General features: G+C 49.3%; 2 long non-coding RNA genes across 4 annotated transcripts; one reads left to right on the top strand and one right to left on the bottom strand.

Annotated features, from left to right (window-relative positions):
* Positions 1-31373: 31373 nt before the first annotated feature.
* LOC146427909 (uncharacterized) lies at positions 31374-35622 on the bottom strand. Of its 2 annotated transcripts, none has more exons than XR_014856307.1 (3): positions 34963-35622; positions 34294-34471; positions 31374-34048 (listed from the first exon to the last, which is right to left on the bottom strand). It is a non-coding gene; the product is annotated as an uncharacterized LOC146427909 (long non-coding RNA). The 2 variants fall into 2 exon arrangements; XR_014856308.1 differs by having other exon boundaries at positions 34377-34471.
* A 3935-nt stretch (positions 35623-39557) lies between these two features.
* Positions 39558-68952, top strand: LOC146427908 (uncharacterized). Of its 2 annotated transcripts, none has more exons than XR_014856291.1 (3): positions 39558-39896; positions 40050-40138; positions 64000-68952. It is a non-coding gene; the product is annotated as an uncharacterized LOC146427908 (long non-coding RNA). The 2 variants fall into 2 exon arrangements; XR_014856290.1 differs by lacking the exon at positions 64000-68952 and adding an exon at positions 48153-48457.
* Positions 68953-70766: the final 1814 nt, after the last annotated feature.

Genomic DNA, 70766 nt, shown 5'->3' with positions numbered 1-70766 from the left:
GAACACACAGCATGTGGAGCTGCCTTGGGGTGGTTCTCTGGGAGGGAGCCATGTGTGCCTGTGTGCTTTGTTATCAGCTCTGGTGAGAAATCTTCAGGCTGGCCTGTCTGTGGTGATGCCAGCAGCCTGATCCCTGGTACAGGTCTCTGGTGAGCCAGGGAGATCTGCTCTACCCAGCGGAGTCACTACTCAGTCCCACAAGGTTTGGGTCCCAGGGATTACCTTACCAGTCTTACAACTACCTGACAAGGGTTTGTAGCAAGGTGTGGGTCTGCCTCTTCTCCCAGGCAAATGATGTCAGGAGAAGTGGACATAGCCTCAAGTTGCACCAGGGGAGGTTCAGGTTGAACAGCCAGAAGAATTTCTTCACTGAAAAGGTGGTCAGACATTGGAAGGGTCTGCCCAGGAAAGTGGTGGAATCCCCATCCAGGAGGTGTCCATAACCTATCCATCTGGATGTGGGACTCAGTGCTCTGGGCTGGGTGACAAGGTGGGGAGTGGTCACAGGTTGGACTCGATGATCCTGGAGGACTTTTTCAAACTAAATGATCCTATGATTCTGTCTCCCATCTGTGCTACTGGCCCTTTGCAACCTTCCCTGGGATTGTGGCTCTGCGAGGAGGTGTGTGGGTGTCATCCCAGCTGGGAGGCCTCTGGCTGGTGGGCTAGTGGAGGGGGCATGCAAACAGCACTGGGGCATTTGGTGACAGTGCACTACTGTGCACAGCCAGAGAGACGAGGCTGGAGGGGGTTCCAGTGGGAGGCACATCTTGGGCTCCCTCTCCCTGCACGTGCAGGGTCAGCTGCCCAAGGCTGTGCAAGCAGAGCAACAGCCCCTGATGCCCCCAGAGCTGCATAACCCAGCCAAGGGGTGATGCATGGAAGTCAAAACAGGAGAGAAGGCACCAGTTTGAAGGATGGGATTGATGCTTTCTTCCTTTTTTCTCCACCTGGTTGTCAGGGCTGAGATGACTTTTCGCAGTCATGTGGACATTTGCCTCCAAGCTGCAGAGGAACCAATGGGTGCCACCTGCCAGGGACAGATCCACCTGTCCCTGGGCCTGTTGTTTAAGGATAGGATGGTCTACATGCAGTGCTGTGTCCTACTCTCTGTCTCCCAGGGACAGCTGTGTATTGCCCTAAAGACTGGACCAGCTCTGTGCTTGGACAGATGTTGCCCAAGGCTGAATGACTCCCTGAATGACTATTCTGTGACATTAGGCCAAAATGCAAAGGATTTGTCCTTGAGGAACAGCGGATGGGTTAAGCAACGTCCTGCTGTGACCATCTACATTGGGGCCTGTCATGGACTGACTGGGACAAGAAAGGGATGGAGAAGAGGTGGGCTCTTGAGTGTCCTGGTTGTGCAGCAGCTTGTTTCTTCAGCAAGACAGGGAGGATGCTTCTTTTGAAGGGCTCATAAAACCAGTGGTAGCATCAGACAAGCCCCCTGCTTGATGCCACCACATGAGCAACACAGAGAGGAAAGGTCAGGGTTTCCAGGCAGACTGCCCTGGGTCAGTGTGCCATGCTCCAGGTGGCAGCCACCGTCCCCTTCAAGACACTTGAGTCTCAGGAGACAGTCCACAGGAGATGTTCCAAGAAAGCTCACAAGACTCATGCACAAAACCTCATATCCAGGTTGGCACTCTCCCAAAACAGTGAATTACCATTTTTAAGAGAGAATCTGAGGCATGCAGAGAGCCGGGGTTTTCTCTTCCCACATGGTGCTGCAGAATGTGATGTCGGCCTGGACCATGCTGCTTGACAGAACTTCTGGGCCTCATCCACCACCTTTGCTGCACAGTGTGATGGGACTGAGGCTGTTGCATTCCCACGTACACACCCCAGTGGTGGGGTTCATCCCCTACTATCTCAGAGGGGCTGGATCCTTGTGTGGTTTTAAGGTAGTTTAGATAGAAGACCCCAGCTGCAGGAATCTCATAGCTCTTCTGAAGCCAGCCTTATACAGCTGCAGCTGATGGTGAGCAGGCAGGGCAGACAGTGCTGTGTGTTGGTATTGGTGTGCCAGCCCGAGCAAACGCACAGCAGGAGGCGAAGGAGTTGAGAGTCAGTAGGATTTATCTTGTCTGTCTCCAAGTAGGGCAGAGTGCAGGAGGGAGCGGTCACATTTCTACTGGGCTGGGCGTATTCTCCTGCCCGCAAAGAAATGAAGCCATATTTATAACTACTGGTACTGTGATGTGCAGGTTTCAGGGGGCCCAGAACCACAGAGGACTACGCTCTATGAAATGAACACCCCTGGTCCTTTCTCTTTCAAAGTTGCCCTAACCAATGTGGCAGCTCCGGTGCTGCTGGCAGAATGGGGGTCACATGGTTTCTGTGGGGCCCTTGGGGGGTCTTCCTGTGGGAAGCAGATTGCCAAAATGGGAACACCTAGCAGCAGGGGCAGTTGGGCTGTTGTGCTGCTGTTTTCCTTGAGCTAGTTGGTGCTTGTGCATAAGATGTGGTAAGACAGAAACCCTCTGCTGTGTGAGTAGGTATAAACCTTGGGAAAGGAGTGGAGGAAGAATCTGCAGGTGATTTTGTGATGCCCAGTGCCAGAGTGAAAGGGATATACAGAGGCTAGGGCCTTGCCAGGCTTCCCAGTAAGCTGGGTAAGACTGAGTGCTGCTTCCTGCCTTCTGAGGGTGGATTCAGCTCACTGCTGCTCACCATCGTAGTGTGGAGCTCCTGTGCTCTCCTCCCACGGGCACTTCCTTGCTGTGGCAGCTCCCTTCAAGGGAAGGCAAGGAATGGCTCTGCACAAGGCTGTGTTTGGGAGCACAGGGCACATTCGCACAGATCATGCGTGGTTCTGGGAATGGCTAGGTGCCTCCTGTCCAGTCAGACCTGCCTCTTTGGCAAGCTCTGAGGGAGGATCTTTGGGAGAATATGGTTGATCTTACAAAATATGCCACAGGCTCTTGTTCCTGGGTCATACAACCTGTCATTCAGCTGGAGGAAGCAGCTGCCTCCCTGACAGCAGAGATAATGAACATCCAGTGCTCAGAGTGGTGTTTGAAGTCCTAATCAAGGCCCAGATCTGCAGGTCCAGCTTCCTGGAAGAGTGCTGGGATTAGTACAGAAACAAGGATGCTCCCTTCTTGCTGTGCCCTGCCATTGCTCCCCTCCAGGTCTGGGGCTGTGCTGCTCCAAGGGGAGTACAAACCTGTCCTGGCAGCTTATATCACCCGCAAACAAGGCAGAGGCTGGGAGGGAGCAGGGAGCTGCACTGAAGGGATGTGGATGGAACATGTCGCGATATGACTCCCTGTGCTCTCTCTGCTGCATTTATTCCTGTGAAACTGTGGGCACTGGGAGAAGCACACAGGGTGTGACTCAGAGCAATCAGATTCATCTGCATATTTTTGCATATGATCAGATCTTTTTGGCAGTCCATTTAGAAGGAGCTCTACTGCAGCACTATCTTGTGTGACTGAAGGTCCCAGCTTTCCTGTGGATTACTGGCCCCAAAGGCTCAACTCTGCAACTATGCTGATCTCAAGGAGACTCTTGTTCTCCTAAACCACTTGAGGCCATTTTTGGGACATGGTGCTGTAACAGGGGATGAAGTCAGCCGGGAACACTTGGCTCCTCACCTGGATGTTCTCTAGATGCCTGTAAATGTGTGGCAGATCATTAAGGTCACAAACTGGCCTGGGTCATTTGGAGTGGTTCTGCCATTGCTAGAGTGTGAGTTCACATCTGAGCTATGGAAACACAGAGGCAATCAGCTGAAAATATACAGTGGAAACCAAGGGAACCTATAATTAAATGTTAAAAGTTGCAATTAATGCTGCCTATATGAGGATCTCAGCTTCTTATGGAATCCAGACACTCTCTGCCACTCCCTGTTTCCATGGGGCAGGCAAAGAGGGCAGTGATGGCTGTGGGCAGGTAAGCAGGTGGGCTGGGAAGGGACAGCACCATGCACACCCCCACGGGGCCTAGCAGAGCTGCTCAGACATGTGCAAAGACATAAACAAAACATAACCCATTTGTATATTTGTTCTCATGGTATTTTGGATTTTATCTGCTCCTACTAAGCCATGGGTAGGTGAGAATGGGAGATGTGTGCTGGGCTCTGCTTGGAAACAGGTGTCAAGAGCAGGTCAGCCACCTGTCTCTGAAGTTCAGGTCTGGAATATCTGCCAGGAGCTACAGCTGTGATGCGTAAAATGCATCTGGAGAAGCCAAGTTATCACCTTCTTGGGTGCTGTGTGAGGAGTCTTTCCCAGGGAATATTCTGAAGAGCAGCTGAAGGAAAGCACTGTGCTTTGGCAGAAGCTTCTCAATGCATCTGTGTTGCTTTGCAGTTGACCTGTGAAGTGCTGAGAAAGAAGGAAGCTCTGAATGGATGCTGAGGATTAGATGTGAGTTTAATGCAGTCACTTGGAAATCAACATAACTCAGGTTGTAAAACTGTATTGACAAGTGTGGGTAAATAAAACCATCTCCAGCTGGGAAAATGAGGTCTGCAAGAGGAAGGTGACTGGTTCATGCTCACAAAGAAGTCAAGGACAGCGCCTTCTCCACCCTGCACAGGACCCAGGCATACTGGTTACCAGCAGGATCACAGCTGAACTTAGCTCTTCTGTGCAGGTGAGCAAAGAAACAGAGACTGACTGGATACACAGACATGGAGCCAGAAGCCTGACTTTAAAGATGAAAGCTCCAAGTTTTTCTAGGAATGTGCCTGAAGTTACATTGAGACCAACTGTCCCTGATAAAATTTATGTAGGTTGATTTTTGGAGGCATGTTACCTTTTGCATGAAACTCCCTGTTCCTTGTCCTCACTGTCGGTGCCCAGCAGCAGTGTGCTCTGTGTGAACCCAGCATACAGGTACTTTTCCCTCTCCTCTTAAGGTGAAAAGGGGCCATGGAGTGCAGATTTCAATCTCAAGGTAGTGAATGTGACTCCTTTGACACAGAAGGCTTTTGCACAGAGTGCAGAGCTTTTGCACAGAGTGACTCCCAGAGCACGATAGGATCTGTGTCACTCACAGATTGTCCCCTGCCAAGTTGTCGCTGTTGAGCAGCTAGCAGAGTAATGAAGGCACCAGTTCTCAGTGGCAAGAAGGAATGACCTTTATTGTTTTGATTTCATCACATATATAGAGTTCTCAAAAGTCACCCAGATTGGTCAGTCAGAAGCCTTCCCCCAGGCCTGATTGGCCAGGCCTGCACTGTCCAAGTTCTGGGACACTGTTCCAACAACATCCAAACTTTATCTTTATTTATAAAACACAAGAAAATTTCTCATGGGAAAAACCTGTGCTAGCCACACCAAGTGACTGATCCTGCAGTCCCCACCTGAGCATCCTCCCAGCTGAAGCCATGTGGATGCCCTTCAGCTGGTTTCAGTGGAACTCAGAGCAAAAGACAAGAGTACAAACTTGCTGCTTCAACAGTAACCAAACCCTCCTTGCCACACTGCCAAGAACTCCTTCAGCACCAGGCTTGGAACGGTCTCATTTCCTTGCCTGTTGGCCATGTTTTGCAGAAGCTGCTATTTCACGGCTGCTGTCTGTACAAAATTAGCTCTTGAAAACATGTATTCATCTGTGCCTCAGGCAGCCTCAGTGGTGTCCATGCAGCTGCCCTGGGGCTGCAGAGCTTTGCCTGCTGGCTGCAGCAGTGGCTGGGTTGATGTGTCCCTTGGTGCACAACTGGGATTTTTGTCAAGTTCCTGCTGTTCTGATCAAATGAAGTTCCTCCTGGGATCATTCAGCTGCTTGATCAGAACAGGGGTTATAGCTGCTCTGTCTTGAGAGGGTTTTCTCCCTGTCAAACTACTGAATGCTTTTCCGAAGCAGGTGCTGGGTTTACAAACAGTTCAGCTGCTTCAACTTGGTGGTTGTGAGAAGCATCTTACCAGTGCTATCCTACCCTTGCCTCACAGTGCCTTTCCATCTCTGCTTTCAGTATTTCCTGCCCTTCCTGCATCACTCACCCAAGACCCCCTCCTACTGTCCAGGTTGCAGGCAGGGCAGTCATGTTCAGTCCTTCAGCACAGGCCAGCTGTGGGACCACAGGGCTGAGGGAAGTGGGGAGGAGCTGTGGGATTGTGATCAGGAATGTGATTGTGATCAGGAATGTGATTGTGATCAGGATTGTGATCAAGCTGGGAGGAGAAGTGGTGGCTTTTGGGTGGAGAGAGATGGTGGGACACCCAGAACAACCTGAAAGCACCTGCCATTTCTGCAGTGCCTTGCTCTCCAGATGTCACCCTGTTAGGACCTCTGGCAGAGCCACAGGTGACTCACAGCAGTGCAGTGTTGTCCTGCCAGCTCTGAGGTGACTTTTCTGTGACACAATATGCTGGCACCTCCACAGGGCTAGCAAGAAGCACATCCATTCCCTCATTCAAGGGTGGGTCAGCACACCACTGCCTCAAGCTGAATGCGTGAAAAGGGGGTAGTCAGCAGCCATCCTGCATCCATGGATATTGTGCTTGGCTGTGCTGGGTTAATGGCTGCAGTTGATGATCTTAGAGGGCTTTTCCAACCTAAATGGTTCTGTGATTCTGTGATTCACCACCAGGTCCTCCCTGAACAAGTCCTGGTTGACTCCAGACCATTGCAGGACAGGTAGGGGCTGTGATTTGAATCAGGTCCTCAAGCTGCTGCACGCAGGGTTGCTTCTGAGTGACACCCTGACAAGCTGCAGCTGAACAAGTGAGTGAGTAGAGAGCCAGCCAGCCAGCCAGCAATGCAAGCACAGGGAAAGGAAAAATGAAAGATCTTGTCTCAGGATTCTGCTGTGTTATAAAAGAACATTTACAGATTCATGTTCCTCCCACAGCTAGTGGGTTTTTTTGTCATAAAGGAGCAAGAACACAAATTAAAACACAGCAGCCTGCTCCTTTACAAAGCAAGCAAACAAACAAAGAGCCTCATCAGTTCTCAAAAGACAAACAAAATGAACTGTCTGATGTTCATTCAGTGCGGAAATACTGATGGCCTGTGGGGTAGATAAGCCACGACTTTGTCAGCAGAGGTTTGGAGAGAGATGTGGCTACAGAGTTGCAGTTGTGCCCCATGTGGCACAAATCTGATCAATCCACATGTACTGAACCAGAGGCTGCCAGGAACATGTCCTAGAGTTGGCCTTGCCAGGGTGGCTTCTCCTAGATGGCAGCACTGCAAATGTCCCTGGGCTTGGTGTGCTGCTGCCCTGCTTTTGGTCATAGTGTTGGATCAGATGAACTGAAATCTCCATCCTGGCAGTGAACCCAGGCTCACTATGAATACTGCTACAGCCACTCGAGGCTCTTTCTGGGTGCGCTGACTTTGCAGGTGTGAGAACTCTCCTGAGCTTGGAGTACCCCCAGATAGGTAACATCAGAGCTCTTGGAGGACTTGCAGCTCCAAGTTCCTCTGTTCGGCTTGACACACTTGCAGCTTCTGCCAATGGAGGGAGCACAGCTAATAACCTGCAGGCACAAGCAGTGTGCATTTCCTGGGATTCTGCCTGGCATTTCTGGACCTGTTGCCGGGCTGCAGGCTTCCACCAGTCCTCAAGAAGGAGCTGTCAGTGCTGGGGCTCATACCAAGAGCTCCAGCTGGGGAACATGGAGACACTCTTCTCCCCTTTGGACCCCAACTACCAGAAGGGACTGAGGACCTGGGGTTACATACAAGAAGATGCACAGATGTTTCTAAATCCTTCTTTGTCTACTGCTTCGTTGCTCCATTTCTAACATTCACCTTTCATGGGACAAGGTTGTCAAAACCTTCTCCAAAAATGCTCCTCTTGAGGAGGAGACATTTGTAGAAGCTTTTTCATGCTGTGGCTGTCATTATGGACAGTGCTCCTCCAGATCTCATCCTGAGATTTAGACAGGCCGTGGAGGCTGAAGAGTAATGATGAACAGAAGCACTTGGGAAGGATGAGTCTATCAGGGAGACCCAGGGTCTTCACAATAGTGCATTACAGGAGGACAAGAGACAATGGACATACATTGAAAACTGGAGTTTTAGAATGGATATGAGGAAAAGTGTGTCTGCCGTGAGGACAGTCAAGTGGTGGAATAAGTTGCTCAGAGGTTTTGCAGTCTCCACCCCTGAATGTTCTCAAGACAAGACTGGATAAAGGTGTGACAACCTGGTCTGATCTCACAGCTGAGCATGCTTTGAGCTGGAGGTTGGACTAGAAAGCCCGAGAGGTTCCTTCTGACCTGAATTCCTCTGTAATTCTGTGAACCTAAGAGCGGAATGGATTCCAGAAGGGCGTGGGGCCTGGGGGTGGATCTCCAAAGACAGCTGTTCCAAAGAGCTTCAGGATGACACAAAATGTAACAGGCCAATATAGAATCCAGGGATGTGCATGAGCAGGGTCCCTAAAGTGCTGCTCCCTTCCATGACAGGGCTGAGCAGGCCCAGAGGCTGGAAGCACACATGTTCCCTCTTGACCCTGTGCATGCCTTTTTCTTCAATGCTTCCTTTGTAGGATAAGCCCAGATTGTGTCTGGAGATGCTGGCGGCTTTGCAGGCCTTTGCAAGATGTCCAGTTTTTATCCATGTGTCTTTATGGCTTGTGTGGGAGAAGCTAAAGGCACCAGGAAGTCAGAGTGAAATGGATGCTGTAACAATGAGCCCTTCACACTCTGGAAAAGGACTGCAATTTGAGATTCTGCAAATGATTAATTGCAGTGTTGGAAACACTCCCTCTCCTTGCACTCAGGAATTCCAGGTGCACTTAGTGATGCTGTGGGTTTGTCCACTGTCTGTTCCATAAAGACATCATATAACTTGTTAAATGGGAGTTTGGGCCAAAATGTTGAAGACCAGAATAACCACGGTTTCTTTTTTCCAGGTGGTGAAAAAGGCGCCCTTTTAAGAATCAATAAATTTGTATGCAGATTCCCAGCACATGAATAATTCATGGCTGTAAGAAAGGGGAAACACTATAGTGGTTTGATTATGCAGTTGGTTTAAATAAGCAAAATTAGTTGTTAATGAGATCCCTATGCATATTTAGGAAAGCTGAATAATTTATTGAGAGCCAAGAAGTGAGGCTGGAGAAGGGAGGTGAAAGCCAAGCAGCTCTTTTGAGACTGATTGTGTTCCTGTGCTTGGGGGATAAGAGGGCACAAATTAACCCCTTTTTGAATAAAACATGACTAATGCACATGTTGTCATGAAACAGCTCTGCAGAGAGACCAGGTGATGTCCTTGCCCTGACTGCAGAGGCAGACACTTGTACAATAGACTATGAATTAAGGGTAATCATTAGATGGCATCCCAAATGTCAGGCAGTTCAGAGCCTTGCAGCCCAGGAATATCCATTTTATTCTAGTCTGTAATGAATCACCAGTCTGACAAGGAAAAGTACACTTTCCAAGGCCCCAGATCACAAATTCTGGTCAGGAGAGGGTCTTTGCCAGGCAAGGAGAATAAAAAAATAGAAAAGGGCCCTACCCTTTTCCTAGGATTTTCTCCTAACAAGGGCTAATTATTTCCCTTTGGTGATGCTCTTCCATGACAGTAATATCCATGATCCTTTGTCTCCCATGCCCAGGTGTGCTGGGGAAGACATTCCCCTGTGTTGAGAGCTGCAAACCCAACTGCATCCTGCTGCTCCTTGGTGTGCAGGCAGAGCAGAGAGGGTGGGTTGTGATTCTGGGAGAGACACCTGAAGTAAAGGTTTTGTACATGCAAGCGTCCCCTGTATGGACCACTGGTGCTTTTCTAAGTTGGAGCAACAGCTGTGCTCTCATCTAGTGACATCTGCAGATATGCAGACATGGGATGTATGTGGGCCTTGGGGGTGCCTCGGCATTTGTGTCAAATAGAATCATAGAATTATGGAATTGTTCAAGTTGGAAAAGGCCTTAAGAATCATTGAGTCCAACCATTCCCCCAGCACTGCCAAGGCCACTACTAAACCATGTCCCCAAATGCTGCATCTACACAGCTCTTAAAACCCTCCAGGGATGGTGACAAGTAGGGGGTGAAAAAAGAGAGTCTGGAAAGCAGAAGGGAGTTGGCTGTAAGTCTCCTGTGCTGAGACACCTGACCCTGGAGGAGCTCAAAAACCCTCCTCACATACTGGAGTGTGCCTCTGCTGTTTCTTCAGCCAGGATGGTGCAGAGCTTGGCCCTCAGTGACACCAGCTCCCACAGCCCTCCATCTGCGAGTCACTCCTTCCCTCTGCCTCATCCTGCAGCCCAGTGCCTTCCTTATCCTGAAGAGCTGGAGAGGTCTGAAACACTCTGAATGGCTGGAGGGAGCACTCGTGTTTCACCTCTTTGGCTGTCAGTGACCCTGGTTACGCTCTGGGATGTCTGCCCTGAGCTCTCCACCAGGCTTGGCTCCTGCCCCGGGTGCTCACAGCCAAAGCTTGCAGACTGGTGCTTTCGGTGCTGAAATATCCCTGTGGTGCAAACAGGAGGATAGTCTCTCCCAAACCACCAAGACACTCCCTCCTTGGGTTCCTGGTCACAGCAACATGTCCATGTCTCCTTATGTCCCCGTGTTATTCACAGCTAGTGTCTGCCCAGTTCACTACACTGCTGCCTGGGACAGACATGGGAACCTCCAGGAAGAAGTGTCCCAGTGTCTGCCATGGATCCATGGGAACCCGGCTGTTTTCGTGGCTTTGTACAGTTCTGCATGCTGATCCAGGCAAAGTGCACCCTGGGAGAGAAATGGGCTCAGGAACTTGGGGAGAGGCTGGATAAATGACCTACTAAGAGGTGATCAGGAGTTGCAGGGAACATAGATCCTAATCCATGTGGCGAATGTTTTGCATCCCTAAAGAGTGTGCACATCTTTGACCCCAGGAATTTGGCCTGTTTGTGTGCATTAAAAGTAAAAGATTCACAGTTCCCAGGAAGTGGGAGAAGAACTTTTTGTCAAGAAACAGGAATATCCCATAGACATGCTGAGCTTCCAGAAGGATCAATGAGGTGCTCAGGGCCAGGAGCATGGTGGGTTCACTGTGGGGTGCTGGTCCTGACAGGCAGCCCATGTGGCTGCTCTGCGTTTGGCAAGAGAGGTCTCAGGAGTCCTTGCCATGTGCCAGCCAGAGAGGAAGGATGGAAGTGTGCAGCGAGTGCCGGGTCATGGCTCAGGTTGCGCAGCAGCTGCTTCTCAGTGGGCATGGCAGAGCCATGGACCTTGCCCTGGGAGCTGGCACGGGGAGCTCCCCTGTGCTGCTGGCTCCTGTGTGAGTTTGTTTTGTGACCTTTGATCTCAGCAAGGCGTCTCTCTCCTGTGCAGGATTTGTTCGAGCATCAGTTGTCACCTGGAGTGCACGGGAGCTGCACTCCATGTGCCCACAGCTTTGCCAAAGGTTGTTCCTCAGCTCTGCAGCTGACAGCCACCCTGGGCCAGGGCAGATGCCCATGGTGGAGCTTAGGGTGGTCACAGCAGAAGGGGGACAGGTGCTGGACCTGCTTCTCTCCTGGAAGACCATGTGCAGCTTCATCTTCCATGTGGTCCCTGTGGCCCTAGAGCTGTCTGGGGTCCTGCTGGGCCAGGCTGGCACCTGGATGTGCTGTGGGAGTTACAGGTGCCCTTGGCCCCAGGAAGGCCTGTGGGACAGAAAGCTGTTAGTTTGCGCTTGTGATAGGAAAGGAAACTGTTTTCTCAGGGAGGTGGCATTGGACTGAGGGCTAAATTGATTTCCATAAATATTTGAGCAAGGCTGAATTATTTATGACCCTCTGGTGACACAATAGAAGGAACCAATGGAATCATCTGTGCATTTTCCAGATGATTTAGTTTAAAAATGCTGCTTGTTATTATTTGTGTGGTTCAGATCCCCCCCTAGCTCCTGGCCAGGCCTTGCATATGAGTTACATAAACGCAGAGTCAATATACAAATCTCTCCCTTTATCCATCTTAATCTGCCAGTCAGTAAATGAGCAGCAGCCTTGGTGTTTGATTCCCCAGGAGGACTGTAATCAGAAACCTTTGTCATTCAAATGATACAGAGAAAAAGGAAGAAAGAAGGAAAGAAGAAAGACAGATAAAGTAAGAAAGAAGAAAAAGAAGGAAATAAAGAAGGAAAGAAAGTAAGAAGGAAATTAGGAAATAAGAACAAAGAAAAACAGAAAAAAAAGAAAAAAAAAGAAAAAAGAAAAATAAGAAAAATAAAAACGAAATAAAGGAAATACAAGACAAGAAAAAAAAAGAGAAGAGAAAATAAAACAAAGAAAGTGCAAGGCTAGAAGATGGTGGAAATTGTCCTGGGTCTACTGAATTAGAGGAGGATTTTGGACCTGGGCCTAGGTGAAGTTCACCAAGGTGTTCAAGTACCTGTGGATTGAGTAGGGGTGTTAGTTGCTGAACAGCACTGGAAGTGGGTGTGAGGTGCCTCTTTGAATCTGTGTACAAGAAGGTGGAGCTGAAGTGTATTAATGAAATGGCTTTGAGCCCTTAACTGACAATTGAAGTGGACTTCATTTACCTAAGATCAGTTCATATTCACTTTTCTGTTCACTCAAGCTGATGAGAAGCACTTGTGAGAGCCTTAAGTGGTTTCCTCTTCACAAGAAAGATAATATTAACTTGAGTGGGAGGGATGTGTGAGAGACATGTCAAGCCTTGGCTTTCCCAGAGCCATGCAAAGCAAACCCCATGAATAAACCCAACTCTACTTACACTCAAGAAAACCCAGTTCTTGGGTTCACCCAAACTTGCCTTAGGTGGGCCCATTTCTTTGTGTTGGTCTGCAAAGAGCAGAAGTCCAGGGAGCTGAAAGAATCACAGAAAGGATTAGTTTAGGAGGAATCTCTGGAGGTTTCTGGTCCAACCGCCTGTTCGTTACAGAACTGGCTTAAAATCTGAAATGGGTTTCCCAGGGCCAGTCCATTAAAATGTTGTAATTCTCTGAAGAAGAAGATTCCATGCCATTCCTGTGTGTCTGTCTCAGTGTCAAACCATTCACATTAGGAGAGATGAGTAACTGTCAGAAGACATGTCCTATGTTACTCTCCAAAACTAGGAGACATTCCCTCCTCCTTCAGCACCAGAGACAAATCCTGAACTGCTCCTTCTAAATGGCTCCTAAGGTGGGTCTCTGAGACACATCCATGTGAAACAGAGCAGGAGACTGGAGCAGCCAAGCCTGGTCTCCTGTGCATGCTTGTTCCCACACGTGTTCTCTGGCCCTTTGATCCCACCATGTGCAGCATGTGTGCATTCAGGCAAAGCAGTCTCTCCATTCCTTCAGCCTCTTGGTCCTGACATTTTTGCTGGCTTGGGAGAAGCACAGCACCTGATGCCTTCAGGTTTTGGTCAGAGGGTGGCTTTGGATGGGCTTTTAGAAGGGGTGTTTCTCAGGTAGGGAGGGATCCCTGCAGCCACACCTTTTTCTCTCAGAAGCTTTGATGGTCTCTCACTGCAGAGGTGCAGTCATGCCCTGGTCCAAGACCTGTTCTTCATCACAGCCGCCATGCACAGACTTCAGGCAGGATGCTGGGGATGTGGGAATGGCCCAGTTGTGTGTGCTGTGTAAGCAGAGGCAGAAGGGCTGTTTTCACCCAGTGTCCTTGAATGGCCACATCCTGCCTGGCTACTCATTAGCCAGGTTAAACACAGCAGGGCCAGGCTGCTTCACAACATTTCTCTGCACACAGGACTGGATGGTGGCTCCTGTGGGGCTGGGCTGGAGGCAGCCCCACATCTCCTGGCCCCATACCTCCCAGCCCCACCTGCAGTGATGCCTGTCTCCATCCCTCCTGTGGCCCACAGGCTGAGGCAATCCCACACCATCATTTCACAACACAATTAGAGCTTCTTCCTCTTCTACAAAAATAAACTCTGTAGGGCCTTTTGCACCCTGTGACCATTGTTGTCTTGGCTCAAAGTTCTTTGGGTACTGATGCTCTCTCTGTCCCCCAGAGAGCCCTGAGCACTAGTCTCCTTCGCATACTATCCTCCTGAAAAACCTTAGAACCCAGGGAAGGGGAGGAGGATGTGGATAGGAGTCACCAAAGGCATCACCTGCTGCGTGCCTGTGAGGCCAGGGGTGGCTGCAGAGGTCAGACAGAACATCTCTGGGCTGAAATGGTGTAAAAACAAGTGAAACAATGCAAACCTGTGCCCAGGGGCTGGGGGAGTGATGCTGGGGGTCTGCTTGGCACATCTTGTGTGGTACACCAGAGCTGTCCAGGCTTCACAGCTTAAGTTCAGGGTGTGCTCTGGGGAGTCTCATTGCAGCAGCTCCTTGTCGGGTTTCTTCTGACCGCAGCACTGACCTGCTGTAGGCAGCAAGGGACAGAGCTGCTGCCCTGCTGCTGCTCTGGGATGATCTTGCTGTTTCTTTGCCCACCCTTAAGAGACAGCCACGTGTCCATCCCTTTGCATTACTCTGGCAATGCCAAGGATCAAAGCTGTTTCTGCAGGCAGCAGAGAGGACAACAGTGTGAAATGTGGTGCCATTTCTCTAGTGGCTTCACCTGGCAGGACTATGGTGTTGGCAGCCACTGCCAGGATGTTGCAGTCTTGCTCATGGAAGTGGGACACAAGGATCAAGGCGTTCAACTCCTTCTCAACCCCAGCCTCACCATCCAGACCACTGCCCACCACTCAATATGGACCTCACCAGATTGTCTATCTTGGAGCTGAGTTGCTCATCTCCTAAACCTGCCTGCTGGGAACAGAGCTGCAGAAGTAGCTACTAGCCACACACAGAGCTGGGGGCATGACGTGAGGTGGCTTCCCCGGCCTGCCAAGGGCTGGCAGGATGATGCTACAAGATTCCACAACATCCTTCAAAACTTCCCCACAACCACCTGTCAGTGGTGGGCATGATTGGGCGCCCTGTCAGGCCCTGGTCAGGAGCACTTCAGAGCCCTTCAGAGCCCTGTCCTGCCCTCTCCCCACAGCCCACCTGCAGCAGGGGAGCAGCAGGTCCTCGCTGTGCAGCCACTCAGTGTGGGGACAGGAGGTTCATGCACAAGGAGGTGTATGCTGGCCTGCACTGCTGGGCCCTGATGGTGGCCTTGATGCTCCAGTGAAGGGCAGGCTGAACACCTCACTGCTATGCCAGCTCCGCAGCCCTGGCTGGCACAAGGATGGCTGTGCCACAGGCACGTATGTGGTTCATGCCCAGCCTGCCCAGGGCTGCTTGGCAGGTGCCATGAGCAGAGCTTCTCGGCTCTCGCAGGACCCATGGGGTGCTGAGCTTCCCAGGGACTGTGAAGCTCAGCTGTGGCTTTGCAAAGCCACAGATGCCTAGGATGGAGGGCAAGAAGGTTCCACCTTCCAACACCCACCTAATTCTTGCTCTCCTGAAACCATCACTATTGGGAATACAGGGAAACAGGAACATTTGGGGCTTTTCCTCTTCTACCCCCCATACATGGACTTCCCCGCCATCTCCCCTGGGACTGAATCGGTGCATATCTCTTTCTGGGATGTGGCTGTGTCATGCAGAGACATCTGTGCTCCCAGGAAATGGGAGCTGCAGCTTCCCTCTTTGTGGCAGTGTGGGCAGGGATAGCCCGCGGCTGGACACAGGCAGCAGGGCAGTCCTTTACAGCCCTTCTGCTCTCTGCCCTCCCAGGAGGGTCCCAGGGTCAGCCAGGCTCTTTTCCTAGAGGCAAATAAGCAGTTATGTTGTGTGGGGGTGGTGGGGTGCCTGCTGTTCCTCCCCTTTGTTTTCCAGGAGCTGCTTTTGAGAGGAAAACAGGTGGATCCGAGGGGATCTCTGCCTGGTGAGAATTCACAAGGCACAGACAACCCCACTCCAAAGTCCAACACTGCCTCCTCCACCACCGTCCTCGGCACATCGTCCTGTGGGAAAGGCACCAAGGCTCAGCCTGGTTGATTTTCTCCCCTATCCTCAAGAGCCCTTGCTGGGTTCGGGAGCTTGTGGGGACTGAGGAAGTGGGCCGTGACCACGGGCTGCCAAGCCTTTGGCTCTGGCTGGCAGTGGACGTCTGTCAGTGTCACATGAGCCGTCAGGAGACAGATGGCATTTTACTGCCTGTCTGGAAATATGGAAATTGCCCCTTTCTTTTCTTTCCTCCCCCTCCCTTTTTTTTTTTTTTTTTTTTAATTTTTTTTCTTTTAATTCTTTTCTTGGTGCCGTTTTTGTGCTTAAAAGAAACTGAGAGGGAGCCTGAGAGCAGGGAGGAAGGCTGCTTGCCTTTTGAACTGTTATCTGATGCTCGCAGAGATGATCTTAGCGTGGCCTGGGCATGTGCAGCCTGGCCAGTCCCACAGGCATGAGTGGGGCTGCTGGGGCTGAGGAAGGAGTGCAAAGCAGAGGCAAAGGGGTGACTCTTGGTAGGAGTGAGTTTCCACCTTGCCCAAGCAAAAAAACACTTGTTGGTTCTAGTCCTGCTGGCTCCTGATTCTCCGGGGCAGCTTCAAGGGATGGGGTGAGCATCCACTGGACTGGGGGAACACAGAAGGGGCACTGCAGAACTCGGGCAGTGCTTTCTGCAGGCAGGGCATGAACACTTGAACCTTCCTGCCTCACGAACCCCTCTGAGCCCTGTCCTGCCCTTTCCCCACAGCCCACCTGGAGCAGGGGAGCAGCAGGTTCTGGCTGTGCAGCCCCCCACTGTGGGGACAGTGTGGGGGAACCAGTGTGAGCTGGGCCACAGGGTGAGGTTCAGGCTGGGTTCTGGGCTTTTACAGGGCTTGACGAGGCGAAGCCATGGAGTTGGTGACAACAGGTTGGACAAAGACCTCCAGACACCCTTTCTCCTAATTCCTAGGTGCTCTCAAATCCCTGGGTTAATTTCCTGAGCTGATCAACTGGGTGATTCTTGGGCTTTCCACACATGAAGTAGTCAGCAGGAAAACTAAAAGAAGACTATCAGCCTTCCTACAATATTCTCCTCAGGCCGAGGCTGTCCCCTGCCCTCTGGCTTGCCATGAAGATGTGTGAGTGCATGGAAGCATGCACAGCCATGCAAACGCCTTCCCTGCAGGTGTGAATTGCACAGTGGGTGAGTGTCTGCAGGAGCTGGCAGAGTGGACAAAGGCACAGGAGTCAAACCCAAAAACAGTGGGGATGAAATTCTATTTCATTACAAATAGAAGTGATACAAGTTTAGTCCGAGTCTATGACAGCAAATCACTAGGCCAGAGAAACATAAAGATCTTAAAGGGAATTAATTAATCTGGCACATCTCCGCAAAATGTATTTACTTAAGTACTGACAATTAAATGTATTTTTTTAAAAAACAGTGCAATAAATTATGTTTACTGTATTGTACTTTCTTTTGTAATGAATATTCATTTTATATCTAAGCTTTTGGGTAGTGCTGAAAATAAACTTACCTTTACAGTTTGAATTTGATATTTCCTGTTCCCCTCAGGACTTGATTTAACTGAGGTTTCTTAATACTTTTTTGCTTCCAAGGTACCAGCACTTGTGGGTTTTCTATTCACAATGCAAACAACCAAAGTAGTCAGATACCTGCACCGATGTTGTCAGATGTAAGTCTCTCACCCAGACCTGGGTGACTTTGAAACACTGCCGCAAATGTTTCCCTTTAAATCAGTCCTTTCCATCAGTCACTTGTACATGATACAGTTTGTTTCAACACCTGAGAGCAGGTCCCCTCTGCCAGGGTGCAGAGAAGTTGATTAATTCATGCTGATGGTAATTACATAAAATTTCCAAAATGCTCATGGACACCTGCTACCATGTCTGCACAGCATGGGCAGCACTGGCCATGCCCTCATCTCTCTGTACGCACAGTTATTAATATAATCCCAAATATAGACATTATCACTCACTTGGAATTTATTACAATGAAGTAAGCTCAATAAATGGGTGATAGGAGCTGGATCATACTTTACTGGACACCCAGTACATTAACTGCCTTATTAAATGTAAATTATACATATATTTGCATTTCCGGGCCAGGGCTTTTGCTCATTATGTGGTTGTAGTTACCAGAAGTTGCTCTCTGAGAGTCCACACAGCCCTGCAGCTGCTCTGTGGATGTTTCAGCTGGCAGATTCATGGAGTGAGTGTTTGCTGGCTTGGTACCGTGTGTGTGCTAAGGAAAACCATAAAGGTCCAGAAAATAAAAGAGGCATTTCCAGAAGATGCTGCAGACATTGAGGTATGCTCATGGCGATCCCAGCTTGTGTGCACTGCTGGGCCATTGTGGATGGGATTTGAGCAGTGCTCTGTTGCTGCAGGTCTGTGAGGGGTGGAGGTGATCTACAGGGTGGTGAGCGCTCATCCTCATGTTTAGGGCAAAGGGAAAGGCTCTGCTCCCACAGCTGCTCCAGCCAGGACTGTGCTTGCAGCCTCCAGCTGTGTGCTGATGTTGGGTGCTCATGGGGCCTCTGGCTCATGCTGAAGGCAGAAGAACCAAACCTGGATTCTGTGGCTTTGTTGTTTGCATCTCTCCAGCATGTGCAGTCCCAGGAGGGTCACAAGGGAAGGTGCTGCCATGCACCTCCCTGCTGCCCTGTGAGCTGCTAAAGCCACTCACTGGAGCTCAGGTACCATAGGAAGGATGCCTTGGGGTCAGGCATTGCCTTGGATAGTGGATGAGTGCCATTTCTGCAGTGCCTTTGGAGAAGAATCACAGAGAATAAGAGAATCAAAGAATTGTTTGGGCTGAAAGGAGCTTAAAACTCATCTCATTCTAACCCCCTGCCATGGGCAGGGACACCTTCCACTAGACTAGGTTGCTCCAAGTCCCACTCAGCCTGGCCTTAGACACTTCCAGGGATGGGGCAGCCACAGCTTCTCTGGACATGCTGTGCCAGAGCCTCACCACCCTCACAGGGAAGAATTTCTCCCCAATATCTAATCTAAATCTACCCTCCTTGAGTTTAAACTATCTCCAGGCCCTTGTCTGAAGTCCCTCTCCAGCTTTCTTGGAGCCCCTTTACCCACTAGAAGGGGTTCTGAGGTCTACTTAGAGCCTTCTCTTCTCCAGGCTGAGCACCCATGGCTCTCTCAGCCTGTCTCAGCCTCTGCATTAGGGCAGGGTCAGGGCTATGGACATAACTTCAAGGGGTAAAATCACATGCTGTGGGCAACAACACGTGGTTGCTGAGCCCTGCTGAAAATCGTAAGGAGAGTAACATCCCTTTCCCTTTGTCAGTGCAGGGTGGTGTAATAACAGAAATTCTCCCTGCCTGATCCGTCCCCTCCTACCTTTGCTGGCTGGAGAGAAGTGCCTGCTGTGCAGGGCCTGCATTAGTGAATGCTGTGGCACAGAGTGAGACCTGGAAGTGAAAGCCCCACTCAGCATCTGGGCTGCCAGCCTTTGCTACACTGCTTCTGCCTTAGGAATCACTTCTGACTCCTGGCAAGGGAAAACCCTAAAGGTATTTGGGATTCCCTGGAGTTTTAGTAATGTTTCCTGCTCAGTTGACATTACAGTGAAAAAATTCTTCTGACCTGCCCAGCTGCCCTCTCTCCTGGGGTTGACTCCTTTTTGTGATAGGTGTGCTGGGCCCTGCTGTGAAATCAGCCTGTATCTCACAACATCCCTTCTGCCACTGTCAGGGACTATCACCGCTAGGCTCCACAGGTGTCTGCACAGATCGCCTTGCCTGCACAGCCCAGACTTCAGCAGCACCTCTGCCACCACACCTAGCCCCAAGGCTGTGTCTGAGAGCTGCAGGGTGGCTCAGAGCGGGGGAGCAGGCACCTTCCTCAGTGTGCAAGCCCAGTCCTGCTTCACCTGCAGCTCATGGGGGTGGCTGCACCTGAGCAGAGCCTGGAAGGGGAGGAGGCAGTGAGGATGCAGCAGGATACAGTCCTCACTGCCATGGTGAGGTGGTTTTGATTGGCCCACAACATCAGTAAAGTATTTTTTAACATCTAGGAGAAATTTGGATCCCTCAGAAGCTGTTGTGGTAGGCCTGGGGAGGTGTCTGAGGGGTGGGGAGTGGCACAAAGATGGCTCCTGTGTGTCCTGAGTGCAAGTTCTGGAAGTTTTCACATCAAGTCTAGCAGAGCCAATCTCTGATGGCTCTGAGAGTGATGGACGTGCTGCCGGCCAAGTTTGGGCCCAATTAGAGGTGCTGGTTACATCTCTGTGAAAACACATTTAAGAAGAAATCAAAACAAGGTAGGCACACACTTCTTTGTAGTTGGAGGAGGAGGAGGAGGAGGAGGAGGTGGAGGTAAAAATATGTGAAGGGAGAACAACATGGAGATACCAAGGTCAGTGAAGAAGGTGGGGCAGGAGGTGCTCCAGGTGCCAGAGCTGAAAACCCTCTGCTAGCTGTGGTGAAGGCCATGGGGGGAGCAGGAGGTCCCCCTGCAGCCCATGGAGTCCACAAGAGTGCAAAAATTCACCCACAGCCCATGCCAGAGGAGCAGGTGGATGCCTGGAAAAGACTGTGAACCAGTGGGAGTCTCATCTAAAGAGTTAAAACTGCAAAGGCCTTGCAAAGGAGAGAAAGGCCTTGCTCCTGGGGTGGAAGCAGCCTGGCCTCGGCTTGGGAGAGTCTGCACAGCACCTTAAGGACGAAGAGACTCATTGCAGCAGAATTCAGGCGGGATGTTGCTGGTGAGATTGGACCCATGCCAAAGAAGTTCCCAGAGGACTGTCTCTCGTGGGAGGGACCCCATGGCTAAGTAGAGAACCCCTCTCCCTGATAGACTGACCAGAGAACAAACCCCTACCCTGCCCCCTGCCCGTGTTGTTGGTTTGGAAAGAGGGAAGGGGGGTGAGCAGAGAGATTGCTCCTTTAGAGGGAGGGGGTGAGAGCAGAGAAACTGTCTGGAGAGAGAGAGTAGATAAGTAGAGATAAAGAGTATTTGTAGAAGAATTGTGGTGATGAATAGATTTATGGACCTGCTCTGTGGACTGAGCTCTGTGGACACTCTGCCTCCCTACCCGAGCTGTTGGTTGGAAGGAAGAAAGGGGGTGAATAAAAAATGGGTTCGTAAGAGGGAGGGGTGTGAGTGAACAAAATAGTGTATGAAAAGTTTATTTTTGCCTTGCATTTATCCTCCAACTCTGTTAGGTAATTAAATCACTTTTTGCAGCTTTAAGTTTGGAGCCTGTCTGCCCTTTTCTTCCGTGCGTCCTCCTACCAGTGTCCTATCTCACTTAACTCATGAGATTGGTGTGTATTTTTACAGTTTTTTTCTTGCAGCAAGAGAGAGTCGAGGTGCCTGGTGTTTAGTCAGGGTCAAACCCTGACACATGGTGTGACTGCCACCTGCACAGGGCACTGCCCAGCTCTGGGTCAGATGGACTCAAACTTCACCTCCAGGAATGATATTTTTCTTGCAGCATTCCCTGCTGCCTGGGCAAGAGACTAATGGACACCAACTGGCTTCAGGCTCCTCTTGCTCCTCTTCTCTTCCCTCCTGCTCCCTTGATGTGGGTGGGAGAGGGATCTCTGAGCAGCTGGACTTTGTGCTCTCACCCCATAAGGCCCATTAGCTGTGAGCAACTAATGGGGATGCAGTGTGCTAATTTCCTTCTCCCACTGTGAGGAAACTGGATCTGTCCCAATGGCCTTGACTGGGGACTTAGGAAGATGAGCTGCCAGCTCAAGGCAAACATCCCTTCCTCTTAATCTCCACCATCACGAGTACTTGGGTATTCTCAGTCATCTGTCTTGCCTGTTTTACCCAGATCACTGTGTGAAGGACCCTGCTGTCTTGCTGCTTTCCTGACTAATCCCTTTCTCACATTCTTCTCCACACCTTCACACCTGCTCTTACAGGTAAAAGTTACTTTTCTTCACCTTCAAGTCCTTTCATTTGCAGAGTCCCTTGCACCTGCCCACCAGAGACCGCTTCCAGTTGTAGTAATTTGTGCACACATTTCCCTCACTTGCCTCTTATGCTTTGGGCTTTATTCTGTGCTGTTCTCCATGATGGGATGTAAACACCAGGACAGCAATCCTGTCACCTCTGCCAAACCCTCCTCTGCTTTGTCCTGCTGCCAGGGAAAACCTTGCACATGCCTGAGGTTGAGCACTATCTCTTGGTTTCCACAGGATCCTCACCTGTACAGACATAGGTGTAATTCACCAGGGAGCCAGTCCATAGACTCTCTGGAGTGTCCACAGTGACTGCACAGCTCGTGTCACAGCACAGCTCTGCCTAACTGCCCAGAGACATGTCCAGCATCATGAGGTACTGTTCTCATCGCCAGTGCTGTCTGTGACAAGGTGCCACAGTCCAGGAGTAAAGGGGGAACTGCTCCAGAAACTCTTCCCTTCATCATCATCATCTTTGGAGATTTGTCTGATGATTTATCTTTTGCCATTTGCCACTTTATCTCTGGACTCTTGCTGTGGCAGATTTTCAGAGCGTTCCAAATATTTTGCTAGACAGAGCTGCGGGTGACATCCCCTGTCATTGTAATACCTCTGCTCAAACAGAGGCTGGATGAGGGGCCTCTGGAGTGTCTGCATGGACCAAACCTGGACCTTGCTCCTGGGGATGCTGGGTGTGTGGAATGCATGCAGAGGGGCACTAGGCTGTTGGCCACATCTCTGCTGCTTCACAGTCCTCTCACTGTTGGTTTGTCCTGAGTATTTAACTGGTGTGTGCTGCTTCCTGACTCAAGTCAGTCAGATTTTCTCTGTCTGCAAATATTATACAATGTCTTCACTATTGCAGAGACCCCAGACAGTGAGGAAAACCATCATGTGCAGGATTTAACATATGAATAAACTGAGAAATGCTGGAGCCTTCCACTTCATCCCCATTGACAGTCTCTGAGCCTTGCTGAGATCTTCCTGAAGCCCCTAGGGCCCATCCCAGACTCACTGGGCTGCCTCTGAATACTTCACCTGTGGCTTCCAGTCACTCAGGGGGTTGGTCTCACTGTCACCCAAAAAGGTTACAGTACTGTGGCTGCAGCCCAAACTAACACAGGCCAGGGTCCAGGCACTATTTCATCCTGAGTGAGTATTTGGGGGTTTTCTCCCCATTTACAGCTCATCAGTTTTTTCTCAGTCATGACAAGAATCTGTGTTACTGTGGAGTTTCCTGCTCCACACCTCCTGCTAGCCCAAAGCATGACTGTTCTCCCTGCAGCCCTGCAGCTGTGAGTGAGCGAGGAACCAGTGCAGGGCTTTGTCCTGACCTCTGGGGAGTCATGACATCAAGAATACGTGCAGAGTCCTACACTCCTCCTGGAGAACACTCCTGGTTTGATTTTTTTTCAGGAAACAGGTGACAAATGAAGTGAGAAGCTGAGACTTGGGTAGGAAAACAGCAAAGTGGTTACCCACAGATTTGCAATCAGCCATTCACAAAGAGGCTTCTGCACTTGGTCCCTGAGAGCATTTCTGTGGCATCAACACAGACACCTCTATCAGAAATTCACCTAAAAGCTCTTACCCGTTATCATCCAATCTTTTAATCTCCTCAAGAAACACCGTGCTAATCTGACAAAATCCGTTTCCAAAAAACCATGTAATTGGTCCTAATTATATTGTTCTATTTTAATTCCTCGCTAACAGAGTGTTGTCCCAATTGCTCCTTCACTTGGCATCAAAGCCAGACCGATGAGCAAGTGCACCTGAGTCATTATTCCTGCCCTTGTTCCACATGTGGCCCCCCATTACCTTCACCTGCAATTTGGGAATTCCCCAGGGCTGTGGAAGTCAGGGAACAGCAGCCAGCTGCAGAGCTACTTATCCAGCTTCTCACAAATTTAACAGAAAATGGAGTGAAACGAAAATATTTGGACTCTGTCACTGGAGCTCAAACAAGACAGGGAACACCCTATTTTTTACCCATCAGCCTGGGATCTTAGAAACAACCTGTGCTGTCTGCTTCATTTGCATCATTGTGGGAGTAAAGGTGCTGCAGGTCACATTGTGCCATCCATTTCCTGTTATACAATGTCCTTGTCCTTGTCCAAGCACATCCTCGGTGACAAGAATCCAGCTTGCTGACCACACAGGGCTGATTGTACCTGAGCATAGTGAAGATGCTGCTGATGGGTGAGGAGGAAGAAGCTTTCGCAGGTCCATTCCCTGGATGTGTGATCCTGCACAGCCACGTCATGGAGCATGACTGGCACCTGAGGACAGGAGGGGTGAAGGTCTTTGGCACAGGAACAGCCAGGTTTGCCCTTTCCCTAGTTTGTAATTTGACACACATGGTTTGGTGTTCAGGAGCAGATGCCAGCACACAAACTGTATGAGTAAGTGCAACTTCAATTATAACCTTGGTTATACGCTGCTGAATCACTGTCCTGTGGATCTGAAATTTTGCTTCCCTGGCCTCAGTCCAGATATTATCTTTTTTTATAATGGGAAATTGGAGGGAATTCTCATCAGTCATGACTAAACAATGCAAAAAAGATGAGCATGTGTGAGGAGAAAGGGGAGCAGTGCAGGTTGGGAATGGCAGGCCCAATGGCAGGAGTTACATGCCTGCATGCTGGTGTCCTGCAGTGCTGGGTCTTCCACCCTCCCATGGCAAAAGACCTCGCAGGGAATGGGCTTCTCTTCTGGACATCATGATTTTTGCAAGGCCTGAGCTGGATGGGACAAAACCCCCATCCAGCACACAGGCTGGGAGAGGTGCTGAGAGCTGGAGGGGCCTGTGTTTATCAGGGGGTGAATAATGCCCCAGTGGAGATTGCAAAGTAGCTCTTCCCTGTGAAGTCATCTGGTGCACCCCATTTTGGAGGATTAACTCTGCTTGGGGTACTTCTGTGGGGCTGAGCACTGCAGGAATCCCTGTCAGAGTGAAACCTACCCCACTTGGCCCTGTGTCTGCTGTCTCCAGGTCAGAACAGCTCTGGGATCACATAACCCACACTGATTTGGCTCCTGAGAGGGTGCATAGTGGGCACAGAGCCTGTTAGAAAAGACAGGGCATCAGTGTGAGCATGAGCTTCACTGGCAGCAGTGGCTGATGGATACAGGCTCTGCTCAGGGTTTGTTTCCTGTGTTGCCATGACACAAACATTTTCTGCCTCTTTTTGTCACTGGAATTATCATAATTGTTTGTTGCAAAGCCCACATTCCAGGGCAGAGCTGCTGAGCCAACCCAAACCTCAGCTGCTCTTTGCTTGGGTTTGCAGCTCCCAGCCTGGGGGGTGGGGTGAGGCCCTGGACTTGGGGAACACCAGAAAACTCCATGTTTGGAGGGAGCAAGGGGGAAGTTAATTTGCAGTCAGAAAGCTTGTTTTAGCCCTAAAGCTGGCCTGGCACCAGCAGGGCCCAGAGACCCAGGCTTCCACAGCCGCCTTCCACATGCATGATCCTTTCCATCAGCCTCACTCCAGATTCATCCCTGGGGTCTTCTTCTCACACCCAGGGCTGCCCTGTCCCTCCCGCTCTGTCCCACTGGTGGGGAAGGTGGGTGCTGCAAAGCTGGCTGGAATAAATAATGTTGGAGGAGGGGGAGGCTGGTCCAGCTCACCCAGCTGATGGTGCAGGAGGAAGCAGGATGGGAGTGCCACGAGTGGTCCCCGTGGGCACTGCGGGGCTGTGGCACTGGCTGCCCTTCCCCTGTCCCTGTCTCCACCTGGGAGAGGGGCAGGCACCAGCCCCTCCTGTCACATGGGGGCCAGATCCAGTGGATGTGCCATGGCTGTCCCTGCCTCTCACTGCAAACTTCCTCACAGCTTAGTGGTGAATTATCAAAGCAGAGTGGAACAATCAATGGAAAGGATGGCTGTGTGCCCTTGGCCTGATTTTGAGGGAGACTAATACACTGAGTGCACGGCTTGTCTGGCAGCAGGAGTAAGGCCATGTGCTGCCTGGATTTCTGTACATGAGAAGCAGCTGGAAACACTGCCCTGAGCTTTCCATGTGGATGCTGACCTTCTTGTCAAGCTTCCTCAGTGTTCTGGCTTGTAGTGATGCTGGGAAAGCCATGTTGTGTTGGCCCCTCATCCCTGCCAAAGCCTGCCTAGTTTTTCTCAGCAGCCTCTTGAGACAGTTGACGTGAGTGACTGAATTGTGTGTCAGCAGAGGACAGGAGAGGGAGAAGATTTTGCCAGGTGAGGTCTGGTGTTGCTGCTCTCCATCAGCAGAGGACAGCTGGTTTTGTGGAGTTGACCCTGTGAGAGTCACATGGCATTGGTGTGAGACACCCGGGCAGCCCCAAAATGTTCCATTCGTGCACAGACATTGGTCTCATGGTCCTGTCATCAGGGCTCTGCCCCAGCCAATGTGTGAGGTGGGGAAGTGTCAAATCCATGTCACTTCATTGTCTGTCTTCAGTTCCCCACCGATCCTCCCCATACTGACCTTACCCCAAGACAAACACACAATTCCCCATGGAGGTTTGTCAGCTCTGTCTCACAATTGAAGCATTCCTGCAGCAGCTTCACCTTCCTCTGGGCTCCTCCAAAAGAGATAGGGTCCCATGCACATCAGGACCCCCCTGCTGATCCTGGCTAGTCCCTGTAGAAGCTTTACTGAGCACAGGATGGAGCACAAGGCAAGCCATATCTCTGGTACACCCTTTGATCAGGATTCTAATGAAATTGTTCCTAATCTATAGCTGGGAAAGTACAGCCTATGAGGGATACACTGAGTTATAATACCTGGTTTGTTGTAAAACAACTGCAGAGAAAAGCTAGAAAGTCCCTCTGGTTAGGTGCGTGTTGGGAATCTAACCTCTTTGGCACACCAGCCTCCAGCAAGGGGTAAGAGGTGTCTGTGGATGCTTTCAAACATCTCTAATTGAACATGTTTCCTGCTGATCTATTCCTAGCAGAGGAAACTGTTGCCTCTGAAGTGAGGACCCTTGCACACCTCCAGCAGAGAGGACACTGACCACCCGCCCACGAGGGGAAGCCTCAGAGAGTCCCACTGCAGCAGGGCAAAGGAAGAAGGTCCCAGTTGTGGTGGGATGAGGGTGGAGTGCGGGATCTTGCCTCTTCTCTTGCCCCTTGGACTGTTCCCTACAACATGTGTGGAGGCTTGGGTCATCATGTGATGGCCTTCAGTGTCTCCTGGTTTTCCATATACTCCTTCCCTGCTCTGTAGGCTGTTTCCATGGAGAGATCCCAGGTTGTAAGTGCAGCCCCTCCCTTCACAGCGACACTCCGGGCCCAGAGATGAGGCATTGTTGGGAGGCTGAGCCCATCTGTGGAGCCTGTCCCTTCCTTGACTCATCGAGATCCCGGAGCTGGGCTTTTCTTCTGTCATTGAAACAGCTTTGGCCCCTGCTTGCACCCTCCCCTCAGTTCTCCTCAGCTCGGCATTACCATAGCCCTTTGTGGAGAGCCACACTTCTGTTTGTCTGGGCGAGCAGCTGAGGCACGGGAAATGTGCCTGAGCCATTCAGGGGCTTAGCCTGGGAAGCATTGTACCTCTGAAAGGGATGCTTGGAGCATTTACATAAAAATGTGCTTGATACAGATAATATGAGTGGTTGTGGGGGTGGGCATGAGGGGCAGAGGCGGGAGGAGCCTCCCGGTCCCTCTTTGCCAGCCTCATGAATCAGCAGCAGGGAAGGTGTGCAGGGCCTTAGTGGGGCTGCCCGGCAGCTTCGGGGCTCTCGGACTGGGGCTGTGCAAGTCGTTTCTTCACCTGGGACAGAGTGAGCTGACCCGGGCAGTGGGGGGTTGTCTTCAGAGAAGGTGCTTGGGTCTGTCCGTGTCTTCTGCTCTGGTCCTGTCTCTGCATCTCCCAAGCGGGAGATGGTCCCTGCAGGGAGGTATGTCTGTGTTCTCTCCAGGGTGCTGAGCTCACCCTGTCCCTTGCCTCACTACATGGCACCTGAACAAGCTGGCTTCGTCCTCGTCTCAGTCTTTCCTGAGGGATGTACCATGGACCACATTTCATCTTCAATAAGTCAGCTGGGTTGGATTTAAGCAGCCAAGTGAAATTTGGCCGTGCTCCATTCCAGTCATGGTCCTAAATTCACCCTGGGGTTGGAGCTGACCCCACCATGATCCCTGGTCACAGGAAAGAGGCTGTGGGACCTAGAGAGGAGAAAACACATCTTGTCTTTGGCTCTGTGCTGCTGATTCTGCTCCCGTGCTGTGTGTGTGGGGTGGCTGTGTGGGACCTGCCCTGGCCTTTAAACAGTTGTGAGGTATCTGGAGTCCCAGTGCCTTAACCCCCAAAACTGTTCGCAAAGCTCACCACTCAAAGCTTACAATGAAAAGTAAAGTTTAGGGTGACAACATACACATACCTTCATTTTGCAGTTGAAATCATTGAACTGAACTGAAATCCTCAGGCAGTTGAACAGATATTTTTTCCATGAGTAAGATGTGACCTAATGGAAAACCGACACCTGGCACAGAAATTCTGTCCCCAAGGACAGTTTTTCATGAAGATTATGATGCGTCCTGAGTTCCTGTTAGACTGCAGCATTATTAAGTGTTGTGGTGGTGCCCAGAGGCAATAATGTTAATAAGCACCTAATTTTAGCAGTAATTTAGCTTCTGTTATAATTACCAGGTCATTGTGCTAGGTGCTGTACAGACACATGAGAAAAGACAGCTTTAGTCCCAAGGGGCATGTGCTCAGGACAGGACAGTCACAGCAATTCCTGTGTGTTGGGGAGGACAAGTCAGGTTGTGTCTGACACAGTGGAGATCTGGGAACAGCAAGAGGAACCAAACCTGGGGCAGCCTCCTCTGCACTTCCTGTAGGGAATAGCCCTGAGAGGAGCTGGCCCAGAAATGCTGGATGCAGTGTGGATGGGTGAGGAACCTGGATCAAAGAACAAAGGAAAGGCTCTCCTACAAGTCTCCTACAAGAGAGCAATAACCCCTTTCTACCCAGGGCTTGAAAAGGTGTTCTTCCCAAAGTCAAATCTCAGTTTCGGATTTAAATAGACCCTTTTTGCATAACATGAGAGTTCAGAGGATATTAACCATGATTTGTGTACCAGTCTGGTTCAGTCTGCACTGGAACAGAATGGATTCATAAGGGTACATCTTTTTGTGAGCTGGGTCTTTGCCCGGTTACCTCTAGGGAGTGACTGAATCACAGGTAAATCCTGCAAATGCTGCTCATTCTGGAGGCTCATCAAGTAATCCAATCCCAAGGACACTATCCTATCAGATCCTATCAGACAAAGTTGCTGCAGCCATAAGAAAATACATGTGACTTCACATCAGTGCACAAATTGGAAGGTTTCACCAAGGAAAAGAGTAGTTGCACAGTTCAGGGAAATGCAGAACTCAGTAATTCGGTACTGGTGGCTCATTGCAGCAAGATTTACATGGTGGATATCTAATGCTGATGCATGTATTTTGTTCTTGCGTAAGAGTCTATTTAGCTTTGAATGTTTAAATGAAATAAATAATAGTCAAATGAAACTTTCTACCTCACTGAAATGAAAAGAGAAAAATGAACTGATTAATTTTGACTTTTTGTCTATAGAAAATGTGATCTAAATTGACAAATTCCAACAACAAATTTCTATTTTGGCCCAACTGCATTGCTAGTGGAAACTTATTGAGATGAACAGGTCTCAGACAGGAACTGCTGACCACCCTCTGGCATGGCCTAAACTTGCTTTGAAAGCAGCTGCAGTTCAGGTGGCACTTAGTGAACCCATCATTGCCACCCTCACAGCCTTTCCCCTTTTCCATTTAAGATCTCTGAAATGTGTTGCTCTTCTTGTCATTCTTTCTCTTTTTCCCCAAGCCCTTTACTTTCATGGGTGTGCTCAAAGATTTTGTTCAAGAGGGGAAAAAAAATGATAGAGTGGTTTCCTTCCCAGTTTCGAATGAACTATAACTCTGTAGCTGTAGGTTATGAATAGCAGGATGATGGTGAGGGATGTTGGGTTTGGTGGCTTTTGCCCTTGTGTTGAAGATGTTCTCCTACACTGTGGGCATGTTACAGCTGGTTTTTTATCATCTGGAGTTTTATCTAGCCAGTCAGCAAAGAGAGGCAAAAGAGTGCTACCTGTACCTGGGAAAACCTCAGCACTGGAGAGGAAAAGGAGCAGGACCAGGCAAGATGTGGAGCTGCTGCTTTGATCCCTTTGGGTACCTGATGCCTCTCTCCATGGTCTGTGTGTTCATCTCCCCTCTCCGAGGCTCTTTGTTGTGGTTTCAGACTCAGCCTGTGCCCCTCATGTAGTCCCACAGGCAAGTTGTCTTTGCCTGCTGCTCTTCCAGGCTGCTGAGGGACTGAGTGACAGTGCTGTTGGAAAGGAGAACCACTGGCTTGTGTGGCACAAGACATGGCTTGGAGGTGCTCTAGGGCTCATTGGGGTGGGTCTGATGCTGTGCTGGCACTGAATCACAGAATAGTTTGGGTTGGAAGCGACTTTAGAGCCCATCTTGTTCCAGCCCCTGCCATGGGCGGGGACACCTTCCACTAAACCAGCTTGCTCCAAGCCCCGTCCAACCTGGCCTTGGCCTTCCAGGGATGGGGCAGCTGCAGCTTCTCTAGGCAATGGATTCCAGTGTGTCCTAGGTTGCAATACAGATGTATTTTTCTATTACCACCAGCTGTGGGCCATTAGCTGCTATCACCTGCTAATGACCCACCTCGCATGATGACAATGGGCCATCAGGGACCCACCGTGTGACTCATGGACTCATCTCATCCCATTGTGGGATGCTCTGCCCAGGAGGGAGGAGCCAGGTGTTCCCACCTGGATATAACCTGGCCTTGGAACTGCCTGAGCTAGCCCTGTCTACTGGGTTCCCAGAGGACAAGAGCTACCACTGGATCTTCAGCTGGAGACTAGACCTTCACAGGATCACCGCTTCAACTGGACTACTTCAGTTGGACTGCTACAACCACCCTAACAGGGTGTTAGGTTGTATCTGACTTTGTCAGCGCTTTTCCTTGTATTATTTCACTTATTTTTAATTTCAGTCTGGACTTGTGATCTCCCACTGGTTTGTTTTCAAACCAACACACAGTGTCTCACCACTCTCATGATAAAAGAAGTGTTTCCTAATGTCAGATCTATATCTGCCCTCTGCCAGTTTGAAGCCATTCCCTGTTGTTTTGTCACTCCATGTTCTTATCCGAAGTTGCTCTCTATAGCCCTCTCAAAGCTCTCTTAGAGTCTCTTTAGGTACAGGAAGATGCTATAAGGTCTCTCCAAAAACCATCTCTTGTTTTCTTTTAAAAATCACATCCTTCACTGATCCTGGCTCCTTCCAAAGGGGCTCTGGAGCATTGCAGGCCTGGGACAAATGAATGAACATCTGCAAATGTATGAAATGTAACTGCTGCTCTTCATCCAGCTCTGAGCAAGAACAGAAATTCCTCCTAGAGTAATAGGTGGGCAGCTCTTGGTCTGTTTTTCAAGCTCACTAAGGCAGTAACTATTGTGTTGGTCATGTGGAATGAATAAGTCCTGCCATGTGGGTTTTGTTGTTGAAGAATGAAGGAAAGTGCCTGTGAAATGGGGCTCAAACCCCCTGACCTTGGCTGGCTGGCTCCCTAGATGTGTGGGTGAAAGGGGACTGTCCCTTCCCTCAGGCAGTGCAAGTCCAGATAATAAAAATGACTTTCAACCAAATTTATGCTGCAAGTTAAACCTCAATAAATCACATTTTTTAGCAAATAAACTATTTGCCAAATCACTGTTTAATTGCCTAATCCCTGCGAAGCATGATGAGGGAGTACATCTGTGGAGCTTGCACCAAGTCAAACCCTGCAGAGCAGAGATGAGAGAGGAAACCCCACGGTTTTGCAGACTCAAAACACGGGACAATCATTCAGCTATCAAAAATGCTCTTCCAGCTGGGAATTACCCTTCCAGTCAATAATCCTGAGAATCTAAGTAGGAAGGTTTAATGAAACCCCAGACCCAGCAGCCCTCCCATGGGAGCTCCCAGACTGTGTTTTGGCTCCTGGAGCCCACACTGATGAATTTTACATTCTTGCCTTCAGAGGAGCATCTCCAGATCCTTGTCTGGTCTGTGCATGTTCAGTAGACCCTGTTCAAAGCCTTAAACATGGATGTCTGAGCACTGACCCAAGATTTACCCCCTGCCTCAAAACCTTTGGGACCAAAAACTTAGCCTTGATGTGCCTATGCACCCCAAGGAAGATTGGTCCCCTTGCAAGCTTTGAGCATACAGTCCTGGATGTTACAGGTCCTTTTGGATGTGAGTTTCTCACATTCTACTATTTCACAGGAGACAATTTTTTTGTAATGGGGAAGGAAATAATCACCTGGGGAGTCACCGTGTGCCTGTGTATGATATCTGTAGACCTTCTGCATGGGGAACCCTGACCCATCAGAGACTTCATCAGTAGCAGCCTGGGAGTGGCTACTGATAACAGCAGAAAGGTTGTCCTGTCTGCTCTTGACCACTTCTTCCTGCAGGATGGTTGCCCCATTCCAAGGTGAGCCCATCAGAGGCAGAGGTCTGCAGTGCTGCCGGCTCTGCACAGTCCTGAGGAGGGACTTCAGCCCAGACTCTATGGTGAAAGTCTGTATGTGCACAGTGCCAGAGCCTGGCTGTGGTGTTTGTAGGATCCTGGATTATCCTTGAGTACAGCTCTGCTACCCAGCAGCATTGGGCAACAGCTGTCAGAGCACAGGGGTTTCACAACTGTCCCTTGCACAAGTCCCTGCTGCTGCAGGGAGTTTTTGTCTGTGAGCTGGACAAATTGAAATTGCATAACCCCATCCCATGCTACTTTGGACTTTTTCATTAGATTTGTATGTTTTGTGGTTTTTTCCTTTTTCTTATAATTTTCCCTCATTTATTTCTCTGTGTTATTTCTACTTAAGCAAGCCTGGCACAGCCTGGTTGCGTTGGCTCCATCCTGCGCCAGCCTCACACAACAACCCTCCAAACCTGCCCCTCTCCCAAGGCTGTTTCTTTCTGTGCCTGCTGATCATCACTTTCAGCTGAGGAGTTTTTTTGGGGTGTCTCTGTTTTGCCATGATGTGGCACACAGGTCTGCAAGGGTCAATCTGCCACTGATGGCCATGGATTGCTTGTCTCCATGCCATGAAAGCTGAACCTGCAAAGTGGCCTAAAACCCACCTGTGCTGTGGCCACTGCAAACTGCAAGGCAGCTCATGGAGATTACCTGGCAAAGCCAAGAGTGCAAATATAGTTTTGCACTTGGAGGTTTTTGTTTTGTTTTTATGGTTTTCACATAACGTGGGTCACACTGGAAGGCTGGGGTGGAAATGGAAAAAACATTGTCTCACCAAGCCTCTTCCAAAGCAAGGGAAACAGCAAGTGCCTTTGTTGCTGAAATGGCAGCTGATATTGGGGCATGAGTAGCCCAGCTGAGGGAGGAGGGGTTGAGGCAGAGGACAAATGAACAGGAAAAGGGATTTAAAATTGCAGTTTATCACAGAGTTCTAGGTTTTCTCTTGGTGCAGAGGACAAGGTATTTACCACACAGCTATTGTTCCCAGAGATTGCTGCAGGAGAGGAGCACATCCATATTCGTACATGGGGACCGTCACATACACCTTCTATGTCTGCAATGGCTCCTCATCGCAATATTTAAATACCCATTGCACTATTGGTGTTAGATCTGGGCGAATAGTCCACAATGAATAATGTATCCAATGAATCCTGTCCCTGCTAATTGTGGAATATTCACGAGCAGATGGCAATTCCAGGCAGGTTTTTTCACATTCCTTTTTTCTCCACTCAGGACGGAGGTTTGCTGTAAGTAGGTGATATTTGAAATTCAAGCTGTGTTTCTGAGTCGCGATTGGCCAGTTGTGACATGGTGGTGTCCCTCTTCCCGCATTGGCCCAGCGTACAAAGTACTTTGGATACAAATACTTGCATGTGCAAATTTAAAATTCTGTTTCCATGGTTACTCATGCATGCAGCTTTGAACTTCACTTTCCTCCCAACATTTGTGCTGGTAAAACTCATTCAGTCCCAGGTTTGTGGCATGTCAATACAAAAGCTGCATGAAGCTGTATTTGTATGCTCTAGTACAGATGATTCCTCTCCATAAACTCAGCCTGGATAGTCACTAGGCTTTTCTGCTACCTTTTCTGGTGATTTCATGAGTTTCAGCCTACAGAAATGTTCTTTCCCGTGATTATCATCCTTTATGACTCCAGTTTTAGCATCACAAATACATGCACAGCTGGGTCATATCTCTCTCTGCAGGTAGATGTAAACATCTTGCAGTCAGTTCTGTACTGGGCAAAGCAAGGTGTTTATTTTTCTGGCAATTGAAATCCCAGTCAGTTTAGCAAAATCAGGTTCTCTTCTTCTGGTTAATCCTGCATCATTCAGGAATAACAAGGCATTAGGACATGTTTAACTTTGTTTTGCGGCAGAGATAGAGGGGAGAAAAAAGGAATTAGCAGGAGTTTTTGAAGTCAGGGTAGCTGGAAGGAGCTGAGTTGATGGGAAAGAAGTTGTTTTGCTTTTGCAAAGACGTCAAAGTCAGAGTCAGAGTGAAAAGCCCTACTGCAGGTGAGTCATGAGGGGGTGTGTCTGGCCCTTTTGAGATCCCAACACATACCTTTCCTTTCTGCTGATAAAGGAATACCTGGTCTTCGTTATTTTCCCAAATGCATTCACTTACTGTAAGAAGCACTGGCTTACCAAAAACTCGCAGCCCTCCCTCTGTGGGACAGTTTCATCAAAGCTATTTTTGTTTCTCTGGATATCACGTGTCTTGTGCAATATTTCTGTAGCCTCTGGACAAACATAGGAGAGAGAGCAAAGGTTAACCACGATTTATATCTGAGTTTGTGATTGCGCTGTGGGAGCAGCGTGGTGGGGTGCACGCCTGGCTGGCTGTGGCTGCCTGCTGTGCTTCCAGCAGCATCCCGGGACAGAAAAACGCAGGAGAAAGCAGTGCCCCTTTCACTGGCAACGAAGAGCCGGCCTTTCGTGAGCATGTTCTTCTGCATCTTGGGTCAAGAGCACATTGCTGCATTGGTTGCAGGGTCAGGCTGTGCTAAACCCGCCACTGAGCCCCCGGCTCCCCCCCCGCCCACCTCCCTCAGGGCTGTGGTTCGGTGTCCCTGGCTTTAGTCCTGCTCCACAGCAACAGGTTGTGGAGAGGGTGCGTAGGGACAGGGAAAGCACAACGTGCTCCAGGTCTCAGCTGGGGAAGAGATCAAAGCTCTCCCCTCCCGAGGCGGGGGACTGGGAAGGCAGCGGATGTTCAGACAAATATTCGCACCTGCGAATGTTCTCATCATGCTCCAGCGCTGGGAAAACACCCCACTGGCCATGCTCAGAGCCTGACCTTTTTAACTATTCAGAGTGCAACACCAAATGGCTTTAAAGTGCTATCTGCTCTGAAACGGGTGACAAAGCATAACAATGGCCACTTCTTATTCAGCAGATGTGATCTCCAGCCACTTTGTGCCCAGCTGTGTGTATTTAGGCTCTGAGCTGTTGACTTTAGCAAGAAAATGACTTGCTGCTGCCCCGCAGAGCTTGCCAGGCTGCCTTTTCTGCTGGATGATGCTCCTTCACAGGCTGCAGGACTGCTCTCCCATCTGTCCTGAGGCAGGGAGATGAAGGGTGCCCCTGACAGGGAGATTTGTTCTGGAAGGTGTTGAGGTAGGTGGAGTAGGACACCAAAAAGCCCAGGGCCTGGTGGTTAGGTACCTGTGAGCTGAGCACATCTGCTGTGGAGTAGCGAGTGAAGTGTGTTCCTGCTTGGGAAGGGGTTGCTGTAACAGAGTGCTTTGGTAAGACCTGCTGACAAAAGTGGTGTCAGTTGCCTTGTGGGTTGAAAATCTTTTTAAACTCCCAGTTGCACAATGTAGGTTTCTCAAGACTTTCCCCAAATTACCTCTCTGGCACTAAGGGACAAGTCTGAAAATTTCAATGCAAGAGGAAATTCCCTCTGAGAGCCCAGAGATATTCAGAGGAAAGAGAGTGCTCAGCTCTGTACTTGCACTGCTGCTGTGTCATCTCTGGCAGATGGTAGAGTGGCTCTGCCCTTTGGCCAGGATGGCAGGGGAAGCAAGTGCCTGCCCTGGGATGTGCCAGGGCAGAGCAAGAGGAAAAGGACTGTTTAGAGTGTCCCTGTGATCTATCCTCCTTCCTTTCTCTCCTTCCCTGTGGTGGCATCATCTGGTGCAGGGGGACAATAGTTTCTCCCCATTTCGCTGCCCCATCTTCTCCTGGAGCATCCCCCCCGCTATTCTGCCTTCCCAAAGGGTCACAGCAAGGAGGTCTCCCAGGGAGCCACTGGGGCTCTCGCTCCCTCCTCTTCCTCTGTCCCGGGGGGCTGAAGGCAGCAGTATCTCAGTGCTGCCTTTGTTTCAGAAGGCACTGGCAGCCCTGGCTCTTTCTTTGCTGGGGGCTGCGGGAGGAGGGGCTGCTGCGGGAGCAGATGGTCCCTGTTGGAGAGTTCAGGGCCTCCTCGCCAGCAGGTTGAGGGGGGGGATCCCCTTTCACTACTTGGCTGGGGGAGGGCTGGCTGCCTCTCCCATGGTCAATTCCCAGCTGAGTGCCTCTATGGGATTATGCTGCTATTCATCTAATTGAAATTGTATTTGGAGCAAGGAGACAGTATCTCTTTCCTCGGAAGATCCATTATGCATAAACTGTGCACAAAGGCATCCTCCTGCCAGGGAGAGGGGGTGTCCGGGTGGCCACAGCCCTGCTCGAACTCATGCTCTGCAGGAAGCAGTCCTGACCCCTCCTGCTGCTCAGCACGGCGTGTCGTCTAACCCCTCAGTCCCCAAAAGGGCTGTTTGGTGGCTTCCTGCCCTCCCCTTGCATTGTGCTACTCTGCTCACTGACAGCACCCAGAGCTCCACAGCTCACTCTGCATCTCTAGCATGGTTCTCCACATCCCTGGGGTGGTGGGCTCTCCATCCTTGTCCCCCCATCACACCACAGGATCAGGCTCAATGGCTGGGGACTGTGAGAAAAATTGCAGAATCATCCTGGGCTGCCTGTCTGGGGTTGAAGTCACTGGATGCACCCAGCAAATGACACCCCTTCTGAGCATGGCTGGGCAGGTGCTTTTATAGTCAAAGGTCCCTCAGCAGATACAAATCCATGGGGGCACAGAGAATCTGAAAATCAGTGCAACTTTCTAACTGGGGAATGAGGAGAGTGAAAAAAAATCCCGCTCCACCCACAATGGGTTTATGGCTGAAATCACCTTGCACACACCCGCCTGGAAGACCTGCCAGAGTTCATCTGCTATCAGCTCATGCCTGCAGATAAGGAGACCCATTTCTCTAAGCTCTGTGGAAGCAGGAAAACTTCTAAATGAAACAGGAAAACCTTTGATAGAAAAAAAAAAAAAAATCAAGATGATTGCCCTTGCAAAGAGCTGTGTGAGCGTCTGAACACGAGGCAAAGAGCAAAGCTCTTGACAGGAAAGGAGAACCGTCCTGGTGAGCCCCCTCACATGGCTGTGGCCAGGGGAGCAGAGGCCAGGGTGGGATCTTGCTCATTGTGACAGCCTCCTTTGAAGACTCCAAATGCTGGGAGTGGAGCAGGGGATGGTCTCTTGGCTGCACTGGGGCTGTTTTGGGAGTCCCAGCCTGCTGAGCTCATTTGCAAGCATAATCCCTTTGAGAACAGCTCATGGAGGGTGCCAGAGGCTCTGCTTGCAGCCCAGGAATGCTGTCCCGTCTGCTCTGGGCTTGTCCTGTCAGCTGTGGATTTGCAGCCTGGGCTGGCTTGATGGACCAGCTCTGGCAGCTCTGGCTCAGTCTGGAGGTGTGGGAGCTGCTCAGGCACTCGATGGCTCCATGAGCAGCAGCTGCTGATGGCACAGACGGGCAGGGACTGTGCTGGTCAGGCCAGCAGAGATGCCTTGGCTGTGCTACAAGGGCACTGTGCCAGGTCAGGTTCAAAGGAGCACTTGGCTTCAGTTTCCCCTTAGTTAGTTTGAGGACACAAGGCCTGGAGATTCACCATCTTCCTCTGGGCTCCACTCACAAGCAGAAAATAAGATCAAAGACCTCCTGACCTATGTGCAAGATCTGAGGGCACAGGGGATGGAGGGTGCCTTGTCTGCAGCTCTGAGCTGTTCTCTGCTCTTCCCATGGGGCAGTCTGAGTTGGGCCACTGATGACTGCAGCTCTTCTGCCCTTAAAAAGTAGGAGGGGGAAGACTGTGATGTCCTTCCATGAGCCTCCATCTCCCGGTGCATCCTGTGAGACAGGTCCTTTCTCACAGCCCCTTCCTGTCTCTCCTCCAGTGAACACCCTTCCTCTGCTAATATTCCTGCCCATCCTCTTCTAGCACATTAGAATGATAGAATCTAGACTTTAAAGCTCAGCCAGTCCCACTCCCTGCCATGGGCAGGGACACCTTCCACCAGACCAGGTTGCTTCAAGCCCCATCCAGCCTGCCCTTGGACACTTCCAGAGATGGGGCAGCCACAGCTTCTCTAGGCAACCTGTGCCAGGGCCTCCCCACCGTCACATGGTAGAATTTCTTCCCAAAATCAAATCTAACTCTGGGGACAAGGCCCTGGAGGTGGGGGTGGACACCAAGCTCAGTGACAATGACCAGTGTGTTGAGAGTGACCAGTGGCTGACAGCCAGTGTGAGGCTGGTCTGCATCAGCAGTGGCATCACCAACAGAGATGGAGAAGTAATTTCCTGGTACAATCTCCACTTGTCAGGTCACACCTGGAATATGGTGCACATTTTGGCCCCTGCTACACAAAGAGAAGTGGATGGACTGGAGAGGGTCAAGAGAAGGACCACAAAGATGATCGAAGGGTTGGGAAGTTGCCATATGGGGAAAAGCTGAATGACCTGGGTTTATTCAGTCTTGAGAAAAGAAGGCTTAAGAGAGATCTTTTCACCATCTCCCGATATTTAAAGGGTGGCCACAAAGAAGATGGGGACACCCTTCTTACGAGGAGCCACATGGAAAAGATGAGAGGCAATAGGTGCAAGCTACTCTTGGGGAAATTCTGACTAGACACATGAGGAGAATTTTTCACAATGAAAATAATCTCCACAGGGAAGTGGTGGATTCCCTAGCTGCAGACTTTCAAGATTCAACTGGACAGGGTTTTGGGCCATCTTGTCTAGACCTTGTTTTTGCCAAGAAAGGTTGAACCAGATTATCCTTGAGGTCCTTCTAACCTGGTTGTCTACGATTCTATGACACCAGACAGGGGAGGAGATGTCACACAGAAAGAGCCCCATCTAATCAACAGGCTGTATATGAGCTTTCAGAGCCTTTCCTCGATGTAGTTTGTGTCAGATCTCATCCTTTTTTAACAAACCAGATCTTCTCTGTCCATCCATGTATCCAACTGAACATGAAGGAGATGCAGTTTCAAAGATGTAGGGCTCCAACACAATATATTAAAGAAAATATGGGATTATTTCAGGAATCTACTCAACTGGTGTGAGAAGTGATTTCGAAGGAAATGTCCTGGCAAACAAGACAGTTTTGTGGTATACTCAGCGCCCCCCATCCTTCTGCAGAGAGAATGAATGGATAAATCCAGCTTTTAATGCTGATGCTGAGGCTTTCCAAGGAGCTGGCAAGAGGAACGTGTTGTAGTTGTCCAGGTGTGAAACAATGCAATGACAGACCCAAACCTGCTGTGCTTTTAGGGGTTTCTGTAATGTTGTGTCAGCAATCTGGAATCCAGCTCAGGCTGTGGAGATTTGTAACAAAAACTTAAGATTGTCCTGACTGGAGATGTCCAGGTGTGAAAGCAGCAGGAGAAACAGTGAGAGAGGAAGGGTTAAAGGAATGGCATGTGCTGATCTGCCTGATCAGCAGGTCACGAGAGCAGAGCAATTGGCATGAGCTTCTCAGGACAACGGGAGCTGTAAAACAAAGGACAGCCTAAAACAAAGGAGAGATCACACCCTAAAGGAGCCCAACCAGCTGAGTAAATCAGCTGCTCCTCATGACTCACAGGCAGGAAGGAGTGAAGAGGCAAAAGATCACAATCAGGTCTGTTCCCACAGGGTACAAGAGGCATGCCAGAGAACCAGGGCACAGCCACCCACCTGAGGAGAATCCACAAGCTGTGATGAGGAACTGGGAGCTGCTGTCCCTCATTTCCCGTGTCACCACAAGTGGTCCTGGCCAGGCTGCCTCAATACATGTCTTGTACATGAGCATGAAAGAACAGTGAGTGAAACGAGGCAGAGATGGAGTGTGAGTTGAACCACCTTTGTCAAAAATAAAAACCACCTTCCCCTCTTGAGATGATCCTGGATTGAGTTTTTTGCTGCAATTGGAATTTTTACTTTCTGCAGTGACTTCCAGAGCCATTTCTCATTGTGGTTGTTTGCATTTGTGTTTCTACAGGAGCCAGGTGGCAGCTCTGGCCCTGTGGATGCTGCTGGACTCTAACTTGTGGGAGACAGACACGGTTTGGATAATGACCCCGGGTGCAGGTAGGGTGCACCAGGGATTAGCAGAGGTACAGCTCATGAGAGGCTTTGCAATGCTTACACCTGTGCACACAACAGCCTGGCCCTTACCGAGTCCTCCAGTGTCAGCTGTGCAGTGCTGGGCTGGCTCTGGGCAGCCACAATCCCAATCATGTCCTCCAGCACCGCGGGAAGCCTGGCAGGTTGCAAGGGAGTTTTGCAGGGAAGGTATTTTCCCATGGGTGCTTGGGTCAGAGGCATTAACCGATACCCTGTGGGCACACAGAGTAAACGGTTTGTGGCCAGTTTCAGCTGCCCAGGGCTTCCTGTAATAAAACTCTGCATGTGCACGGATAAGCCAGAATGTAGCTGTGTGCCTGACCCTTCTGCCAGCACATTTGGGGTTGGGGTCTAGACTGTGGGCTGGGGTGTGCTATGGGAATGTCCCACCAAGCCAATCCACCTGCAGCATCACTCTGGTCTCACTGTTGGGGTGCAGCAGGTTTGGGATTTGCAGGGAACTTCCCTGCTACACCCCTTTGGTGTCCCTGCGGGGGTGACCAGTGCATCTTCCTGCAGTCCAAGGCACCTCTGTGCCCTCTTTACCCTGAGACAGCCCCATCCACATTCGACCTTTGCTACCTTGATATTAACAAATGTCACAGTAATTATATGAATATTGCTGTTTGGGTTGTTTTAACCCAGACCAGCCTGGAGTCCCTGGCTCTGATGTTATTAACCAGTTAAAATGTAGTTTACTTACACATCAGTAGCCTCCACATCACAAAAGGGAGTTTCAGTTTCCTGCTGGGTCCTAAACACAGCTTAATGACAGTTTAAAGAATACACAAACATGGGCTCTATTTTTTGAAATGCACCTGCCCCAACTTGTAGTGACACAGCAGGCACAGAAAAATATTTGGTACCAGATGTGCCCTCACTGTCCTCTTCCTGTGATGAAAATGTTCTCTTTATTATGTATTTATTTAATATTTTGTGTTCTATGCAATGCTTGAAGTGGGGGAAAGGGCAAGGCCAGCAAGAGTTGTAGGAGCACCAGCAGTGCTGTTGCACTGAGCCAGGGAGTCCCTCTCTGCCTGTGGAGGGGAGATGAGTCCTGATGAGTGCTTGGAGCTTTTGAAATCCAGCTTTTTTCCAAAGTGTGGTATGGACAATGGCGTCAATGTCCTTCTGTAACTTCTGGAATCTTCTCCATCCCATGGACAACATCCTAAAGTGCTTGGCCCTGGCTTCTCACTGAGGGTACCTTGCCATGGGTATTCTTACCAGTACAGCTGTATCTTTTCTGATCAGCTGGGTCATACAGGCAGCAGCTCAATGCAGAGGCAGCTCAGTCCTCTTACCCCAGTGTGACCTCACAGCCTTCTACTGCCCACACACTCTTCCAGTGCCACTGTCATGTAGCTCCAGTGTCCAAATCCACCCCAGACATCACAGGGTCACTGCCTTTCACCTAAAAGTGCATTCACCCCCAGTTGCCCCTGGGCCAGAAGCTCTCAGGGGTGTCTGTGCACCGAGGGTGCTGCTGGCATTTGCTCTGTGCCATGGGTGCTCCACTGACAGTCACAAGCTGCTGCAGTGTCGGCAATGTCATCTGCCGAGGTTCCTGCAGCTGTGCCCAAGCGCAGGGCTTGACCTTGTCTGGTTTGTCAGATGCTGAACAGCTCTTGTGCTCTGCTCTGGGCAGCCTGGTTTGACTTCTGCCTCTCTGGAATATGTAGATGCTCTCCAGATGATGGGCTGAGCAGTTCCACCCATGCTGGCCGCTGGCTGGTGGTGCTCCCATCTGTCTGTTGATGACTTGCAGAGACACAGGAAGATAATGTGCCACTTCCTGGCTTGGTCTTCTCCTTTCTTTTTCACTGTGCAGTTCTGAGATTTACCTGTCTACAAGAGCTGAACATTCTCTTTGCTGAGCAAGACAAATATTCCCTCCCCAGTGAGAGAAAGGAAGGAATAAGTCAAACCCATCCCATTAGCTGGTGCAGTGAGGGGCACTATGATCAGCAGGGATAGTTTGTTCTATTGAGTATGATACAAAATGCAGTTATTTTAGACTTATGACCTTGGGCTCTCAGTGACTGAAGTCCTACATCACCACCCAGGAAAGGTCTAGAGGGTCACTGGTGCCCCCAGGCAGTAGCAGGTCACCAGACCAGGCAATGTGAGATGATGATGGTGGGTAAGACACAGCCCACTGCCTCTCTTTGTGAAACCAGAGAACTTTGTGAGTGCCAACCAGCTGGGAATGATCTGGGATCACTTGGTGCTAGACGCTGTGTTGTGGCCGGAAGGGCTTGTCCAGGTCTGCATCCCCTGAAATGGGCATCGCTGGATGCCAGCCAGCATCTCTAGGCCTCTCAGGTGTCAGCATTGCAAGTTTGGCTCCTTAGTCTCAAAGGAGATGCAAACTGTTTTGTTTTCACCTGCTGTTATTTTCCTCTGATTAAAAACATGTGGTTTATTAGTTTCATTTTTGCACAGAATGCAGTGCTCAGATGTCTCTGCAGTTTCATACCCTCTGTAGACAGAGCTAACTGAAAAATACCAGAACCAGGAGGTGCACAGAGCAAACTCTTGTGGGCTCTGTATGTCTTAGAATCATAGAATGCAGAATCATGTAGGTGGGAAAAGACCTTTAGGATCATTGAATCCAACCATTAATCAAAATTCATTGCTCTCAGCCACTATCCCAGCTGTGGTCTGGCTTTCTTACCTGGAGGTGCTGTCAGGTGCCTTTTAAACTATTGCTTGGTTTATTTTATTTAGAAGGACAGGATTTGAAGGATGTGGGTTTTGGCCAGTGTCAGAGTGCTCAGCATCATGGCACAGAACTTGTCTGCCAAGCTCCAGCTGACCAATGCCTCCTTTCCCCTGGGTCAATACCTGGGACTGTTTAAAATCTCCCTGTGGAGCTCCAGTGTGGAGGTGGGGAATAAAACCTCTGTGCAGGAGCTGGCAGGCTGTAGTTAAAGATCTGACACCCTCCCTCTCTGCTTTGTTTTGAATTAAGTCAGACAAGGGCACCTAGTGCACAGCTCTGCCTGCCTGGCACAGACAATGCTCCCAGGGACAACTCTCCTGCTGGAATATCTGGGTTGCAAAACACAGCACAGAGTTGGAGGGGTCCCAGCAGTCAGGATGGAGAGTCACCCTGCAAGGGATATCCAAGCCAAGGCAACAGTCACAGTGTCTCAGACCTGGTAACCTTGCCAGGGGAATTTCTGAAGTATCTCTGCAGTGAGTGCAGGGAAGTTAACTGGGTTTCTGGGATATCTTGGAAATGTTGCTCCAAGTGCATTGCATTACCCTGTTTTTCCTAAGAAGAAATTCACCCCCAACCTGTAAAGTGAATGCAGAAACCATTGTAGGCTGCAAATGGAAAATGCAATGGAAAGGGGTCAACAGGGGAATCCAAGGAAAATGAAGTGGAGCCGGCAGGAGGAGCAGGAGATGGGACAGTGGGGCATGCCACCAATGTGGCCGTTAAATGAGGGGTCTCCTGGCTCCATCCATGCTCCCTCTGCCCCACCAGCACTGCGCACTGCCCAGCGAGACATGGAGAAAACAGCAGCATGAGTGTTCCCTGCCCCCATTGTTTCCTGTTTGTGCCTCAGCTTTCTAAACTTTGCCTGTCCCCACTACAACCACCTCAGCTCAGAGCTCCTCTGGGCTGCAGCCAGTTCTGAGAGCAGGAGCACAAACTGACCCCGCTGTTTGCAGAGCCAGGACTTCCAGAGAACAAACCCTGGGCAGGGGAAAGACCAGAAACTGTATTTGCATGAGCCAAAAAGTGGAGACAAGGAAATCCCGTGAGTCATCAGAGCCTCTGCAGGCCAGAATCCATCGGTGTGCCTGGTTTCTTGAATCCAAAGCTGTGCCTTTTGCATACCTTGCCCATCTTCATTCCTTTAGCTGACTTGTTTTTTCACAAGACCTTTCCAAGTGATTTAGACAAGAAATTATCAGCTGATTTTCATCAGCTCTCACTTCCCATCCCATGGTTAATGAGTATCTGAAACATTTTCTGTTTGAATTAGGGCAAATTGTTGAAAATTTCATTGAAGAGGCCATTTAAAAAAGGATTTGGTTTGCTTTGAATTAACATAAACATTCCATTTGAATAATTTATAAATATTTCATCCTCTTCCAGCCTTTTAGAGAAACATTTTAAAATATAAATTGCCAGAAAGGTCTAAATGGAAAGTGATTTTTTTTCACTATTGAATGGTTTAGTCTTTTGGACAATGGATCATTTTCTGGAAAAAGTTATTTTGAGTGAGGCTTGGGTTGTTGCCCTCCAGCAATTGCAGTTTCTTTTCATGTCTGTTTCCAACAACACATTTCAGCTGGGCAGGTTGAGTGCAGACTCTTGAGGTGTCTTGGGATGACTCTTGGATTATTGTTGTTTATGATGAGGCTGTTAAAGTACAGAGTGTTGCTGCTGGTTTGGAGGGGAGGGAAACTTTGCTGTGAGAGCCTGATGTCCTGCAAAGATAGGATACTCATTGTGTATAAATATTCCTGCTTGCCTGGGCACCCAGTGGCACAGGGGGACAGCTCTGTGCACAGCTCTGGCTGGGTGATGCCAGCAGGCACTTTCAGTCGAGTGAGACATTTCCCAGGACACAGCACCATCCTGCCTGCACAGGGAAGGATCCTCCTGTGACTGCTTTCCCTGTGCTGAGCTCCCAGCCAGCCCAGCCCCCTGGCACACTGGGAATGGTTTGACCACTCTTCTTTGTGGTACAGGATCTCAGCAGCTCTGGTTTTGTCAAAGGGAATAGAGAACTGTATGGTGCCCTGCACATGTGAGTGAGAGCAGATGGGAGCCTGGGAGTTGCCTCTGTGCTCTTGCTGAGGGGGAGAGTTTAACTCTTCCCTTGGCAGTGTGGCAGGAGTGAGAAGGTTGCTGGGTTTCTGCAGGCATCTCCCAGTGTCTCCTGTGGCCATGTGGGAGCCATGCCTGTACCAGCCTGCAGTCTTGGCTTGGCTGATATGGCCATGGCCCCAGAAGGAAGAGATGCAATTTTCCCCATGGGTCTGAGAACAGGCCTTGGTGTTGGCTACTGGATATCAGAGCACCATCCTTCCTGCCTTATCCTTGTGTTGCATCCTTTCCTTCTCTTTGGTCATTTATTGGTTCTACCTGATCATCCCAGGCAGCAAGCAGGAGGGACACTGTTGTCTGTTTCTCTGGAGATCCAAACCTTTCCATGGTGAAAGGTAATGCCTGTGGTGTTCCTGTTGTAGCTCTCTGTTCCCCCGGGGCTGAGCTCACAATGGTGAGGGAGTTTTGCCATTGCTTGTCCATCACAACAGCCTTTCCAACTGGAGAAATCCTGCATTTTGTCCTCACAACTGTTCTTGCTAAATACCAACAGGAGAAAATGAGACCAACAGTTGCAGGAGTCAGGAGGGCAGATAAAGGCTGGGAAAGGCAGAGTGTGGCCACCCTGCATCCTGGCAGTGAAACTAAGTGCAGGTCATGCAGGATATGAGGTTCATTTGGCAAAGTGTGGCTCTCCTTGAGTTTCTGGGAGCCTCCCCACACAGGCAGTGTAGGACACAATCCATCTCTCTCGTATCTCTTTTTGGTCTGACCAACAATGAATATGCCCCACACTCTCTTATTACCACAGGAGTTCCAGTAACCCCTGAGATAGACACCAGCCTTGGAGACTCCTGCACTTACTCCATGACCTCCATACCCATCCTGTCTTAGCTGTTTTGTGGTTTAGGGGTGACTCAGACAGTCCCTCTGGGCTTTTTTTCATCTGGGATGGGACTGCCACAACTTTAATTAGCACAAATCATCTTGAGACATTTGAGGCTTTGAAAAGGAGCATGGCCAAAAGGGGAGACAATGTGGGCAGTTAACCAAGACACCCAGTTTTGCACCTTTCTGTCATGTTGGTTGGAAGCTGGATCCTCACGATGGGGAGCCATAAAAGGTGTCTGGCTCCTTTGAACACAGAGGTATTTTCTTTTTTAACTGGGTCCAGTCCCAGACACTCTGTCTTTTGCATTTGGATGAGGCTAGGACCAGGAGGTTGTGATTAATGCTCAGTTCCCCACCACAGCTGGCCACAGCCAACCACAGGTTCATCATTCTTTCTCCAAGGCTCTGCTCCTCCTCTGGATGAACTTAGACCCACAAACGACTAATGCCACAGAGTACTCAATTCTCTTATCAGCTGAACTGAGATGTAGTTTACAGGAGTATAATGACTTCAGAGAGATCTGCTGAGGAAAAATAAATGGGCTGTGCCCATTTTCTGCTTCCTTAAAAAGCCAGCCTAGGGTAGCTTCCTTGTTTTTCACATTTGATTTGCTGGGAAGGTCACACCTGACATTTCTTGCGTTTCCTGTAGGACTTGTTAGAGGCCCCACATGCAGAAAATGAGCTTCATCTGACCCTCACTGATGAGCACTGAAACTTAGAGGACTAACCCTTTCTCCCAGCTGTTTATTTAGTTATTGAGTGAGGCAAAGAACAATGCCTGACATGTTTAACCCTTTTGTCACAACTCAAGCAATAGGACTATGTTTTCTTCATATATTTGGTGCTACAAAACCACTTGCTTTTTTTATCCAAGAATTCAGAAAGTTAGATGTACAAGATCTGTCTGATGTGGAAGGAAAAAACCTTCCTTTTTTTCCTAGTTTCCCCCTCAGGAAAACAAATGGTGTGTTATTATTTCAGTGTGGCCCCCTGCCCAGCTCAAGATTGGAAATCCAGAATTAGCATTTTTAAAAAATCCCAAGCATGGATTTTGCAATCTTGTAATTGCACTACAATCTCTACTAAGAAGGAAAAGCAATGATTGGGAAGTCTTTTACCATCACTTATGCCAATTCCTTCCCTTCTAGTCTTCTTCCTGTCTGGTCTTTGCTTGGCTGCTTGGCACTGCCCCACAGGAAGAGATTTTGGGGAAGATAGGGAGCTATCTGCACCCACACCATGAGGCAGCTCTATTGTTTCCTTTCATCATCTCTGCATGCTCTTGCAGCTGAAGAAGACAAAATGTCTCTGCAGGATGAGGCTGTGCCCATGACAGATAGATCAGGCCAGGATGGGGAACAGGGCAAGCATAAGAGATGCTTCATGGCTAAGGATGTGGAAGGAAGGACAGGAGCAGTGGTTTTACAGGCAGGGAGCACAGTGTGGTGGGCCCCTGGGCCAGGTGTCCCTGCCCACCCCTTGGCACTGGTGTCAATAGTGTGGGGTGACTCACCTCAGCAGGGCCAGGAGCTCAGGGACAATGGCCCTGCTGGCCCTGCTCCCTGTCCTGCCACTCCTAACCCTGTGATCCTGCATGTACTGCCTGTTTTCCCTGCAAGACCCACACTGTGGCCGTGAGTACTCCACGGAGAATTTCTGAATGGATTTTGACAAAGGGCTGTGGCCTGGGAATGAGTCAAAGAAACCCATGAGAGAGAGGAAAATTCCACTGCCAAAACACTGTGAGCTGACCAGAGGAGTGGGGGCACAACAAGGTCTGGCACCTTCCTCATGGAGTGAGAGTGGGCTGGGGCTGATGGCCTTTGGATAGCCACAGACACTAATCTGTTTGTCTTAAAAAAGTGTGCGGAGCAACGTGGTCCATCCTGGGACTCTGTAGCAATTTAGAAATGCTGCAGATCCCTGAGGAAGATGATCTGCACCCAAGAATAAGGCATCCCAAGCTCTGAACAGAGAAATGAGGAAAAGATATGCATTCCATTGGCAGGTGAAAATCCTTTTGGTTTGACCTGAAATGAGGCTGCAGCCCTCGGGTCAGAAAGTTTGCACATTCAGCTCTGTCTTCCCCTCAGCCTGTTAATTCAGGCACAGGCACAACGTGTGGCACTTGGGCAGTTATGAGCAGGGTCCCACCGAGTTCTGAGTCTCCTGTTCTGACCTCTCAGTCCCTTCCAGTGTGAGGTGTGTGACTGGCTTGCAGAAGGCTCCTGGAGGGAAGGCTGGCACTGGCATTTGTCACAACATTGTTCCTTGCTTGTTGTCTTGCTGCAGGACTGTGCCAGTGCCCAGATTTCAGCATTGATTACTCAGTTTTGTGCCCTTGTGCTCGGGGCATGTCCCTGGAGCCTGCTGGCTACATCATCCCTGCACCCACAGTCCAAAGATAAGTACAGGCTGATCGCACTCATTTTCTGGGTAGATGCTACCGTGCCCTCCCCTCAGGCTGCCTGGCAAATCCCAGAGATGGGAGGCACTGAAGCAAGACAGATCCCAGCAGGCTCTGGACCATGTCTGTACTCAGTATGTCCCACCTCTTTCTCTGGCACCTGAGTCTTGGCGCTATGCAATTCCCACATCCTGCACCCTTTGGGTCAAGTAAATAGATTGTGAACATGCCCAAGCTGTGTGTATTTGTGTGTTTATGCAAAGGTTACTGCATCTCTGGCAGGACACCTTTCTTTTTCCGTGGTGGTTTTGCACTGCCAGTGTTTTTCCACAAAAAGCTTCCCAAAGGGTGTCATAGTGCCATTTCCAAAATGTCTTTGGGACAGATTTGCAAAGCATAAAGTACAGCTGTCAGCCAGGTGTCCCTGTCCCTTTAATGCTCACAGTGTCACAGTGCTGGAGCTGAGTCACAGCCCCCTCCCAAGGAATCGATGACCTGAAAGGTGTCCTCAATCCATCAGATCCCCTGAATTAAGTCCTGCGAAATGAGACCAGTAACAAGGCCAAGGAAGGGACACGATGTTGTGCAAATATTACAGACTTATCTACTTATCTGGATTATGCAACAGGCCTAGAAGTGTTTCCATCCTGTGAACTCCTTTAATGTGTCTTCTGAGCTTGCAGGAGGTGTTACAACACTTTGGCTCACTCTACTCCAAGGCTGAGGCATGTACTGGGGAAATTCTTGACTTACCTGCTGGCTTCTGGACAGATGCCAGCAGCACCTCTTGCTTAACCCTCACACAGCACTCGCTCATGGGTCAGCATGACTTTCCTGCTTCCTGAGAACCAAGGGAAGGAGCAGAGCCTGTGCTGTCAGAAGAGGGTTGGGACACATGCTCGCCTGACCTCCTCTGGTCGCGGGGGAAGGACAGGACCACAAAGTCATTTTCGTCTCTCGGCTCCAAAGGTGCCTGTCTAACAATTTTGCCATCCTTGAGCTGAGCAGAATAGCTGTCTTGGGACTACCTGGATCAAGAGCTGAAAGCTCCAAAGCATTAGGGTCAACAAAGCCATTTATGTCACATGGCACAAATGGGAGAGACCCATGACCAGCTCTGCCTGGTTGCATCTGTGGAGGCAGTTGTTGGTGGTGGGTTCCTTGAAAAGCAAGAAAAAGGGCTATCAGAAATTACCAACCTCCCTCTTTCCCCAGATGTCCTTAAGAGGGGAGGGGATGACTCTGTGAATGCTGCAGGAACATGGCCTGATGCAGCATGTGGGGGGTGGGTGGGGTGGGACTGGTGCAGTAACTGGAGCTATCCTGTCCCTTTTCCTGATGGGGCAGAGCTTCTTTCAGGCACAGGTATGAAATTATTTGTCTCCCTCTGTCTGCACATCATGGTGTGTTCACAGGAGTTCACTGGAGTGTGGCTGTGATAAAGCCCTGCTGCCCATCCCTTTGGGGACCAGGTCCTGATCCACCCTGCATCCCCTAATTCTCTCTCTGAGTGATGCCAGACCATCACACCCTGCTTGGCAAGCCAAAGGGAATGCTGTGCACATACACTTTGCTTCCCATGAAAGCAGACCTGGCCCAGCCAGGGGCCAGTGATGTGTTTTGGGCCCATGAATGCATTTCATCCTCCATGTTCCAGACCAGGGCAGCCTGGTTCCACTTCCAGCACAGGGATCTCTTGTAGCACCAGCCTGGGGAGCACAGTGCTCCTTGCTGCAGAGGAGGCCTCCAGTTTAGCTGAGCTGCAGTTTGGTTTCCTCACTTGCTCTATGGTTTCTATAAGGTACCTGAGTTGTGGTGAACCACCACTGACCCATATTCATCTCCACTCCACCATTCTGGTGATTAGAGGTTTCTCTCTAAAAGATCATCAGTAGGTCATCAAAAATCTACAGCCATAACCAGGAATTACCAGGTCAAACATTCCACCTTGGGTTGGGATGGCCAGGACAGGTCTTCCTCTCTTGGACCAGGTGATGGTCCAGTTGTCTTTGACCATGCTGTGACACTTGTAGGGAGCATTTTGAGAAGCACAGCAGCTGCCAAGCAGGTTTGGGAGCCCTCAGACTTGGGGCAGAGCCTGTTCCCATGACTTTGCTCTCTTCAGCTTTCTCTGCCAGGCTTTCCCGAGACGAGACCCACCAGCAAAGCACAGCCAGCTCTGCTGGGGCAGTGAGCAGCCAGCACTGCCACTGGTTTCCTTGTGGCTCCCAGTATTCCTCGGCTCAGTGCTTGCTGTGTACCTGCAAGGCTCACCTGCTAGTGCAGAAGCCCTGGGTATTCCTGTCCTCCTGGTTTTCCCCCATCCCTGCCACTAGTTTCTCTGTGGAGTAATCTCAGCTGTCCTGACCCCTCCCATCAGAGCTCTTCTTGTTCCTTCCAGTTTCATTTTCCCCAGAGAAGGGAGCCTGGGACGCATGAGCTCCCGCAGGAGCAGGGTCTGTGTGTGCCAAGCACACACTGGTTCATCTCCTGGCAGATGCACACGGTCAGTAATCAGGACATCCAGCTCCTTCCCTGTTTGTGTGGCCCTATTGACGCGTTCCTGGTCTCTCCAGCTGAACTCCTATCTGTGTCAAACCCCACAAATCCCCCTGGAATAAGCCCTTGCCACTAGAAGCTCTGAGTGTCATTGAGCATAAGCTAAATAGGATTTTGTTCCAGTTTACCTTAATACAAAAACCACCTGCATCCCATCAGGCTGGAGGGTCTTGGCTTTGCAAGCAAAGGAGAAAGGACTGTGGAAGGGCGAATGTAAATTATACCTAGGGGTGGAGAGGATGTTGGATCCCTTATGTGGAATGGCTTTAAAAAAAACCACTGCAACCAGTGCAGTCTTCACTAACCACTTGCAATCCTATGTTGTTTCCACTTGTCAAATATTTGATTTAAGCAAAGACAAAAATGTAGATTTGAGTGGACAGGAATTTTTTTCAAATCTCACAATTCTGTGGCTAGTAGAATAAGCAATGAATGAACGATGAAAAGGTTTTGGAGATGTGGCAAGATGTTTGGTTATAGCATTTTGATTTATTTTGCTTAATTTAATCACCCATTTTCTTTTGAATATAATACCCATGAATTTTTTCTTGTTTGAGGGGAGATGCCTACTTGCATCAGAAAGGCAATCAAGGAAGTAATTCTCATAGAGAAAGTTCCAACTTTTTGATTTCCAAAGAATCTGAATGCCTATTTTTTTGTTCATTTGGGGCGGGGTGGGGGGGAGGCGGTTTGGCTTTTTTTGTAGTTTTGGTGAGTCTTCTGTGTTTTGAGCAGTTATCTATATTTTGAGGGTAGTTTGTAGTTTAGACCTTCCTTATTTTAAATGGGGCTGTCAAAACAGGCACAGCCAGCTCCCCTGGTGCTACCTGGATTTTGGAAATTCATTTAAACCATCAGCACAAGCCTTGCATGAATCCTGGTGCAAGTAAAGAGGATTTGGTGGGGCTGGCCCTCCTGCCACCATGGTCTGTTGCAAGGCTGTGGCGAGAGCTCTCGGATCCCAGTGAGCTGCCTTTCCGTGGGGCTGCAGGATGGGCTGGAACTGCCCCATGTTCCTTTCCCCCGACAGACCCAGGAAGAGGAACACAATGGTTTTGGGGTTTTTAAAGCATATTAAGAGGAGAACCTTGAGCATTTTTTCTCAACTCTATCAGAGGAGCAGGCTAAGTAGGTACGGAGCACATTCAAAGCAGAATTATCAATATTTAAATAGAAAACATGTCTGTGAGAATGAAAGGGAATTTCCTAAAATTCCATCTTTACAGCATAGAGAACTGTCATTTCTCCTCTTTGTTCTCCAGCAGGAAGCACCCTGTTAGCAGGGGCTTTCCTCCAGCTGTTTCTCAGCAGGCCCAGCAACCCCACAGTGCCAGGTCCACAGTGGCAGTGTGAGTCATGAAGCTTTGGGTGGGGACTGGAGGGCTTTGGGCAGGTGGGAGGGATGCAAACTGCTCTGCACTGGACACTGTGCCTGCAAAGGTGAGGAAGACTCATATCCTGCCGTGGGACCCCAGTTCCTCCTCTGCACGAGCCTGGAGACACATCCCTACCGATGGATGCTTCTTCCATCTCACCTCAGCTCACCATCATTCTCTCTGCCCAGCCTAGCCCCTGTGTCCCTCTGTCGTGCCCAGAAATCCCCTGATGGGACACATTCCATCAATTTTCCCCACCACGTCTTAACAACCTCTATTTCTATCCAAGCTGTCACTCCCAGCTTCTTCATGGAAAGACAAATCTCCTGTTTGTATGGATTTTTTACCCCTACAAGTGTCTTCATTCCTCTGTGCTCTGTGTCTCTCATTCCACCTCCATCCTGGTCTGATACTGTCCCAAATACCAAGTCCAGCTTGTCCATGGTTGCATTCCAGACCAACTAATCCCACTCACACCAGCCTGGTGCCAGGGGTGCAGAGGAGACCATGGTCCCCCCTGTGTGACCAGGTGTGACCAGGCATGTGGAGCTGCTCACATGTCCTCACCTCCCAGCAATGCCCTGCCTGGGGCAGCAGCTGAGCTGCCACTGAGGTGCTCCCTGCATGTCCCCCCTGCCCTCCCACACCCTTGGCATGTGCTCCCCCCACCCGTGGTTGCAGGTGGCCAGGAGGGAGGTTAAATATAGGCAGACAGGATAAAGGAACTGAGCACAGATTAACCGGGCAGGCTGGGGCCAGTTTATCTGCCGCTGCTCTGCCGCTTGAAAAGCTCTGGTCAGTGGAGGATAATGCCCAGTGCTTATCAGAGCCAAGACATGCCAAGACTTGGAGATGCCTCAGCCACTCAGGATGTCCCCAGGGTGGACTTTGTCTTCAGGTGCCATTTGGTCCCTGTGAGCAGCCAGTGCTGTGACCTTCGGGTACAAAGTCCTTCCGGCAGAGGTGATGATGCCTGATGGGTTTTTTGTCCTTTTCCATTATACTTTTATATTCTTTTTATATATCCTTTTACCCTTCCCCATTCCTGTACTTTTTACTCCCTGTATCTTAACCCTACGTGTTTATAACCCTTGTACCCTTGCCCTGCTCAGAATTCTTTGGAGAAGATGAAACAATCCCCACAATCTCAAGGGCATGAGGCACCAACCTTCAACAGAACCCCATCACTGAGACATGTTTTTGTAAACTAAGTTGTAACCTTTTTGGGGGGAGGTAATTTTAATAAGGGGGCAATTACTTAATTTGTTAGACTTCTTATTGGAGATTTTTAGATAGGTATGCTAATCGAGGCTGTCCATAAATTGTATATGAGAAGTATCGTTGCTCTTGGTCGTTGGTGTGCATCTGGGATCCTATTAAACCAAGGTAATACCCTTTTCCTATACTGCGTCTCTGTGTCTCAGATTTTTTACCAGTGATTTAAGGCATCAGTGGGGGATGCCATGTCTGCACCCAGGTATCTTGGGGCCTGTGGGGCTCTAGCTCCTCTCTGGAGCTCTCTGCTCCTGTCTGGAGAGACTGGCCAAAGGAAGGATGGCAAACAGCCAAAAGGCTCCAGGGAAGGCAGCAGTCAGCCTACACCTCTGCCCTGAGCTTGTGCCTGCTGGTGAGAACAGGAGCTTTGCTGACAATAACAAATCTCAGGGTCTGGGAAAGTCAAAAGGGCAGGAGAGGCACAGGCTGGGAAGGTGCTTTCCTCTCCCATAACATCTGGGATCAGACTCAGGTTGTGATCAACACACCTACACCCAGGGGTCAGAGTGGGTGTCTCCCATCAGCCAGGAGGCTCCTGGGAGATCTGATTTCAGAGCCAGCAGAGATACAAGAGAAGATCAGTTCACCCTGAAGCTGGCACCACCAGCTTTCCCTAAGCTCCAGTGACTGATGAAGGCACATCAGTGTCTAAATATCAGATTGAACCCCGGTCTTAGCAGGCTCAGCAGGTGAGTTGAAATCCACCATGGTTTGCAATGGGACCCTCAGGTGACATGGCCCTCCCACAGGGAGATGAATGTCAAACCCGTGGTCTTCAGGGGCTGTCTGGATCAAATCAGATGCCGAATCAGTTTAACCCTTTGTGCAGCAGGGCTGGCAGTCAGGTCTGGTGTGACTAGCATGACATGCCTTTTTTTCTTCCTCACAGCATCTTCCCTAATATTTTGACAGGGCCTTTACTGGGCATGTCTGGAGGATTAATAACCCCTTTCTCTGTAATCAGCTGATTGCATAATTATTCAATTTCTTAATCAATTACAGTTGTTTGCAAATTCAACAAATAACTCCACCGGTGTTATCTGTCATCTGTTATCCACAGATGACTACTCCCCCCAAGCCCTGTCCAACCCCAGCTCCTTACCACAGCTCTTCTCAGCCTGAGCTGCTGGGCTGCCTGGTGGGCGCTTGGGAGGCCTGACTGGCTTCTCTGTGCTGTTAGTGGGTTGCCTTGCGCCCAGGAGCCCTGCAAAGCCAGTGCATGGGTTTGTTGCTCAAAATCCACAGGAATATACCCAGCTCCTCCATCCTGAACCTGCTAAGGAGCAATGTGTTAGCATTCAGGGTAACAGTGCAGCTCCCAAGCCAGCAGAAAGAGGGGGAAGCTGTTTGAAGAAAGGTTCTTGGCTGGTGTAGCTGCCCTTGATGCAGCTGTGTGGGTGCAGATAAGAACTCTGGAGGAAACGGGAGGTGTGTTGATAGTGATGCAGGCTCCTTGAGAGTTACTAAATAGTGTGACCAGCCTGCAGGCAACGAGAAGGGGTTCTAAGCCTGAAGAAGTGAACTCAACTAAGAAGTCAGGAGGTCTGCAAGGGCAGGGAGACTTGAGTGGAGAAGAAGTCCCTTATGCACTTGCATCAAATGCCAACATGAGCCAAACAGAAAGGAAATTAATAAAAGAGATGTGATGGGAAAAGCAGGTGATGTTCAAGGATCCTGCTCTTGCAGACAGTGTCCAGGTGTGTGGCAGCTGGAACTACAGGCTTGGATATCTCCTAGAAAGCAGTCAGGACTTTCTGGGAATGATCTTGGCTCTAACCTTGCCCTGTGTCCTTGTATTTGTATTTTCCCATGTTTTTAACTTTATTTTCAACTCTGTAATCAAAGGCTTATCTTTGTACAGCAGCATAGTCAGCTTGCACGCTCTCAGGTCCAGTGTGTGCTGGCAGAAGGCAAAGTAGATGAAGCTGAAAATACAAAGTCTCACCTTCCACAAGGAGAGGATCAGTGCAGAGGGAAACATGCAGGCAGCACTCAGGGCATGCAGTTTGGGGTGAATCTCGGAATCTGAGTTTGGACATTGCACCTCACTGAGCTGTCAAGGCCAGGCATCCTGAGTGCTGAGCTATGGGGAGAGTTTGCTCCTGGCTGGACCCGGGAAGAGCAGGCAGTGCTCACTCTGTCTCAGGGAGGTGGCAGCAGGGTGCAAAGGGCTAGGGATCCTTCCTTCTGCCATCACCCCTGACTTGTACCAGGCTTGCTTAGGATTGCTAAACGTGTTTGCTGCTTGCTGAAGGTGCAAGGGAAGCACAAAGACTGTGCATGCTGCTCCAGGTCTTGTGTCAGAGGAAGATCCTTGACTTCTCACTGGTAGTTTCTGTTATGATCGTTGCTTACCTGACACTTTGCTATCAGATGCTAAAATCAAAAAGTATATTCAAACCTGAAGAATGCTGGGATGCCACAAACTGGGAAATTTTGACCTGAGGTTTAAAACACTTTGCAACAATCAAATTGCAACTTTCTTCTGAGAAATCCAGGGCTGTGACTTAGCAGGTTTGCTCTGCCATGACAGATAGTCAGAAACAGTTGCTAAATGCAGTAACAAAAATAAGATTTTAACTATTTTTACTCTTGTTTGCCCTGCTGACTCAACACAGCTACTGCTGTGGGTGCCAGATGACATTCCTGGACATACAATAGCAATGCAGTTATGACCTAAATGCTGATTGCAGAGCCACTGTCATTGACTGAGGGTGACTCAGAACGTAATGCTTGAGATTTGTTATTTGTAATTTGCCTTTTATTCCTCAACTTAAACAGTGCACTTACCTAATCTGGGCTTGGAAGATGCACTCTGACAAAGAATTTTTGAAAGGACAGTGAAACAGGCTTACCTTCACTTTTAGGTGCCCAGCTGTGTGTTTTTAAGGTGAAAGTAAAGGCACTAAGATACCCACCCACTTTTAAAGTTTCTGGTCCACATAACTAATTGCATCTCTGCTAAAAAGAAGGCAGGATAGGTAAATCCATATGCAGCTAAGTCATAAACAACCTTTGCGAAGAGATTGCTTATCCAGACTGTGTGGAAAAACCTACTGAGTCATCAGTCTTCCTAGACATTTGGAATAGTTTAGAAAGGCTTTAAAAAAAACAGGAGAAAGGCTAAATTGGTCATATTTTGCAGATGGAAAGTGAAGCATCCAGGACAACTCCCTTCATGTAAATGCCTGGGGGCGTTGTGTGTCTGGGAATTTGTGAGGAGTCAGCACGGAGTAGTTGGGTGTTATCTGACATGCAGGTCCTGCAGGCAGTGGGGTCGGAATCACTTGCAAAGGTTCCCTGAAAATACTTTGCCAATTGCTTTTTGCCTCTCTTCTGGAAGTGGAGAAGCTTCAGAGGCAGTGGCTGCAGGCACAGGCTGGGATGAGAGGCTGAGACAGCAGGTGATGTCTCTGTGTACCTGTAGCTCCTAGAAGGTGGTGTGGCTGAGCTCTGGGTGAGACCACAGCAGGTGGCCCTGGGGCACAGCCAGGTTCTGCAGCTTTGAGGAAGGGCAAACACAGACCCGGGCAGAGCTGGGCAGGGGTCTCCCCTGACACCCCTCACCCAGCAGCAGTTGGCCCAAAGTGAGTCCTGTCTGCCCTTTCACTCAGCAGCTGCACTGGCAAGACATGAAGCACAGAGGTGACAGAAGCTGAGTCCAGCTTACAGACATGGCCACCATCCACAAAGCATTGGGGTGCAGATCCATGCCCCTGGACCTCAAATCACCAGAAATCTGTGAAAATCTTGGGTGCCACATTTATGCCCAGGGTTGTGTGACAGTGGAAAAACTTGTCTGTAGCTGTGAGTACTTGGGTGGCAGAGAAAGCAGGTGCTTTCTATTGCCTGTTCCAGCCAGCAGACCACATCTCCTGGATATATCTGTGTTCCTGAGATGTAGGTACAGATGATATTGGGTCACCCTGGGAAAAGGCTGAGCAGGGGATCCCAGTGCTTTACGGCACTGTTGTGGCAATACCAGTGTCAGTGGGCCAGAGGAGGGGTGAAGGTGGCTCCCAGGACACACTGAGTGTGCTGCTGTTGGAAGATGGAGGTGTTTTATTCTGCTTTTTTTCCATTGTGCATGGACACGTAACCCAGCTCAGCCTCCTCTGACAATAACACTTTGTTTCCCTTAACCAACATCACTTTTTAAATGATGCAAATAATTTTAGTGCATCCAAACAGGAAGTGGCTGAGTGTCTGGCTGTCTGAATCAACATCCTGGAGGTTGGGCCTTTGCCACCATCATAATTACTAAATATAGGAGTTGCCTATGGATGGAAGCGAAGGTCTTGGAAATGGCAGAGCCAATGAGACTCTGTGCCAGACTGTAACCATTGCCAAATGCCACTGCTGCTTGGCCAGCTCAGCTAGGCTGGTGTGACCACAAGTTGCATCATCTCAGCTCCTCTGTGCTGATGCAACTCCATTTCCTCTTGGGCTGTGGCACTGGCATGGAAAGAGCTGAGCAGAGGGACAAGCATGACTGTTTGGAGCTGGATGAGCAGCACTCAGAAGCTTCCCAAGTGAATCCTTTTCCAGCCTAGTGGGCTTACCAGGGCAGCCAAGCACAGAGGTGAATTCAAGGCTGGCCATCCTTCCTGGCATGTGTGGGAGAACTGAGTCACCAGCAGATCTGGAGAAAAGTCACAGAGAAGGAATCAGGTCATTTACCATTCAGCAGGAGTCAGAGGTTACCACCTCAAAATATGTTTTCTTCTGGATAAAGAATGCAGGATTTTTTTTAGACTTTTGCTGCAAGTTTTCAAAGAAATCTAACAATCCCAGGCAAGTTCTAATTTGTCCACATTTGTTGTGAATCACAGGCACCATAACTGGCAGCACAGTCCATGAATGCTGCCTACAAAACCAAAATACCTCCCTAACCCTCTTGATTACTGTAGATAAAAATATCTATGGTTCCTAAACTAATCCCAGGATATCTTCTATAGATGTTAATCCTTGCTCTCCTATCTCCCATGAGGAAGCCTAGGAAGGAGATGGTTTGAGGTGAAGAATGCTCAGAAGGACACCCCTGGCTTTTCCTGTGCTGGATCTATATTCATGTGTGACTGTGCATCCAAGGTGTCTCCTGATGCCTGGTGCTGGGGATCTGCAAAGACTGAAATTGGCTTGGCTTTGACATGCAGGCCAGGTAGGTAGAGGATACCTGAGGTGCTGCTGGAGGCAGAAAGGTGTCCCCTGGGAATGCAAGACAAGGAGTCAGTCCCTGAGGTGCTCCTGTTGATCACTAACAGGGGAGAGCATCTTCTCTGATCCCCAGCACACCTTTCTGGCCACTGCAGATGGAGCTAAACCTCCAAAAGCTGTTAATGGCTGTGGTATGGCCACAAGCACCAAGTAAGGGAGATCTGAGCTCTGAAACACAGGGCACCCACCTGGCCAAAGCTCTGGATCAGCTCTTTGGAAATGAGTGTTTCTACTTAATTCCAAATTCTGTGTGTCCCACCTCGACCTCTCAACCACCTATTTTAGATGGAGGAGAGTTCTCCTCATGCCATTGTAGAAAGGTGAGAGCCTGACTTAAACCCTTCAAAAAGGACATCACTAGCCCCAAGAGGGCCTGGTCCTGCCCTCAGCCAGAGGAGAAGGTGGGAGAGGCAGAACAGCCCCCCTGGTCTTTCAGTGTGAGAGAAGGACTTCTTGCTCTTCTCAGATTCCTTTACCTGCCGTTGGGAAATTTTGATCTGCTCCTCCTAAAACTAAGCAGATTTTTCAATTCTTCGAGCTTTCACACTGTGCACTGTTCAGAGCTGGAAATCACCATTTCTTTGTGGGAATTTAGATAAACAGTGGTGGCAGAATGAAACCCCTTGAGTGCTACCAAAGGGGCATTAGCCATCACACAGCAGTGCTCTCCTGTGGCCTGAAAGGACTGAGTTGGAAGGGTTATTTTAAGGTCCGGGAAGAATGAATTTCTGAACAAGTGCCCAGAAACTCCTTTGAGTCAGTTTTTTTAAAAAAGTGAACTAAAGAGCATTTTATCTCATTTTAACAGTGATATCACTATTAAAATGCACAGAGATGCATCAGGAACCTTGCACTGTGCTGGCTTTGTGTTCCCACCTTTCACAAGCATGTTCTAGACAGAGATGATAATCTCACAGGAACACTTCTGCTTCCTGCACGAATCTGACCCTGTAAGGTAGATGTGGATAGCATTTGGTTTGTACTGTGCTGAAAGCATCAACTGTTTTTTTGCCATTTCACTAAAGTGGAAGTATTTAATGATGGGCTGGTGTGTAGGAGCAGTGACATTTCTGCGCTGTTATTCATCACAAACACTTTGGGCACACTGTGCTTTTCTCTGTGTCCCAGTGCCCTATTTCAGAGCAGATACTCACACATCTATTGTGGTTATTTGTAAAAATGTTGCATTTAAGTGCAACTGATAATTTCATGGGCATCCAAATCCTGCCCTGTAAAGACAAATTTCCAAAGCTTAATCAGGATACCCTCAGGGTTGGCAGCTCAGTGAAAAAACAGACAAGAAATTGAGAAAGTAGCAGAACCATCAATTCCAAAATTTTCAGACTAAAATGAAAATAAAATCTTGATTCAGATCGAAACAAAATACCATTTTATCACAAGGAGGAGAAATTCCCAGTGTTTTCCACCAACTCAAGTATTGTTATTAACAGAAAGTGACTTTTCTCTCAGTGAGTGTGACATTCATGGAAATGCCAGTGATAGTCACAGGAAACTGGACAAGAGTTCTTGGTCTGAATAAGATGTTTGGGGCTGGACTCCCACAGCTGTTGAGCTGTGAAGTGCCTTTGTCCTGCTGTGGGTATGCCAAGCCAGAGGGTGGAAAATTGTCTCAGTCTTCTCTGCTCTGTGAAGAATAATGAAAAATTTAGTGGTCCATGGAGAGTGAGAACATCTTGCCAGCCTATGGGTTATGGTCCTTCCTGCAGGGGCAGGGATCTTGCTCCTGTTTGGGAAGGTCAGTCCATAGTGGCTCTCCAGGAGAGAGCTGTGGGGGCCCAGAGAGGTCTCTAAACCTGCTGTGTAGGAGACAGCCACACGTGGAGGTAGAACCAAGCCCAAATGCCTGATGTCCTGCAGGAGCCTCAGCCCTGGGGTCTCAGTTAGAAGTGCACCAACCATCCAAGGGCCAAGGGCCAGGACTCTGACCTGGTACAGAGGCCATTAGAAAAGCAGAAATTTTGCTTCAGCTGGAACAAAATGTTCCTGGCTAATGTGAAATGCAACACTTGGCTGGTGAGAAAAAGGGAATATAAAAGTAACTAGATCTGAATTGATTATGACATAATTTTTGGTTCAATGATTTAATCGATAATTTGGTTGTTCTTGCACCAGAAATTGGCTCTGGGTTTCCTCAGTCACAAACCAATGGTGGCATGGGCTGGGCCCTGTCTTGAGCAGAGACTGGCTGTGAAGCACTGGCACAAGTGAGCTGAAGGGTGGCCATGGGTCCTGCAGCTGGTCCCCAGCCAGAGCTGGGGTCACCAAATGCAGTTCCTTCCATGGCAGATGCTCGTGGCAGTGTCAGCTCCCAGGTGAGCTCAGGACAGGCCATTTCACTCCTGGCATGCTTGCTGAAGCTCTAGGTGGTGCTCAGCAGGACATGGAAAAGCCCATGCCAAGGTCATGAGAACATTGACCACTGCCACGTAGGAGACACTTGTAACTGTGTGTGGTAACAAGGGGCAACATGCTGCCTCTGTCACCTTCCCTGGGAAAAGAGCCAGGGCTGGGTAAAGTGGAGGTGGGTTTCTGAAGAGGGAATGGCCCAGCAGGAGTGAACAGTGGAGAGATCTCAGCTCCTAGTGCTGAGCATGGGAGCTCTGGATTGAGCTGGAGGAACTGGTTCCCCCTCATCCCTGGCTGCTGGCTGGCTCTGCCCTGCTGGGGTCACAGGGCAGGCCAGCAGGCAGATGGTCTATTAGTTTAGGTAGGGCTGATCCTGATACAGAAGGGGGGAGGCTTCCTGAGGTCTTTCTCCTCCCAGCTGTCTATGGGAATTACTGGCAGCTCATCACTATCAGTTGATTTCATTTCCACTGTCTCCCCATGCCCTGTATTGCAGGGACCCAAGGCAGGAGGACATGCTGTGGTTCCTGTGGGAGCTGGGAAGGTGTTTCAGGTGTGGGTCCAGCTGTGTCTCCTGCCAGGCCAGCCCCTTTCTGGGGAACCAGGGGTGCCCAGACTGGCTCTGGTGCTACATCTGAGCTGCCCCTCACAGGGATGAGACAGGGCTTGAGCTGGGCTCCTGCTGTGGTCCCCTTTCAGCTCTTCCCTGAAGTCTTTGGCACTGCAGGGATTTAATGGAGTGTTTTAAGACCTCTTGTGGGTGTGTGAGTTTGTGGCCTCCTGCTTGGGGCTGGGCTGTCTGTGCTAGAGCTCAGACTGAAGGTACAACAGAGCACAGCAAAGGCAGTGAGGATGCTCTCAGGGTGTGTAACATGCAGGATGGACACCTGACTTGCTCTTGCCCAGTGAATGCTTGATGGCTCCCACAGAATGGACTTCAGAGCAGCTCTGTTTGCTCAGGTCTCTCTCCCAGCTCTCAGGCTGTGGCAGGGAGCTGGGTTGTACCTCTGCAGCCCCGTGTGTGCCATGGGGATGGATGTACTCATAGAGCCACAGTCACACACAGCTCTACCACGGAGCCCACCTGGCCTTCCAGGACTGCAGAAGGAGACAAAGAGCCCGGCTGGTGGTTGGCTCCTCTTCAGAGGTGGAGCTGCCAGAGCAGATGCAGGGCTCACATTGAGAGTGAGGGGTTTTTGCCCTGGTGCCTGACTACTGAGTGGAGTGTCCCAGTGCTGCCTCTCCTACCCTCACCTCCAAATGGGGAAGGACCAAATGAGTCCAGCTGTGGCTCAAGTGGAAGCAGAGGAGGCTTAGAGAGCAAGCTGTGCTGGTGCCTGGCTGCCCTGGACTGCTCTGCTCCTCTGCACCCAGGAGTTCAGGCTGTGCCTACTCAACTCCACCAGGCAGGAGAGTGTGAGAGGGGAACACTATGGAAACATTGAGACTGGAAGGATCCCTGGAGATCACTAGTCCAACCTCCTATGTCAAAGATGGGGCAGGACGCTCCTGGCCTTGTCCAGTAATTTTGAAAATTTCTGGGGATTAAGTCTCTAGAATTACAGGGGCCTGCTTGACCAATTCTAAAAAGACCTGTGACTATGGGGCAGATAAAGAGATACCGGGGAGAAAGGACCTGCTGTCCTCATGGGCAGACCCTGGTTCCCTTCTGCTTCCCCTCCAGGCTACAATCACCCATGGCACGGCCAAAACCTGGTTGGCACTGGCTGGAGCCCCTGATGCAGGGGACAAACAGAGGGAGTTAAAAGACTGAAGGATCCCCTCCACATGGGATTCAGCAAGGCAGCTAGTGGGTGTGTTTTCTTCCTGAGCTGGCATCAGAGCTGTCTGGAAAGGGAGCTGTATCCCTCTGAAAGTTCCAGAGGACTGGCACATCTTTCACCATTTCATCTGGTCTCTCAGGTCTCCGAGAAAGAGCTTAGCAAGTAAATACTTGCAGGGGTTTGCCAACTAGCAGTTAAAAACTACAAAATGTCATGCTTTACTGGCCAAGACCTCTTCCAAACTTAAACCAAATGAGAAGTCTTTCCAGCAGCTCTGGTGGTGAGAGAGGAGGTTTGCTGTTTTGTTTTTTCTCTTTATTTTTTTGTTGTTGTTTGTAGTTTGTTTTTTTTTGTTTGTTTTGCTTTGTTTTGCTTTGTTTGTTTTTGTTGGTTTGTTTTTCAAAAAGCCGTTTTATGTCAAAACAAAATTTTAGATACAAGCTTTCAATCAGCTCGGGGACAGCCAAGCACTGAGCTTGCGGGTTTCCCTTCTGCATCTCTGAGTCATTGTGAGAGTGGAGGGTCTCTATTTTTAGGCTCTGCACACACTATCTGATACCAGCTACAGAGCCAGGCCGCTCTTCCACAGCCACTTACGGTTGCAAAGCCTTGGTCCTAGCTCAGTGGTGCTCCCTGGGTCTGACTGGGGCTCACAGATTGGTACCTTTGTGGAGAGGAGCAGCAGGAGGAGGGGATGGAGATGTGACCCTCCTGCCCAGCCTGGGAGCTCTGCTAGTCGATAGCTACTGTGCTAGGGGGTCATCCCTGCTCAGGTTTCCTCCTGAGCTGGAGCACGAGGACAGATTAGGGAGGAGGGCCAATTCTGCACAGGCATTAAGTGCCACCTTTGGCTTGCATCGTTTTTCCCAAAAAATGCAGGAGTTTGATTTTACCTTGGTTTTTATGGGAACTGTTTATAGCAGAAAGTTTTGAGTTTTTGTCCAACCACACTGACCTGACAACTTGAGAGCTACTTGGATTTGAGCTTGGCACAATGGTGCCTTCTGGGAGAAAAGCATCTTGTGGCCCTCTCCTGCCCGAACTGGTTTCACTAATGGGACTGTACCTAGCATCAAGAATTTTTGTGTGCTTTGTTTTTGAAGAACCAGCATTGAAATATAGAAAAATAACTTTTTCCTCTGCCTTTATTTCAGGAGCTGATTGGAAGGAGACCATGTGTTTTAAGTAGCTCCACTGGGTGCAGAAGACAACAGGGACAGGTGATGGAGAGAATCCTGCGTGGGGCAGATGTGGCCTTACAGACCAAAGGAGTTAATCCTGCTTAGAAAATAATGGCTTTCTCAGTAAATCTGTTTAGCATGCCCACAGATGTCAAAAAAGCAAGACAGAGACTTCCTCAACCCACCAGAGTGGCTCATATGGGGAAGCATGACGTGTGAGGATGCATCTGTGGGCTGCAGGATGCGTGGGTTAGCATGGGGGAAAGGCAGCAGGTACATGATCAAGCCAAATGGTTAAAGAAGACATGTTGTAAAAGCAGCTCCCTGCTGAAGAGACTTGAAGTGAAGGTAACCTGCCCGAGACACAAAGCTTTTTTTGTAGGATGAGCTCAGTGAGTCTGCCTGAGAGATCCATGTTTCATGTCAGCTCCATGGAATTGTGCTCTCTAACCATGGCTGAAGCCACCACAACACCCAGTCCAGCCTTGGAAGGACATGTGTGAGATGGAAGAAAAATAACCCAACACAAGCCCTTCAAACCATTTTCTGCCCCAAGAGATGTTGTTCCTGTAGTCCTGACAAAAAGCGCTAAAGCAGAAAGAGAAAGTGGGAATTGGAAGGTTCAGTTCCTCTGTAACTCATATATGTTCACTTTCTTCCCTGAACCATTTTAAGAATGTAGAAATAGCAGGTTTTGTTCATCTTACATGACTCTGGCATGATTCCATGCCAGGATTTCAATTCTTCTGTTCTCCAGCACCACTGGGATATAGAGTGTAAAATCACAGCACAAATCAGACACTCACGGTTCTCCCTGCATCTCTGGCACAGGTTCTTCAGTGTTTGTTGAGGCAAATTTTGCAACTCTTAAAGGACAGACCCTCTGTGGTCCCTCTGGGCCCCTGTCCCAGTGCTTGACCACTGGAACAAGCTCTTGCTGGCTCATCCACACCTCATGAGGAGCTGTCTGGAGAGTCAGCTCTTTATGAGAGCTTTATGAGTCAGCTCTACATTGTCCCAGCCAGACTCCAATGGTTTTGAAAATCTTCCTCCATTTTATTTAGCCAGAGGGTTCAGGCAGCCAGAGGTGCCCTGTGGGACAGATTTTTTTTTCCCCCAAGTGGAGAAACAATATTTTTATTTAGACATTTTTATTTCAAACAAAATGGAATGCCATTTTTGCAAGCAAGGGGAAATTCCTACTGGACACTGCTGCTCTAATATGCATGAAAAAGAGAGTTTTGTCTGATTCTGATGGTAGGTAAATCATGTGAGCTCACACCCATGCAAATGTGCTTTTGGACATATTGCAGTATGACAAAGGCCAGTTCCTGGTTGGTGTTTGGCTCAGGTGATGCTGCACCAGTGCACAAGAACTGGAAACCAAATTAAGCAGCTGAATCACAACTCTTCTCAAACAGAAGGTCCTTCCAGCCTGCAGCTGACTTTAAGTCAGTTGGAGAATTCTTTCACAGTGCCAACAATCAGAAGCCATTTATCAGCCCCTCAGAGGAGCTGCCTATCAGTCTCGACAAGTGCAGCCAGGCCACGGTGACAAATCTCATGAGGAGGTTTGCAAACAGACCATCTGTGACTGTCTCTTGCAAGGATGTGGTACAAAATCCATGTACAGTGGTCAGAGCCTCTTTTCTGGCAGCTCTGGCCCTGCTCTTTCTCTGTACAAAGGTGGTGTGAGCACCTGGCACTGAGTGAGTCCTCAGTGCTGCAAAGACTTCCATTGAAAAAATGTAGCATCCTTTTTGCACAGGATCTCCCAGCTCCTTCACATGGTTTGCAATGGTGTAGAGCCTAGGTGGGAGGGTCAATAAGACCTTTATCTGAAGGTCCTTCCATGGAAGGAAAGCAGGGCACTGCACCCAGCTCTGTGAGTGCCTGAGGGCAGGGAAACACCCAACATCTTGAGCAGCTTCCCAGTTCAGAAACCCCAAGCCACAGAGACCAAGCACAAGAAATGAAAGCCCACTGAGGATGCAGCTACATTATTTCTGTTTTTCTAGGGAGGATTTCTGTTTCCTGGGAACAGAAATGTGCTTTCCTGCTGTGGAGAGAGCCCCAAAACTCTAACACAGTCCCACTACATTTGTGAACACAGAAAAGAAGACAAAACCAGGAAACCTAAGTTCAGTTTTCAGTTGTAGGTGACGCAGCAGGGACAGGGGGAAGTCCTCAACTGGTCTGCCACTCACCTTTCATGCTGTTAAAGCATGAAGCAGCCCCAAGAGATGTTGGACTGCCCAGTAGCCAGGCTCCAATGGCAAAAGAGGTTCTTCATCCACAGCACACCAATAATTAATAACTGGAATTTGCCACTGTGTGAGAAGGCTGCATTGACACCATTGTTATCAGATATTTGGGAGCTGAAATTATCTCTTGCCACATCTGTGCACAGTGCTATTTTTTTGGGCTATTTCATAGATCAGTGCTGATTATTTATATCTATCTCAGAGGCTGATGTACTCAGACTAGCTCAGGTGCTGATGTGCAGCAAGGAATGTTTTTTGTGTTGAGTGTGCCAGGTGTGTTTCTCACACCACTTTCAGGAGAAGCTGTCCCATGGGCTCAAGCCTCTGGTTTGCAGTGAGAAAAATATTCCTTGTTCTTCAGTGATCCATTTTGCTAGTTGCATTCTTACTTTGGGCTGAGCCATTCCTCTCCGTCCAAATACTCCCATGTCAGAATTGTTAGTACTTCCTATAGATTAGCCCAACAAGTCTTTTTTATTTTTAATCTTATCCTTTGAAATCAACACAGATTTTTAGTTTCTCTTTCTGACTTGTTTGGGACAGCCATTAGCTTCCCTGATTTATTAATGCTAGAACTTCCTGAACTATTGGCACTTTTCCCTGTGAGGGAGGTGAGGCCCTGGCACAGTTTGCCTAGAGAAGCTGTGGCTGCCCCTGGATCCCTGGAAGTGTGCAAGGCCTGACTGGATGGGCTTTGGAGCAACCTGGGATAGTGGATGGTGTCCTGCTCATGGCAGGGGATTAGAATGAGGTGAATTTTAAAGTCCCTTCCAATGCAGACCATCCTGGGATTTTATGATTTTAAGGCTGTTGTAACCCTGTGGCTCCACGAGCAATGTAAATTCTCCTGCCTTTTGCAAAAGCTGATTGCTGAGCACTGCCTGCCCATGAGCCACTGGGCAATCCCCACCTTATTTTCTTTGCTAGATGGAGTTGTGGAGATCTACGGAAACAAGAACCAGCTTTGAGAAACACAATGATGTGGGTCCCTGGAGGAAAGATCTTGGCCAAAGCAGCCATGTGTAGGGAGATCTTTTTCTCTAGAGGACATCCCTTGCCCTGGCTGTGCTCAGGATATGTGATTACTTGTTCCCTCATAAAGCAAGGAGAGTTTCCACTCTGTGTAGCTGTAGCTTGTGGAAAGGCTCAGTGTAGCTCCTGTCCAAACCCCTGGGACCCTCCTGCTGGCAGCAGAGAGGGCCTGTGCTCACATGCACCTTCTTTCTCCTTGTCCCATGCGAGTCTGTGGTGTCTCACACTGGGAGTCATGGAAATCGCTGTTTCCTTGTGAGCAAGTGGCCCTGGCTGCAGAACTGCTGCCTTCTGAAGGCTGAGAGAAGAGTGGGGCAGTAAACTCCAGTTTGTAAGCCCTGTGCATATAGCGATGTCCTTTGTTCACTCCATCCATGTTGGGAGAGCACATCTGCTGTTCTCCAGCACTCAGTGGTGGTTACATCACTTGGATCATGCTCCATTTGTAAAAGCATTAACAAAACTCTTTAGTAATAATAAGCTTTAACTAACGAGTGGCAACTGGTGAATGGAGCCTCCATCTGTTCTCACCCGCAATGTGCAAAGTCTACCAAAGTCAATGGACTTCTCTCTGCTGAATTCAATGGGCCTTTTGCCAAAATCTGTGTGAATAAAATGACGCTTGTGCATATATTTATGAATGGTGAGGAGGGGGTTACGTGCAAATCCAGCATCCACTAAGCGCCCATGAAACTGTTACTAACACAGTTTTGTGTGAATCCCAGCAATTTCCTGCCTGAAAACTTCATGTTTTGGTGCAGGGAGAGGAGCTCCATAGCCCTGGGACAGCACCTCTGCTGCATCTGAAGAGGGTCATATCTGAAAGCAATGACATTGCAAGAGACACCCTGTGGAAAAGTGGATTTTGGAGACTTCATCACTGTACTTGTGCCTAATCCAATTTCTTTATGGCCAACAATTGCTGTTGTCACACTGTTCATCTAGTTATAAAAAATTTAGCATTTTTGTCATTCACGTAAAGGAAAAAGGGTTGGGAAAGAATTCCATGGAACTCTGTACAATGTGCATTGCTCTGAAGTAATTTGTTTCTCATGAGCTATTGAAATGACACCTAGGGACTCAGCAGATAATGAACCAAATTAGGGATGACTTTAAAGTCCCTCTGGAAGGACAATGCTTGTCCTTCCAGCTACCACCTGGACACGCTGAGTTGCCACAGTCAGTTGGAGAGGAAAAAAAAGCAGTTTATCTGGATTAGTTCAGATATAACCACCCAGTGTCAGTCCTCAAGTGGTGTTCTGACACTTTGGGTAAAACACAAACCCCAGTGTGACATCTCTCACCTGAGTCCTGGCAACTCCCTGGTTTTTTTTTTGTGCTCCAGAAACTGGATTCTACAGTGAGAAAGCACAATAGTAGAAGACAGAGAAGGAGGAAGGTAAAGTGTCCTGGAAGAAGTGGGCAGAAGTCCTGTTGGTAGGGTCTCCAACAGCAGAGCTGAGAATTGGGCAGGGACAAGGGTCCTGGCACCACATTGCCTGAAGGTGTCTGACTCCCGGCCTCTTCACAGAAACTGTCAGTGTGGAACAGCTTTTTAAAAAATTGCTTGCAATCCCATCCCTTCTGCCTTCTTCTGTTTGTGTCCCTGAGGCTGATTGACAAAGATAAAATCCTCCTTTCCATCTGATGCTCATCAGGTGTTTGTGATTGTCTCTGCTTCCCTTTCCAAGGTGTGTGGCATGAATGGACATACCTAAAAAGAGCTCAAGGGCTCCTGTGTCTGCAGGCTGTCACCCCCACCTGACCCCTCAGGGTTCACAGTGGCAGCACTTTGTCCTCCTGCAATGGTCCTTCACATTCCCCAGGCAGTTGGCTGCCCAGTTACTCCTGAGAGAAAGGATGCATTTCACTCAGCAATAAAGCAAAAAAAAAAAGTTTCATAAAGTTGTAAAATATGATTGAAATCTACAGCAATGAAGACTAGAAATGAAGAGGTTTTTAATTCCACCTTATAATTTCAGGTTGATGATGATTCCCAAAGAGAGCTCCAGTGAGGTACCTGCTGCCTCAGCCCTTCTCCTCAAAGTTTTGGGACTGATGGAGATGTAGTCGCTGTGGGATTTAATTTGTTATTTAGTTCCTTGTGTAAAATTGCTGAATTGTGTATTGTAGCTTTTCAAGATTTTAGGCAGAAAGCAATCAAGCTGGTGCACTGGGAAAAGACTTGAGCCAGCAGCCCTGGCAGTGCTGGGAAGGCAGGTGATGGATGCAAAAATGTCTCAGAACCTTGCAGGAGCACCACTGGCTCATTTCTTTTCCTCTGGCCCTTGGTAGTGGTTGTCTCATCAAATGCAAACATCTTAATGACTTGAGCTCTTCAGTGGATTTCCTCTCTATTATCCCAGCTAAGCTATTTGCTCTACTCACAAGCTAACAAGCATTCCAGGTCATGGAAAATTATTTGTAAACTTCTGCACATCATTAGATCTAAGTAGGATGGTTATAAAGCAATGGAGAGGAGTTAAAAGGCAATTTACCTTTTATAAGAAATGCAGGTACCCTGGTGATACGCTATTGTCTCCCATAGAGGATCTCTGAAGCAGTGAGCCAAGAAGTCTAACACGGGAAGGGACAAATCACAGACTCTTTTTCCCAGGGGAATTTTGTTATTTTCCTGCTTGTGGGTGGTATCTTATACTTTAATAACAGCCACCCCCCTCCCTCTCCCTAAAGTGTCATTCGAGCTGACACTCTGCAAACTGTCACTGAAAGGTCAATTGCTCTGTGTTTCACCCCTGAAAGCAGAGCTTTGCTCTGATACCGGAGTCCCTGTTCCAGGGCAGAGTGGCTCAGGTTCAGCTCCCTGGCAGATGGCATCTGTTCACTGCTGCCCTTTTCCCCTCGCAATCAGGTTACCCCGTCTTTGTGTGCAGCACTAATGTGATGGTGCTGAGTGTGGACTAAGACAAGCTGACACCGTACCGGGGCTCTGTGCACACCCAGTGCCACGTTTTCGTCTCGGTAAATCAGATCTCCACTCACACTGAGAGACAAAGCTTTCTGGGGTACTTTAACCAGGGGTGTGTTCATTGCAGTTTGTTCATCCCAGAGAGGAGCACAGAGCTCTTGTGCTCCCTCCCTGTGTTTGGACATGCTGAATCTGTGCCCTCACCACAGCAGCTCATTGTGCAGTAAGCTTGTCCACAGGGCAAGTGATTTTTCTAGTGCTGACAACAATTTTGTACCTCACTGACATGTTCAATGCTGTGCTAATCCCAACCAGACAAAACTAACCGCTGAAAAGGGGGAAGAAAACAGCCACAGCTTTTATGTTTAGCCACCTTTTGCAGTGCCTCCAGGAATATGGTCTGGGGATTTTTGGCTATATTTGCATAGAGGCAGCCTTCTTCCTTGTGCTACAGGCTTAAATTGTTTGGTTTGGTTTTGTTGGTTTTTTTCTTTTTGCATTGAAGTGTATGAGAT

This window comes from Lichenostomus cassidix, chromosome 23 (assembly GCF_008360975.1).
Source record: "Lichenostomus cassidix isolate B80296 chromosome 23, HeHo_3.0, whole genome shotgun sequence".
NCBI classification, from domain to species: domain Eukaryota; kingdom Metazoa; phylum Chordata; class Aves; order Passeriformes; family Meliphagidae; genus Lichenostomus; species Lichenostomus cassidix.
Note: the sequence above shows the minus strand (reverse complement) of the source record. Positions and strands in the feature narration are given on the sequence as shown.